At 42.5% G+C, this 71,175-nt stretch overlaps 3 protein-coding genes across 3 annotated transcripts in view; 2 read left to right on the top strand and 1 right to left on the bottom strand.

The window, feature by feature from the left end:
- Nucleotides 1-10,694, bottom strand: part of LOC139305375 (uncharacterized) — a 13,446-nt gene extending 2,752 nt beyond the window's left edge. The window contains exons 1-15 of the mRNA XM_070929348.1: nt 10,635-10,694; nt 9,402-9,479; nt 9,199-9,315; nt 8,671-8,745; nt 7,547-7,642; nt 7,207-7,320; nt 6,648-6,695; nt 6,365-6,448; nt 5,769-5,905; nt 3,565-3,865; nt 2,487-2,558; nt 2,277-2,393; nt 1,779-1,853; nt 863-958; nt 60-170 (exon numbers count right to left, since the gene is read on the bottom strand). Of these exons, the coding sequence (XP_070785449.1) occupies nt 60-170; nt 863-958; nt 1,779-1,853; nt 2,277-2,393; nt 2,487-2,558; nt 3,565-3,865; nt 5,769-5,905; nt 6,365-6,448; nt 6,648-6,695; nt 7,207-7,320; nt 7,547-7,642; nt 8,671-8,745; nt 9,199-9,315; nt 9,402-9,479; nt 10,635-10,694 (1,581 nt within the window). The remainder of the gene's footprint in view (nt 1-59; nt 171-862; nt 959-1,778; nt 1,854-2,276; nt 2,394-2,486; nt 2,559-3,564; nt 3,866-5,768; nt 5,906-6,364; nt 6,449-6,647; nt 6,696-7,206; nt 7,321-7,546; nt 7,643-8,670; nt 8,746-9,198; nt 9,316-9,401; nt 9,480-10,634) is intronic.
- A 987-nt stretch (nt 10,695-11,681) lies between these two features.
- ptprr (protein tyrosine phosphatase receptor type R) lies at nt 11,682-36,303 on the top strand. Its single transcript, XM_070929347.1, has 18 exons — nt 11,682-11,693; nt 12,754-12,868; nt 12,988-13,116; nt 16,717-17,042; nt 26,307-26,420; nt 26,496-26,645; nt 27,271-27,378; nt 28,699-28,821; nt 28,917-29,038; nt 29,116-29,244; nt 31,980-32,169; nt 32,796-32,880; nt 33,961-34,040; nt 34,839-34,976; nt 35,275-35,385; nt 35,499-35,656; nt 35,748-35,861; nt 36,210-36,303. Exons 1-18 carry the CDS (start codon nt 11,682-11,684, stop codon nt 36,301-36,303), a joined length of 2,298 nt encoding a protein of 765 aa, XP_070785448.1.
- A 6,068-nt stretch (nt 36,304-42,371) lies between these two features.
- On the top strand, nt 42,372-69,173 carry ptprb (protein tyrosine phosphatase receptor type b). The gene is made up of 40 exons (XM_070928717.1): nt 42,372-42,440; nt 45,553-45,988; nt 49,297-49,416; nt 49,552-49,692; nt 50,122-50,385; nt 50,473-50,736; nt 50,840-50,956; nt 51,042-51,188; nt 51,672-51,789; nt 52,085-52,230; nt 53,664-53,930; nt 54,093-54,151; nt 54,496-54,700; nt 54,791-54,888; nt 54,982-55,147; nt 55,225-55,355; nt 55,737-55,884; nt 55,971-56,240; nt 56,574-56,749; nt 56,883-57,033; nt 57,147-57,247; nt 57,382-57,547; nt 57,633-57,914; nt 59,632-59,910; nt 61,123-61,272; nt 61,407-61,546; nt 61,895-62,031; nt 62,157-62,263; nt 62,463-62,568; nt 62,809-62,889; nt 63,563-63,580; nt 63,777-63,858; nt 64,251-64,341; nt 65,358-65,434; nt 65,530-65,664; nt 66,437-66,559; nt 66,646-66,809; nt 66,931-67,066; nt 67,444-67,564; nt 67,892-69,173. Exons 1-40 carry the CDS (start codon nt 42,372-42,374, stop codon nt 67,912-67,914), a joined length of 6,012 nt encoding a protein of 2,003 aa, XP_070784818.1. The 3' UTR covers nt 67,915-69,173.
- The last annotated feature ends 2,002 nt before the right edge of the window (nt 69,174-71,175 follow it).

Here is a 71,175-nt window from a genome sequence, read left to right as displayed (position 1 = left end):
GTCAGTCAGCCGCTTTAAAAACACAGTTCAGGAGGATGAAGAGTTTGTTTTAAACTCACTTTGTAGCTGACGGTCTGACACTTCCCCAGCATCGCCTCCGGGTCGCAATCACAGGAGGGGGGGGTGTTCCCCTCCCAGTCCTCGTAACTGAACAGCCCACAGCAGTGCAGCTAAACACAAGAGAAGAAGAAGAAATAAACAGAAGGGCTTGGCACGCTTGTTTTTAACTTTCATATTTACACACTGAGGCTTTGATGTAGATGGAGATCTGCTAGACTTCTGTTTTAAATGTAACCCGCTCGCTCCACACAGACAAACGCCATGTTGTTTGAACACACAAAGCACGCTTCTTTAACACCAGGAAGTGATCAATAATCAGTTGCTGCGAGCCGAGCTGGCGAGCTGTGAGGTCGTTTGCATGTTAGTAAAATAATCCTCTTCCTCTTGGCTGCACTTTACATCTCCGTCAGTCAGCCAGCCAATCAGACGGCCCGGCTCACACCTGGCTGCCCTCTGAGGAATTCTGGGAGTGGAAACTGGTCCGTCAACATCAGCTTGTGAGCTGGAAAGTAAACATCTGCCTCCTGACTGAGTTCAACAGTAACACAGCTCACACTCTGCAGTGTGTCTGAGGAATATATAATATATTGAAATATATAGTGAGGTCAGCTGTGAGCTTGTATTTCAGTTAGAGGACAATATAATATTTGTATAACAATATGCATCTTTGGATTGTGTCTAACCTGCAACAACATGCAGGCAACACCATTTTTCTTTGTCTTCTCCCGACAACAGCAACACACTTTAATTTACACCCTGCAGCAGGTGTGTGTGTGTGTGTGTGTGTGTGTGTGTGTGTTACCTTTGCCTGCAGGGTTTCAGCCATGTTCTTCACCTCATCTGAGGCCTGGTCCAGAGGCAGCAACTCGCGGAACTTGTCCTCCAACTTGCCCTCCAGCTACAAAACACAGAGAATTATTATTAAACTGATAATCAACACTTCAACTTCCCAAACAGGAAGTGCTTCATACGGTTAGTGATGGTCCTCTCCTAATCAATCATACGTGGCATTTATGATTCATGGATATAACGCCACCTATATTCAAAGAGGTATATTGCAATTCTAACTCCGCCTGTGATGTCTTGGCCGTCCCTGAGGCCCCCCCAAAACAGGTAGTTGAAAAACAGATGTTGTTGCTCAGCTGGATGTAAAGGTGCATCTCTGGCATCTCTCTTGGCAAGGTCACTGCAGGGAGTTGAACCCTGCCTCAGTGCACCAGAGACTTTTTATTTTCATGGCTGAAATGTTTTGAAAAGCAAAACCTGCATCACATTTGGTTTGTGATCAATGTCACGCGACCGAGATTCCTTCCTTTATAGTTAGATGCTAAAGCTAACCTAACATTTCCTGCTGCTACACATTAAAAGCCCTCAACCGGTGAAACATGGGGTGGCTTTTATTGACAAGCAGCCACAGGAAATGCAATGCATTTGTACGTTAGAGAGTTGATGTGTTTTTTTCATCCTGTTGAGATTATAGTTCTGGTTGTTCAGCTCAAAAGACAACAGTGCTGAAGAACCTGAACCGTTTACCATTAAATCTGGTAAACCTCTTCTCCTGAATGCAGTAGGGCCGACAGTAGGACCGACAGTAGGGCCGACAGTAGGGCCGACAGTACGGCCGACAGTACGGCCGACAGTACGACCGACAGTACGACCGACAGTACGACCGACAGTACGACCGACAGTACGACCGACAGTAGGGTCAGGGCTGTTACCTCGGGGCGGATGGTGGCGGCGGGGATCCCAGCTCGGAGCATCATCATACTTCCAATAACCATACACACCAGGAACTGCAGAGGAAGACAGGAGAAGTCCATAACCACAACTGCACAATGATGCCTCAATAATCAGTTAAGTGTTCATTTTCAGATTTGCTAATTCAGCGTATCCCCTCGTCAGATATCAGGTGGAGGAGGGCTACATACAACATATATAAAAATGTAAACGGTGGCACTTTTTAAATTGGCTGCTATCAGTTTTAGAGGGGAAATGAAATGTTAGACAGGAACCTGCTGCTCACTATGAACCAGGCAAAGATCTTTTTAGATTGTGTCGTTATCAACAGCAGCAGATTTCCTCTTTTTAAGTCGGTTTCAAGAAAATTAAGTCAGTAAGTTTCCAAAACTCTTGTCTGATTTTCCCGGACGTCCTCTTTTCTTCTGAAGTTTCATCATCCTGTGCAGCCCATGTGTCCGCTGATTATTTGTACTCACCACGATCAGGGACACTTTGCTCTCCTTGTGGGCCCCATAGGCTCCCAGGATGGCGATCACCATGGTAACAGAGCCCACGACGTAGAGGATGATGAGGCCGGCGATCCGACCCTCCAGCTGGGGGCAGAAGGGGTGATTGACAGGTTAATATTTTAGTTTTTTTTAAGACAAGGAGCTATTTCTTTTGCTTGTAAACACGTTTGTTCTTACATTTTCTCCTCCATTAATGTTGGTGAAGACCTGAGACAGCAGAGCGAGTGCGATGATGACTCCACCAATAAACTGAAACAAAAAACAAAGTTTGATCAGATCAAACAACTGAACACAACACAAATAAAAGCGCACAGGAAGTGTCACCACGCCTCGCTGTGGTAAAAGTCCATAAAATCAAATGTCAGAAAATAGTTTCTTTAAATCCAAGGTGGCGACTTAAGATGTCTTTTTAAATGATTAATCAATTATCAAAGCAGTCCATTAATACATTTCTCACTGTGAAATTGTAAAACTTTTGCTCAGTCTACTGGTTCTTTAAAAAACAATCTGATTACAATATGTCAGTCAAATTTTAACATCTGCGTCACAAATCCAGCACCAGCATCTGTAATCTGCACTTTGCAAAACAAAACTGTTGGGAGGGGGAAAACCAGAAAAAGAGGTCTAGGTCCTGTAAACGAACACCAGGGGCTTTTACTGTGAAAAACGTCCAAACTAAAGCTCTCTGCAGAACAAAACAGCTGCTTTCTATTATATGTGACTGTTGTTTGGCCTTCAGACTGACTGGAAACCAGCAGAGACAAAAACAGCAACGAAACTCAAACAAAAAAGTACATGATTCAACGACCGCGACTATTCTGATCATCTTCCAAAACACACTAAACATTTGATGGTTCCGGCTTCTTTCTTAATCAATGACCATCTTTAATGGCAGCCCAAAAGACCACAAACATATGAAATGACCTAACAATTCTTAAAATAACACGATAAAGCTGGAAAAAGTATTAATGCTAAAAGAAATAAACATTAATAAACATAACGGGATGATTTCCTACAAAAAGCACCAAACTAAGTAACTTTAAACAATGTCCGGGGAAGCTTTAAAAACACTCGGCGTTAAATAGAAATACTTAAAATACTTAAATACTTAAAACCCGCTGAGAGAAATGTCAAAGTGTCGCGTTTAACCCGAGCGGCCCGCCACACTCCGACCGCCTCTACGCACTTTTTATTCCCGGAGAACACCTGAGGGAACCGCAGGGACGGCGGCCATTTTTAACGTCTGTCAACTCACCGCGAAGAAGACGTTGAAGATGGTGAAGACGCCTTTGAGGCAGGGGTTGACCCGTTGAGTCATGTTCAAAGATGAAAACACAAAGTGTGTCTGTAGTTCCGAGGAGATCAGACTGCAGCAGCAGAACAGAGTGAGGGGGGGACAAGCGGGTGGGCTGCTTTTAAGTGACAGGAGCCCGGCGGGCGGCAGGGCGGGGCTTCCAGTAAACAGTGAGCGAGGAGGAGGCGGCAGGGACGTTCGATATGGAGACTTCCGGCGGCGGTGTATTGAATCGGAGGAGGGCGGGGAGAAGGAGAAGGGCCTCATTCCGGGAAAACAAATGGAAAATCCCCATTCTTCCGACTGTGCGCGTGTTTGGGTAAGAGTGCAGGTCTCTGTCGGGTTTGGGGCGGCGGGCGGAGTTATGTCCAGGCATGAATCCCCTTAAAAATCCAGATCCCGGAAATGACTTCTTTTACTTGCAGTAAACTCTTGTTAAAATGCCAGCTAAACAAAATACAAATACGAAATACATGAAGTACAAGTTTGTAGTACTTACCTGCATTGCCACTTGTACTTTGTTTCATTGCAAGAGGAAATATTGTACTTTTTACTGCACTACATTGCAGTACATTACAGATTTTTTTTATTAATACAAAATATATCCAACAAATAAATTAGGATGTGTTCTTATAGGTTAGAATAGATAAGTATTTATTGATCACCAGGGGGAAATTCACAAGCTACCCAGCAGTATATAAAGGAATTAAAAGTAGCTGCACACATGACTGCATGAATAGTTATAATATAGTATTCTATACATACTATATGTATAGTATGTGTGATAATAAGTAGTGAAACTGATTAGAAAGGACGGAGAGATAAAGAGCAAAGTGTGAGGGTGGAGACAAAGAGAGAGGAGAGGGATCATGTTAAACCAGGTTTGAAGGGAAAACATGGATCAAAATACCACTGTGGTTCTGTGGAAACCCAGTAACTCTAACTAGTTCCTCGTTTGTTTCTGGAACATGTGGGAGATATGAGGTTTCCATGTGGGGAGGCATGCAGAGACTCAGTGCAGAGGAATGTGATTAACTAAAGCTTCAGGAGACGAGCTGCTGGCAGCTCAAACACAAGCGCTGATTCTTTGAAATAGTGAAAAAGGGATCTGTTGGTGTGTTGCTTCACCAATGTCTCGCTCTTGTCTTTCCTCCTGTCAAAGGAAATGATTCATGTATATTTCATTTGTGATGACGCATGTGCAGATTAATATCTTCAGAGGTTACAGTCACACAGTTTGGCACTGCCCTGTTTTGAGCTAAATGCTAACATTAGCATGCCAACGGACTCACAGTGACAACGCTAACATGCTGTTTAGCAGGTATAATGTTTACCACTATCACCAGCTTAGTTTAGCGTGTTAGCATGCTAACATTAGCTGATTAGCAGTAAACACAAAGTCCCGCTGAGGCTGATGGGAATGTCATTAGTTCTACTGGTATTTGGTCATAAAGCAAACTGAAATTTTGACCTGATGATGGCGCTAGATGAGAAGTCAGAGGATCACCAAACAATTTCAATTCATCCTGAGGGGACCATGAAGGTCTGAACCACATTTGATGACAAACCATCCAATAGTTGTTGAGATATTTCAGTCTGGACCAAAGTGGGCCGACTGACAGACTGACATCACCATTCCCAGAAAAACAACAGGGCCAACCTGCAACTGCTGTTATTCATTTTAATTTACAAGCAACTCTTTTGACAAACAAGCCCAAATTCACTTGCGTAGACATGACAGCCTTGGACAGAAACCCAAGCAGGGGCATTGTGTCCTCTGACTGGTGTATTTCAATCAGATGTTATATAACTGGACTGGAAGGCACAGAGAATGCTGCCATTATCCGAACAGAACTGCATAATACTGTCGTCCCTCTGAACATAAAACTACTTAACATTAACAGTTTGTTGTTGTTGTTTTGGAGGAAGTGAAGCAAATCAACTCTTTATTTCCTTATTCATGTTGTTGAAATGTATCTCGCTCTTCCTAACGAGGGTAAACATCATGCTTTTGACTCTCGGCGGTCCTTGACGTGCATTAACAGTCCAGCCGTTTTCACTGCGTCCTGGCTTCCCCATCATCAAGGTACCATTAAAAGAAAAGCAGAGGAATATTTTGGAGATTTCTGCATCATGGTTTGGTTGTGAAAGTGATGGCTGCCTACTCTGTCAGGTTGTACAGCTGCTGGTAGGCAGGCGGGTGGTCGATGAACATCACTGGCACAGACAGCGGCGTGTTCGGCCTGTTGGAGGTGTTGAACATCTGGTAGATCATCAGTGAAGAAAAAACTAAGCCAAATATCTGCAGGGAAACGGACATTTTTCACTCGCTAGCATGCCTGCTAATCCTCTTCTAATCCTGTCTGACTTACATGTTGTATCTTGTTTACTGGTAATTTGACACCACAGCAACTACAGGATAGTTGTCTCTATGCTAACAAATTGTAAAAGTTTGAAATGAAGCCATAACTAGTTAGCTTCAGTGTCTTCACCACTCTAGTCAACAAAAGCCATCTTACTCTTGAATGAGATGGAAACTAACAAGGTGCAACATGTAAATCAGTTCCAAACTGAAACCATCTCCTCATCTGACTCTGAGTAAGAAAACGAGAGGATTTCCAAAAATATCAAAGCATTCAGTAAAATATTTCTTTAACTTTTGGCTGTTCTCTGTCAAGCTTAGAGAAAACATATCCGATTGTTCATTCTACATTATTTTTGCGTATTCTTTTTGGATTAAAAATCAAGACATCCAACTCACCGCCAGGACCAGCAGAGTGAAGACTACGATCAGTGTGATGTTAGCATGTGTTGTAACAGAGTCCAAGATGATGGGGAAGCAGTTCTGTTGATGGGAGGAGGCAGAGAAACCTCTGTTCACCCAAATTACAGAAACACATATTCTCCCTTCCCCCTGGTGGTGTCTAATGAGTATAAATGACACCAAGTAGCCTCCACATGCTCTCATTGCTTCACAGGCATTATAACATGATGACACGGTTAATATCACAGTGGTTTACTGGTGATGACGTCTGTCCACTGACCTGTCTGAGGACGGACTTCTTCTGCCAGAAAAGGTTCAACAGAAAGTTCTGGAAGAGGAAGCAGAGAGAGACTCAGTAGCCTGATTGTGTTCACGTACTTCTATCTTAGTGAGAGGACTTTTAAAGTTTGTATATTTTGCCGTCATTTCTTTAAGAGCTGTTTGAGGGCTAAAAGGTTAGAATTACGGTTCAGGTTTAGACTAGTATCCTTTACACTAATCAGTGGCAGATTATTTGACATTACCTGAGTTTTCTGCGCTTGTAGCAACTAGTAGCTGGTATGAACCTTTGTATACTGTTATCACTTTTAATGTCTTTAATTGTAATAATAATAATAATAATAATAATAATTATCATTGTGTTTTATTGTGCTGAACTGTATTTTGTTTAGACAAAGTTATTGTACGACTGCTTGTGTTCAAACAGTTTGGCTTCTTTTGTTAAAAGGAAAAAAATATTTTGTAGAAAAACATATTTCTCACAGTCTGATACTGAAGAAAGGATTGTTTTGGTATCAGTCCTGAAACTCAGGTATAGTATTTCATGTGTTAATACTCACTCTGTAGCTGACCGTCTGACACTGGCCCTTCGTCTCCTCCTCCAGGTTGCACAGACAGGACTTGGGGATGTTCCCCTCCCAGTCCTCATGACTGAACAGACCACAGCAGTGCAGCTAAACACAGGAGAAGAAGAGCTAGCGCCCCCTACAGGCTGCAGTGTTCATTACACCCCACAGAGCAGAGCAACATACTGATGATTCATGTTTTAACACACACATTGATATCCTTCATCTCACCTAACTCTTAGAAAGACAGCAGATAAGCGTATCTCCCAAAATGATATTTTAATGTGAAAATACACACTTCTGTGTTCATTCTGTGAGTGTGTGAGCATCTTACTGATGTCTGCAGAGCTTCAGCCTGATTCCTGATGTCGTCTGAAGCCTGATCCAGAGGAAGAAACGAGCGCCACCTTTCCTCCACCAGACTCACCAACTATAAACACACATCACTAATGAAATGCAAGACACTGGAAAATGATAATCAGGAGGCGTTTGCATTTTAAATCAATCAATTTTTGACACTTATCTGGACACTTTATTTTAGACACTGCACTGTTTATTTATCTTATCTTTTTATTTTTTTTATTTTTATTCTTATTTTTCCTTTTATATTCTACATATTTGTTGTCAAAACAATAGCACCTTCAGACCACGGCAAATTCCTTGTAATGTATGTTACTTGGCAATAAACAGTTTCTGATTCTGATTAATTCAGTTACTTAATAAGTCTATGAAAAAAGTGAAAAATGCTATAAAACTAAAACCTTTCTTTTAAATTGAGGTGTCACAGATAAAAGGCCAATCTGTATGTATTTTTAACTTTGAGTTATTCAGTTTTAACTAAAGACTTGAAGTTATGGATGAAAAAATGCCTTTTGTGTGTTTTCTATCTGATCATAAGTGAAAATGAAAGACTATTTTTTGTGTAACAAAGAAATCAAATGTTCTTCCACATTGTTTCAAGCCTAATGTGAAAGTATGATAACTTCACTTTGATTTGTGCAAATATTGCAATTTTGAATAAAGCTGGATCATAAGGCACTTTGAATGTTCACTTATTTGACCATATTTGAGTTACTGTGGCAACACATGTATGCTAATATAATTCTATCAAATGTACGACAAAAAAGAGCAATAAGAATTACAAATGAGGCAGATTCAAGAGATCATACCAACAGAGTTTATCAGGTCAGATTTAGTGGAATTAAAAAGCTATAAATAAGACTGCTGTGTTAAGACCAGGTGATGATGATCACAGCATGAAATGTCTTTCAAATGTAAAAAATGGAGAAAAACTGGATTTAATTACCAAAGCTATTCAAATACTATTCATATTAAGTGATTGAATGACAGGTTCCCAGCTCTTTGTGTAATCTTGTTAGAGTCAGGACAGGGAGTTTGGTGGAGACTCTCTGGCCTGTGTGTTTATATGTGTGCGTTACAAACAGTCAGGGTTGTTACCTTCGGTCGGGCGACGGCAGCGAGGACTCCAGCTCGGAGCATCAGCCCAACTCCAATGAGCACACACACCAGGTACTGCAGAGGACAAGAAATCCAAACCAACTGCATCAGAAACAAATCAGATCAATGCAGATGGTTTCGGTTTCACTTGCTGAGGTTCGGAGGTATCCGTCTCTGAAATGTCTCACAGCTTGAACATCTACAACAACATCTCTCTCCAGAAAGAGAGAATCCACAGAACATGCTGTCTATTTCTTCTGGTACAACGGGAAGAAAGAAATGTTTGTTTCATTTCATCTGGGTTTTTGTTCCATAAAAAATAAAATATTTTCAATCAATTAGAAATAGAAAATGAAAATAATATTGGCCTAATATTATTTTACATAGTAAAACACGTGTCAGGAAGTCTGATACAGGTTATAACTCAGTTTGGACCAAATATGTCGTTGCTGCGTGTCTCCTTGTAGGACAGTGCTGTATATTCATGGCTACTTGACATGAGAAAAAGTCTCTGGAGTTTCTGCTCACCACAGTCAGAGCCATCACTTTCTTCTTATGGGCTCCATATGCTCCCAAGATGGCGATCACCATGGTAACAGAGCCACCGATGTAGAGGACGATGTGACTGGTTGTCTGAACTTCCAGCTGGATAACAGAGAGTTGATTGGCCGGTTAGCGCTGTGTAATAAACTTGTGTGTGTCTCCAGTGTTATCTGGTGTTTCTGTCTTACATCATTTCCTCCATGCAAGTCGTCCAGCGATGGAGACAGCAGAGCCAAGTAGACGACGATGACGAGTCCACCGACTACCTGTAACATGACAAGACAGCAGGAAAACTACCACAAACTGTAGGAATATGAAAACATGTGAAACTATATTTTCTACTTCTGCTTATTGGCGTGAATTCTGATAACGGGCTTGAAATCATCAGACTCATGAGATGGAAAGACTTCCTATTTCCTTCTGTTTGTTTGATAAAAACTACAGCGAGCAGCTGTTTTTAAACATGAAACTATATATTTGTGAGGAGTTTTTAAAGATTCACGTCTTCAGTAGGAACCAATGGGCTGAGAGCTGAGAGCCACAGACAGGAAGTGAGACAGGACTGAGAGACGGACTGACAGGTTGTTGGCTCTTTTCATGGGATTTGTTACATATGTAGGTGTGTGTGTGAGAGCATGTATATGTGTGTTTATATACATATTTGCCTTGTTTCTGCTTTTCTGTTTTAATCTTTTAGAATCACTTTGAACTGTATTTGTATAAAATTGAGCCTCGAGGTGAAACAATTACTTGATTAACTGATTAGTTGATCGACAACATTTTTTTCTTTTCAAGCAAAAATACATAAAAAAATGCCAAAACGTCCCTGGTTCCAACTTCTCAAATGAAAACTTTTGCTGCTTCTCTTTGTTATATAACATTGTGAAGTGAATATCTTTGGGTTTTGGACTTTTTGTTGAACAAAACTTGACATTTGAAGACATCACCTTGGACTCTGGGAGGTTGTTACAGGTATTTTTTTGCTATTCTGTAATAATCATTAGTTGCAGCCCTAATAGTACTACACTTGAACTATGTCACAGCTGCAAAGTTTCAGTTTACACAGTTTACAGTTTAAGCTCAGGGCTCCTGGCAGTCACAATGCAGCTCATCTGTAATGTTTTCCATTCATCAAACTGACCGTGAATCAGGCAGTTTGACACACAGTGAGTCACAGAACTGGTTAAAAACAAACATGTGAATCAATCAATAACACAGATTCAGTGAAATGCAGAGCTATTTAACATGTTTTTTTGTTTAAATCCTGACTCATAAATGCACCTCATATATTTCACCAGCAGAGGTCCTTCATTTTCTCTGTTTGGCTGCAAATCCTCATGAGTCATCATCACAGTTCTCTTTCAGCAAAAGCTTCTAAAGATAAATGAAGCCCTTTTCTGCTTTAAAATCCAGTTACTCACCACAAAGAAGATGTTATAGCTGATGACGAGATGACTGAGACAGGGGTTAACCGGAGTCATGCTGCTGCTGGTTGAAGCAGAAAAACATGAACATGTACAGTGATGTTGGTGTGAGTTGACTGTTGTTCGGAGCAGACAGTGAAAGTGAAGCGAGGAGTCGGGGAGAGCTCGACGATGGGCAGGGCTTCCTGTGAATGATGGGAGGTTTAGGAAGCTAGATAATAAATAAAATACTCAAATATCATAAGTGATTAACAACAAAAATCTGGGTTTACTCCTTCCATTGCCTGTGCCAGACCAGTTTTCCGAACCTTTTCGGCGCATGACCCCATGAACAAAGCAATATGTGCTTTTGACCCTGACAACCAAAGAGTTATTTCCCTGTTTTGTCTGAATAACTTTTAGATGCCAAAAGAGGTCAAATTCTCCAGTAATTCACAACAACAAAAAAGCACACATTAGAAGAACATCCCAAAAAATGCCTTGACCCTGCAACTCAACTCAAGGGGTACTTACTAGCTTATTCTGGAGCTTTTTCATATCCCTTGGCCTTCTTCAGTGGATGACACCAGAGGCAGTGGGATACAGTCGAAAGCTTCAGAAAAAGTTGACATTGAGTTCAGAATACTTTATCTAAGGAATAAGAAAAGACTATCTTGTGATCCTCTGGGAGGCACTGACATACGTTTGAGATCATGGATGCACATTAGTATTCCAGTTTTGATCTGGTTTTTGTTGAGGTAAACATCATGATGAACCCGGGTTTCTGTAGGCCACATGATGATCAGATGGACGGGACAAATCAAATAGAGTGGTGCATGCGGCCATAAATCAACCTGCCTTCAGCCCTGACTGCTGAAGTTGGCACAGAGAAGACAGAAGACAGCTGCTTTCTGCTAATTAGCTAAAAAAGCTAAAAAAAAAAGTGTTTGTTGGTAAGTTTGTTCGAAATATAACGATAATAGTCAACTATATAAATATTCACTTGGCTTTTGGGGAAAACCTCCCACTTTGACTTGGTAACATTAAGCACTACCTTATTCCAAGATGGCCGTCCTTGTAGTGACACCAGATAAATGAGAAGCGGCGAGCCACTTGAGATAAATGGCATTGTAGCCTACATTAGACGATTAGTGAGGTAACAACTATCACTTTGTCCGAAGTGTGGCGACAGGTATAGCCATGCCAGACTAGGTAACAACTGAAACCAGATACAAACAAATTTTTAATTTCAATTGGCGGAATATATGGTTTTGAATTTTATTTAGATATAACTGCTAGCGTTTGTTAGTGGCGGCGGCCATTTTGCCTCCAGTTAATTAATTTAAGCTAACGTTAGCAGACTTTAGGTAGATTTCCTAACGGTCAGGAATTCCCTTTATATCGTCGACTCATGGTTACAACTAATGTCCTGATGTTACTCTTTCCCCCCCACTCGACTTCTCATAATTACGGTCTGTATGATATGACATATCACATGCCAGTGACGGAGCATTAGCGTAGAGTTAGCTAAATCAGAGTGGAGTAGCATGCTAATATTTAGGATGCTGCTTTGCATAAATCTCAAAGTGTTGCTAGCTGAGACTGCTCATCACTTGGGAATTATATTAAAATGTCATGGCACTCCATCAATAGATGAAGTTTGTACAAAGTGACGTGATGTTACTGTGAGGCTAAACGGCACTACCATGCTAATTGTTTAGCGTAGTAGCTATATCAGCATAGCTTCATGGTAGCTACATATGTTAACGAAATGTAGTCAGGAAACGATAACGTTATTCATCATGAATAACTGGACCAACAGACCGACATTGCCATAACATGGCTAAAAAACATGAAAATAAACTAAAATTTAATTAAATAAAATAATGAATGAGGAAACGCTCATTCAACCAAGAATTGTTGTCATGAAAACGACGTAAAACATCACTAATTATTTTTTAATACGTGTCAACATAAAGTAACTGCATCAGTACTGATCATTTGAAGGATTAATCCACCTCTTCCTCCTCTCTTCTCCACCACGCCTTCTCTCCTCCCCTTCCTCTCGCTCTTCATCATCACCATCCTCCACCTGAACCTCATCTCAACACACCTCTCTGTCGTCTCTGAATGTCAGACGGAAGAAATCTCTGCTTCTCCTGGAGCTGCTGCTGCTTCGGAGCGGCTGTTCCTGCTTCAGCCAGGCCGCTGTAGGACACCGAAGGGCGGGGAAGGAGCGTCGCGGGGGGCCGGTGCTGGAACGGATCTCCGGAGCTCTCGCAGCGTCTCCTCCCTCATGCTGCATGCTGCGGACCCACAGATAGATGTACGGAAATATACACCGGCTGCTTTCCTTGGTGCATCGTTACAGCACTGAGAGAAGCTGCAGGAGCCGATTTTGAGCTGCAGAAACGAATAATTGGTCGCAGAAGAGGAGGAGGAGGATTTCTCACCATGTTTCTTTTCTTGTGTCTAATATGGACACAGCTGCTGATCACAGGTAAGCGTCTGTGCTCTCTGTTGCCTTAAACCGGACATATTAACAGCAAGAGAGCTCAAATCGATGGATTAGCTTATTGTTTTGGTAATTAAATTGTCCTTTCTGTCATTCAGCAAATGTGAGCATTTTGCTTGCTTGCAAACTGAATGTGTTGCTCAGATAAAATAAGCAAATTAACATCTTTAACTTGTGAAGGGAATTTACCCATTGCGATTACAGATATTTTATGATATCTGTTAGCGATTTAATCCTTTAAATAATGTTTGTTGCAGCCTTAAAATCTCACATAAAAGGGGCTCAAACCTACCACATGAATATGATGTATTCTATAGTGATCCCTTACAGCATGTGTAGAAATGCCATAGAATAAGCTAAATCTGCTCAGTATTGTGTATATATGTCATACTGAAAATATCCTACAGGGATGATATGGTGATACTGTACAGGAATTTACCATAAAATAGCTCATGATGAAGTTATCATTTCCATTATTGACTCATGAATCAGTTCTTTTTTTAAGTCATCATTTAGTATAAATTCCAAATTCTGTTCTCAGAGGTCAAACAGTCCAAAACACCATCTGGCTGGACCTCTGAGGATTTTAAGACGGCTTAATTAACAGGAAATATTTGAATCAGAACAACAGATTTCAAATTTTAACATCTCTGATGATTATTTAAAAGTGCAGCACAAAATGCAGATGGAGCCACTGCGACTTAAGGGCTGTTAAATGCCACGTTTCCTGTGTGAACACAAAATTGAATTGAGGTCAGAGTAAACCACCAGACTGAGTTCTCACAAAACTGGGTGCCTAATTGGCTCCCAGTTGGAGCTCCAAAGACCGTTACATGCTGGCTGCATTAATGTGAATGCAAAACGACACAACAAGTCGAGCTCTCTCGATTTTCAGAATTATTTTTCCCTTTTAAAACAATACTGAATCGGTGATGTACAGATATTTGTTAGTTTGTATGCTTGATTGAAGTGTCCCAGCCTACTGCACTCATGAGTGGCAAAATGTTAGAGACTCTCTTCTCCACCTAAACAAGGATGGCAGCAACACAAGGTTAAAAATCGCCTTTATTGAACACCAGGTGGATCCGTTTTGTAACAGCAGGAAAGAGTCCAAGTTTGTTGGGATGCACCAAACCGCTTGTTTCTCTCCTGACACTGATTTTAGATTGCTCAACTCCAACTCATGTACTGATCTGATACCAGTCCTCAGGAAATTCTGTCTGTGTACCACACTGCGTGGAACTTATGGGAATAATTGTTATTGAAGGTAACATGAGGCCAAGGATTGCAGTAGTACTGAAATTGAGTCAGTAGCTCACTGTGACTGATATAATGTCACTGATGGTGAAAGCATTCAGTTCTATAATGGCACTGACGAAGAATCAGTTTATAGTTTGGCCTCACAGACTGAATCAGTACATCCCTACAAAAATGTATAAACCAACCAGTGATACTTAAAATGCAGACCCTTTTTCTGGCTTTGATTTCAAAGATAACTGAAACAAGCATGACTCCATCAGAAGGATGGTGAAGGATTTCAGAGATGTATTCAAAACAGAGTTAGGTGCTGTCAAGGCCGGCATGGTTTTATTGGTTCATTTATTATTAAACAGAGGCTTATTTCTGTAACTGGAATGTAGAAATGAACGCTGATTACATGAGAGGCTCAAACTGGAGCTTTCTAATTGACACATTCTTGGTCCTGAGTTGTAGAGGACAAATGTGTTATGGATGTTTATTAGTTTTAATAGCTACGTTAGACGCAGACAGACAAACCCCAGTCATTCTCTAGTCTGTGTGTGTGTGTGTGTGTTCCCCACAGACTTACCGGGTCAGCCCTCTCTAACTCGACCTGTGATTGGCTGAGAGCTCCCACATAGGGGAGGCAAAGCCGACTCTTCTATCCAATTAGAGCATGGCTCAGCTCAGCGTCGTGCATAGCAACCAGGACGCTGTCGCTAGGGAGAAAAGAAGCCAGAGAGAAGCTGTGTCAGCTCCACAGACATCTCAAAGGACGGTTTCAGTCCACTGAAACCTCCTTAAACTGCTGCTTCATGTTAATCTAACTATAAAGGAAGGAGCCTCTGTCTGACCTTTTGATTTTCTTGACAACCGTTCATCTGTTTGACTTCACACTTGTGTGTTGCTGAGGACCCAAGGGAGTACATTGTCAAATGTGAAGTTGATTAGATGTGCGGTTCTCGAGAACGCTGCTTGCAGTACTTCCAGGGGCCAAGCAATCGGCCACATGCTCCAAACGGCCACTGCACTAGTTTTAATTTAACACAGCAAAATATAATGCATACATTTATTTTTGAGTAACAACCTGCTCTGCTGCAGCCTCCGAACTGGCTTTATTCACAGCCAACCAAACAGGAGACAGACATGTCTCTCATATTTCGTTTTCTACCTTAACAAACACAGGGTTTCATGATTCGTACTTTCTGTCTGCATTTCTTGACTTTCAGAACAGATTTCTGGCAGCCAAGAAAAATGGTCCTTCTCTCTGCCGGCAGACAGTCTGGTAGACAGGAGTCAGAGGACACTGTCAGATATTTTCTTGTTGTCCTGTTTTCTGCCAGGACAAACAGCCGACTCTAACAGACGCCTGGACGAGCGGTCTGTCAGCTCAGACTGTGCGGAGGTCAGACTGAAGCTGTATGAAGAACTGTTAAATAAATCCAATAAATCAAATAAAAGGAGAACAACCATCACAGGAGAAACCGGAGCGCTCCTCTTCCCCTACTGTCCCACTCTGTCTTTACTCTAAATCTCAAAGGTACATATTTTTATGGATTACTGTAAAGGGAAGATTAACCTTATCAACCTGCACGTCCATGTTGTCTGGGCTCAGGTCCAGTTGCTGAAGGTTTCCTTTAAATAGACAGGCTCCCAGTATGAACGTCTGTAGCTGTGAACGTGAAGCCGGATGCTGCCGGGGAAAAAGTGCTTTGCTCACTAGATTATTTTTTCTCCCAGGTTAAATAAAGACTGAGGATGAATTATGCAGTGTTCATATTCATCACGGTTGGGTGAGTTCAGTTGGTGTGCAGGGGTTTCCTCTCAGCCTGCCTGCAGACTGATGAAAGCCTGCATCCTGACTAAAGACAGATGGGATCTCCTGCTCTCGTCTCTCTGTCTCTCTGGGAGGGCTGCTGAATGTTTGAAGACTTCATATTTAAAAGATTAGAGGAATGAGCATATCAAGTCTTCAAAGTCATGTCTGAAATGACTGTTGGATAAACCCCCCCCCTTTCAAAAACAAAAATGCAAAAGTGTAAGGAAGCTTTGTCATAAGCTGCTAATGTTAGGTATTACTAAACCAAAATCACCTGGTAGTTCTCATTAAAATATGAACAATAAAGCATAAATCTAACTCATGTAAGAGTTAGCGTGACGTAATTGTAAGACCCGTATTTGAGACCCTGTAACAAGCTTGTCTCTCTTTATTTTTATCTTTTAAACGAGTCAGTCATGAACATTGATAGTGAGCTAAATGCTAACAACCAATTCTTGGAGCAAATGGTAATTAGCTAGCTGTCTTCCATCTTTATCTCGCCTCACTTCATCTTCCTCTCTCCTCAGAATCGTCCTCTGGTGGTCATGAGCTTCGTCTCTTCCCTTCCCGTCGCTCCAGTCGTCTTCCTCCACCTCTGCACCCCCAGCACGACTTGAACCCACAGCGCAATGTGGACAATGAGTCCCACCGCCGGCATCTCCACCTCCACCACTATCATCATCACCTTCATCAGCACCCTGCCAGGTTAGCCAAAGTGATGCCGGCCGCCCTCTCGGAGTCTCGGTTTCGTCAGGAGCCCGGCGGCCAGCGAACCCTCAACCTGCTAGCAGGTCCGCATCATGGGGTGCAGCCGGAGCATGCTGAAGTCTCTGCACGCCATCTGGTTACCGTGGTGAGTAATCTGCTCCCTGATTGGGTGAGAAAGAGTTTTCATATTCCATGTCCATCTGTAGTGCACCAATCGCAGATCACCTGTCAGACGGATTGAGTTCCTGTGGATACCTGTTGAATAGTGGTGGCTATCACTTTGCATGCTAGCTAGCTTCTTCTGTTCATTTCAAATGAACCAGTCTAGTAGGACAGAGACACGGGACAACAACTGTGCAGACAGAACTTTTGTTCTGCATTTGTGGTGTATTCTCATAATTTATGTGGAAGTGTTTAACTTTATGAGTTGACGAGGATCGCCTTAATGTTTTTCTAGTTTTGGTCTTTGTGCGGTTCGACTGTGATTTGGGAGGGTGAACAGGTCCTCTAAAGGACACAGACCATCGGGGTGTGACCCTTAGCTTTGGACATGCAGTTTTGTGACCAACCTGTGGCAGGCAGGCTGGCTAACAAAGGGATGTGTTAAAAGATGAGGGAGGGTTATAAAAATACAAAATCTACTTTGCTCCTGAAGAAATGTTCAAATGCCTCAACAATCTTTGAAAGAGCTCCATACACACCGTGTCACTGATGCATGTCAAATGCTCCATGAGGCCAGTGTGTATTGCACTTTATTGTTGTCACTGTCAAGGAGATCGAGTCTGAAGTTTTAATGAGTTGTATGGTGTTTTTAGATGCGGTATAAAACCATCAGCAGCTGGATCAGATGTCTGTGTTTAGCATTAGCATCATTAGCCTCCTTAACAGTCTCAGTTTGTTAAACTCCAGCGGCTGGAGGCAGCAGATTAGACATTTCTGGAGGCTGGTGTGAGTGAGCGCTCCTGCACTCCCATGAGGCTCGCTGATACGATCGTTTGATCAAAGGTCATCTCCTCCTTCACAGAGCAACTAATACTGAGGAGGTCACAGCAAACAGACAGTAAGTGAGTGACGGATGAGGAGCTGCAGACTCCTCTGTAGCTACGGCGCTGGAGGAGAGATTCTGCGCTCTCTGTTGCCATGGAAACATTAATCATGAGTGTGTGTGTGTGTGTGTGAGACCCACTTACCTACACAATGGGTGGTTGCATAACTCTTAGATAAACAGCAGCGACCTTCAGAGTGACATTGAGATGGAGAAACAGGCAGACAGAGAGACAGGTATGTAGAGGTTGTTAATGAGAGAGACAGACAGATAAGATTGGAAGAATCAGTTGGAGACGCAGTGAGACAGGAGGGTAAGAATGGATGGTGACTCTGCAAGGGCGCAGTGCAGCACCTGACAGGTGTACAGTGCTGCACATAGAGAAATAACTTCAGTAAGAAAAAGGCTGCACTCTCTCACACACCTTTTCTCTGCTTTCTTCTGGTAGTCCGACAGTGACCTTCATCAAGACCAGTTAGCTATACATATATATATATATATATATATATATATGTATAGTGCCCCCCTTTCTTTTAATTGAATCAAGAATTGTTTTGAATTGATTCTGAATAGAATCGGGAGATTGCCAAAGATTCCCACACCAAGTGACTGTCAGAGAGGAAGAGAGCAGAAGCTCCATAACATTTTATTCTGTTTTACACAATCTGTGTCCCAGATACTGAACACTGATTCTGTCTGACTGCAGGTTCAGAGTGTGTGTGTGTGTGTGTGTCTGTGTGTGTCTCTGTGTGTGTGTGTGTGTGTGTGTGTGTGTGTGTGTGTGTGTGTGTGTGTGTGTGTGTGTGTGCCAGCCACAGCTGTGTTTACAGCCTGTACTGTGTTCACACTGTAAAAATGACTAGATGACGTACAGTTAGAAATGGCAGCATGAGACTAAAATCACTGCTTTTTCTAAGTATGTTGTTGCATTAAGGGACAAACAACACAAGACACAAAAAGCAAAGAATGAATTCATATATTCAAACTTAAAATGATCTATTATTCTGGTGATTATTTTGTGGATTAATCATCTGGCAGAAAGTAGAGAAAATTATCATTATAATATAATGTTTGCATGCTAACATGCTAAACTAAGATGGCAAACACGCCTGCTAAACATCCGCATGTTAGCATTGTCATTGTGAGCATGTTAGCATTTAGCTCAAAGTGGTGTTGTGTCTAAGCACAGCCTTGTGCTGCTAGCACGGCTGCAGACTCTTCGTCTTGTTTGAAAATTAACGAGCCCTATACATATTTTAAATACTATTTTAAAAACTTCTGTTCTGAACTTGCAATTTGACTGATGTCTCTTAGCGCACACCTTGCGTCTCACATCATTTAGTGTCAGTGTTAAACAGCACACTATATTAATGTCTTGTTACTAACTGCAGAATAGTGGACTGGCATTAGTACACAGTGTCACAGTGGGCAGACATTTATTTATAGGAGAAATGTAGCAGATTATTAATTTAACTGAATATCTGCATGCCTCAGCTGTGATGTCTCACTGCCAACACACTTCTGCCAAAACAGTAAGAGGTGTCGTCGCCACAGATGCATTGTGGGATGGGAGGCAATCTGGAGAAACCTCCGGTGGAAACCAAAAGACAGACTGTGAATGCTGGGAGATTACAGACGGGTTACCTGTCTGTCTGTCTGTTTGTTTACCGTTTGTTTCTGGTTCAGTCGTCACAGCAGTCAGGGTCCAGGGGTCCTTGCAGTGGGATATAGGTCACTCTGCACAGTGCCTGATGAATAAAACACAGGCACACACACTGCAATGCAGAATTAATATGAAAGCTAAATTTGTACTTGTAGTAAATATTATATTCTTGTTCAGGTTATTGCGAGGTAGTGCGATGGCATTTTGGACCGGTAAAATAAAGGAGCCGTTATTTAAAGAGCCTTTCAAGAGACCAAATAAATTAAACAAGTAGAAAGTTTATTATTTGATGAGTGTAGTGAAGGACCAGTTGATGAAAAGAGCAGCTAATTAAATATTATAATAAACAGTGATAAAGTCATAGAGAACCATGGCTGTAGATACTTACAACATCCTAACCAACCATGCAGTACTCCCTAGCAACCACCCAGACACACCATAGCAACCAACAAGCAACACCATGTACAAGACATCACCTAGCAACCATATTGTCATGCCCTAGTAACTGTGCAGAACATGCTAGCAACAACCTAGCCATTGCAACCACCTGAAAGGGCCCTAGCAACCACCACAAACACCCTAGCAACCACCTAAAAACCGTCAGCCATGTCTTCCACACCAAACAGAACACCTGCAGCAATCACACGGCAACTCCTTAGCAACCATTTTTTCAATGCCCTGAGAGGCAGTTTTATTAACCAGGTGGGATTGCTTGTTTGTTTTAAATATATTGTTCTTTTATTTTATTTTACTGGTATGGCACAAGGTCACAGGACAGGAAGTCGCGTAGAAAATCAGCTAATAAGAAGAAGCTGTCAGTTTTTTTTCACACTATGACGTGACTTTTGAAGCCCCCTCTGTCCTCTGCTGCCCTTTCTGCCCGTCTTTTGTCAATGAGAAACCGCTGTGAGGCTCAACGCTGCCTTACATAACTATTCTGTGTTAACTGACTTCCTGTGTGTGGTCACATGACCTGTCCCTGCAGGCTGCTGCCGTCCCATCACATCACTATGACAACCACGTCACTAATGGATGGAGAGAAAAAAGATGGAGGTTTAGTGACAGAATGGAGCCTCAAAGCACTTAACTTATATTGAGAGGAAAGCTGAATAGCACACATACATTCTATACATGTGCAGAAAAATACATTATATTTGGATGTTATATTAATAATTATTACCTGCAGGTTTCACTTAACCATGTCCGACATCTATTTAATGCTTTGTGTAACTTCATCCAAGCTTACGAAGTTTTTCTAAAAAGGCTGTCAATCTTGCAGATCAGTTCTGGGATCAATCAAGACATTTTGTTAATTGATTGGTGTTTGAAGGTGATGCTGATATATTTGTCACCATCAGATTATAAACATGATTCAAAGCGGACGGTTGTTTGTGCTCAAACTGTGACAAATTTGATAAGCGTTACTGATTTAGAGCTGAAATAAGAAAATCAGTTAATCTATTGATAGAAAATAACCTGGCAAGTATTTTTGTAATTGTAAGTTTTTTAATCTGTTGATTATTTTCTAAATTAATTGATATATTTTTTGGTTTAAAAATGTCACCAAAAAGTGAAAATCTGTTTTCCAAAGCCCAAAGTAATGGTGATGTCTTCAAAACTGTTCAAAACCCAAAGATGCAGGCAAATGTTGTATATTATCTATAATAAATTAGTATTAGTATATTTCCAGTCAGTCTTTGAACATAATATAACAGAAGGAAATGTGTTTAGATGGAAGCTGAGTTGTGTAAGTCCCAGATGGTACCTCCCATCTCTGCATCACACCACATGCCTGCAAGACACCACACTGTGTGTGTGTGTGTGTGTGTGGCTGATAAAAGAGATTATTAACATGTTGAAGGTTTGGTCATTGAACAGCTCACTGTGGCTCTGCTGCAAGAATTGAACAAATAACACCGATGTTGTGTAGATCGATATTTATATTACATGCTGCAAAACCGATGAAAGGTGAGGGACAGACAAATGAATCAGAATCAGAAATACTTTATTGATCTCCAGGGGGAAATGACACAAATGTTGAGTCACTAAAAGCCCTGTGATTGGTTCAGAAAGACAAAGATTGTCCCCGTTGGGGTGGGCAGTTAATGGGGTGCTGAGTGGAACCTTTAGGCCAGCACCTGGTGGGCGGAAGACCACAGCTTGGGTAAAGAGAGGCAACAACGACAAATCGGAGGATCTGATAGGCTGAGGGCCTCTGTTTTTAGCTGAAAATATGTGTATTTTTTCTGTTTGTGAAAGAAGGCAAATCTCTGAACATGCAGAGTCAAATCGCAGCAGGCGGGTTCACTGTGTGCAAGTTCAAATATCAGCCTACACACAGCTGAGGACTAGCCTCTCTCTGTGTGTGTAATAATAAACTGTTAAATAATTCATGTTAGCAGTGTGTGTTACGTCTGCTAGTGGAGGGAACTTTGACGCCACTTCAGACCCACAGAGAGAGAAACATGACTCATCCAGTTTTATCTATTTAAACTCACATTTTGTGCAGTTATAAAGATGATCTACATGGTTTAAGAGCAACCAGTTCCTGGAACCAAGTCATTTTGATTATTATTTTTGAAAATGTTATCAAATATTTATGTTCAGGTGAGGCTGTGGTGATATTAATAACGCGACATTAATTCAGTCAAAGTTTCCACACATTAAAAAAAGGAAGGTCTGATGTCAGATTACGGATTTCTGCTCTGAACTGCAGCCATTTTTTCTCAAAGGAACCAACACAAGCGTGGATAATCTAACCTCACGTCAACCCACTCATTCAGCTGTGTGTGTGTGTGTGTGTGTGTGTGTGTGTGTGTGTGTGTGTGTGTGTGTGTGTGTGTGTGTGTGTGTGTGTGTGTGTGTGTGTGTGTGTGTGTGTGTGTGTGTGTGTGTGTGTGTGTGTGTGTGTGTGTGTGATCTCATTCAGCTGGATGTTGCACGTGCCGCTCACGTTTTTCCCGTCAGCACTCTGAAGAAAAGCTGCACAGCTAACAGGCAATAACTTCATTATTCATGCCGATTCAATAAAAAAATGTATCTGTACAGTGTCAGCCAATCACAGCGTCTCATGACATTCACACTAGAGTAAATATTCTCAGCTCTGCAGCTGCCTTCTGGAAATGGTAAAAGTAGAATAGTAGTTCAGGGATGCTGATGAAAATCAAAATAACAAGTTCAGTAGTGATATTGTGGCGCACATCACAAAAGCCGAAAGTTGATTATACAGGTCTGATTAAAATACCTTTTTTTCATGAAGTTAAGATAAGAGTAAAAATCCAAGGTGAACCCTACAGAAGGAAGAAACATTAAATGACAAAAAGAGAGGAGCAGGAGTTTCCCCGTTAGAAAAAAGATGCTCCTTTATAGCTGCAGAACTTGCCGTAGAATCATCACATTTTTTAGTTTTCTTCAGTATCAAAGTCATCGGTGATAGTTGTCTGTTCGTCACTGGATACACTGCAAACAGGAGCTGCCAATAGCCAATAATCAGCATACTTTGAATGGAGCCAATGTGCCGAAATGTCAACAAATATAGGATAAAAAAGAAAAGTGTGATTTGATTTTTAAATTCATGCGTTGTTGGTTTTAGGGCTGAATGGTTATTTTCATTATTGATGAATCTGCCAATTATTTTCTCAATGAAACGTTTACTCTATGAAATATTTTTAAAAAGTAAAAACATGACATTCACAGTTTATACAGGCCACAGTGACGTCTGCAATGTGTCTTTTTTTCTCTGACTATTAACAGTCCAAAACCTGAAGATATTCAACTGAGTGTCATATATGCTGAAGAAAAAGAGCAAATCTGCTTAGAAAATGACAGATTTTTGTATTTGTTTTAATCCTTCCTTCTCTTCACTCATCCCCTCCTTGTAAACCCTTTTAGATTTTTATCATATATATTTATATATATCCTATATAACTTAACCCCTTCCCCCCTCTCTGATATCTGATTGGTCCAAATTGGATTCCCCCCTACTGCCCTGAGGGCTATGCGCTAATTAGCGGTTATTACTGTGTGTGTTTGTGTGTCGGGACAGAAATAGCACCTGATCCTGACAGGAAGCGCAGCGGGATAATGGCATTACCTGGACGACAGCCAATCAGGTGGCAGGTTGAGCTCCGTCCCCCTATAAGCCAATCAGAGGTCACCGAATGACTAGATCAGGAAATGGAGCGAAATGTCCCTGAGCTCTGACTGACAGGCAGGCAGCTTGTCTCTGTCTGTGTTCATTGAGTGGAAAGCTTCCTGTGGTCGACGGGGATATCAACAATGTTTCCATGTTTACTTGGTAAGGTCGTTTAGAGTTTTTGTTTACAGGGTTTTCTTAATATTTACAGGCTGTTGTTTCTTTTTCTAATTTTTGGTGGAATTGTTTCCTGATTTGGTTGTTTGGTCAGTTTGTTAAACAGTTGTCATTTAGTTGCTGAATTGATTGTTATTTGACTCCGTTGTCTGGTCGTTTAAACGGTTTGATTTTTGGTTGTTTAGTGGTTTACTGCAGGTTATAGCTGAAACAATTACTCAATGATTTGACAGAGAATTAATCTGCAACTATTTTGATAATTGATTAGTCATTTGAGACATTTTTTAAAAGCAAAAATCGAACAATAGGTTGTGTTTCCAGCTTAAATGTTTCCCCAATTTGCTCTTTGTTGACAAAACAATTGAGCGATTTATCTATAAATCAATCAAATGAAAAATCAATAGTTGCATCCTGTACTGCTGCTGTTATTTATGTGGCTTTGTTTTTGGTTCAACAGGATTTTATTTCCAGTGTGAGACAGAAAAATAAAACAGAACAGACAGACATATTTAACAGAACAAACTGTAACCAGAGACAGACTGATAATAACATCAGCTGTGTGTGTGTGTGTGTGTGTGTGTGTGTGTGTGTGTGTGTGTGTGTGTGTGTGTGTGTGTGTGTGTGTGTGTGTGTGTGTGTGTGTGTGTGTGTGTGTGTGTGTGATTGTTCCTGATATTGAATTAAGTGGCAACAGAACATGTTGTTTTGGCCATTAGCAAACAACCACACACACTCGGTGTTGTTGTTGGGGTAGCAGCAGTCGGTGGGTTTGGAGCTGATGGACGAGACTAGCAGAGGTCAGACTTCTTGTTTGTTTTCTTTGAACCTTATTTAAAGGGACAATCTGATATTTTGGGAACTGGTGTTGTTTTTTTTCACAGTTAGACCAGATAATCGATACCAGTCTATGTGTCCAGTTCAGGCAAAGATTCAGGACTTGGTTCACCTAGCTTAGCTCAAAGACAGGAATCAGGGGGAAACTGTTCAGAAACTTCATCAGAGGAGAAATAATACACTTTTCTACTACTCTGTGTCATCTGACGTACCTGTACATGTTGCATGTTGTTAGCCAACAAGATAGTCACCAGTTTGACCTCAGAGAGACTGTAACTACATTCAAGAGTCATCTGGAAAAAAGACATTTTCATCCTCAGTGACGTCTTCAAATGTCTAAAACCCAAAGATACTCACTTTATAATTATATGAAACAAAGGAAAACGGCAAATCCTCCGCTTGAAGTGTAGTGTTCTTTTAACGTAACTTGTTCAAAAGAAAACTCCACAGGCACCTGTTTGTGTCTATTCGCCCCAAACAGCCCACAAACCGACAGTATGGACGTTAGCTGTTAGTTAGCTTTAGCTGTTTAGCTAGCTTTTTAAGATTTCTAAAGTTTATTCAAACAGAAGCAAATTTTCGCCTTGTGCTAGTTGCCTGAATAAGGTGAAAAGTAATTGTGTCTTAGCAACACAAACTAATCAACTGTGTGTGTGTGTGTGTGTGTGTGTGTGTGTGTGTGTGTGTGTGTGTGTGTGTGTGTGTGTGTGTGTGTGTGTGTGTGTGTGTGTTCGTTCATAAGCCCTCAGGGTCGTCTTCCAAAGATGTGTTTCCTGTTGTTTTTCCTACACACACACACACACACACACACACACACACACACACACACACACACACACACTGATTGCAGTAAAATCCAGGATGAGTCATTAGTGTGTGTGCTTCACCTGTCTCCCATATCACTTTTGCTGAAAGCTGAGAGGCTGTTGGGAAAACAAGGGGGGGGGAGTCGGGGGTGAAGAGAGATGAAATAACACAGCAGGAGACGCAGAGATGATGTTATGATTCGATCTGTTTGCAGTGGTTTTGTTGTGCAGCCTCATCACCAGACTGTAGAACTCATCCATGTTGGCTTCTGTAAGGAAGAACGAACAACAGATGACAAGCTAAAAGTGTTCAGTTGGGTTTTACTTTTAAAGTTGTGCTTTATTGACAGCAAATCTGGACCATAATATTGGATGGACAACCAGAGCGTGCAATAAAAATAAATTCAGAGGGTTCAATCTGGATTCACTTTTTCTGCAACATAATGCGATTTCATCAGACTTTAGACCGACTTTATTGTCTGAGTTTTCACTGCCTGTACATACTCCATTATTCATGAAATATATACTTGGTCACATATACACAGATACATCCATGCCCTGTCTGTCAGACTGTAGTAATCGGAGCATTTTGGGGGTCTTTGATTGGCCAACAGTCAAATACATGACGTCGCTTTATGTGCAAGCACTCGGTGGAGTTCCTTTTAACTTGAACAGCATAATTCAGAGATCCAGAACAGCCATTAATGCCCTCTCTCTCTCTGTGTCTATACCCCCCCCCCCTCCTTCAGTACCTGGCTGTGGATGTGAGGAGGCTGAACGTCAGTCTTCTTCGGTGGTTTCGGGAAGGTGTAGCGGCGGCGCTGGGCGTTCCTGCAGGACACGTGCACATCAACCGGCTGAATGTAAGACACCCAGACACGCACCATTCCACTGATCGATTCATTGATTTGTGGATTGATAATGATCGGCTCTTACAGGAGAAGAAGAATGGCATCGAGCTCTTCGTGTCCTCTGATAGGCTGGGGATCTCCGAGCCCCGCCCTGCTGAAGAGGTCATCCAATCACTGAACGTCAGGGTCCTTCACCGCCACCTGGGACACTTCGGCATCACTGAAGTCTCAACTGAGGTGTGTGTGTGTTTGAAAACTGTTAGTGTGCCTGCTGCTCAGTCTCCTAGGTAACCGCGGCTCGTTAAGCAGCTTTGTTAGTCCCCGTGGAGACGGACGGAGAGGATGGATTGGGATTATTAGAGAGCAGAGTGCTGCTGCTAAAAGTTTAATGGGAGTATTAAAGTCCCATCGATCAGCCGGAGGAGGAACAGAGCAGCTTTATAGATTATATTAATATTATTATTCTCACTCCCAGCAAAGAGAGATGTGACAGCTCTGCTGTAACAAAATTACAGTAACAAATCAGAAAGTCCCTGTAAGTATCACACAACAAAACAGGCTTCTTTAAAGGAATACTCCACCAAACATCTGCCTTCTGAGGGAACAGGAAATTAATATTTGAAGCTTCTCTAGTGTAAAGATTTGTCACTTTTCCAGTCTTACATTTTAGTAGTTTGAGTATTTTGTTTTTTGGACTGCTGGTGGAACAAACAAAGTAATTTGAAGACATCACTTTGGGCTCTGGTGTCTCTAGACTCTGTTTCTCAGGACGGTCCAGGATGTTTAGAACAGGATGTGTCGAAGACGATCAGGAACCTTATTTTGAAACTTGATGAATTCATTTTCTCTCTGTTTCCTGTAGAAGAACGTGCTGCAGGGTGAGCAGAGGGATCACGTGTGGAGCAGAGAAGGTTTCTACGCCGTCGTCCTCTTCTTCACCATCTTCGTCATCGTCATCACCTGCTTGATGGTAAAATACAGTATCACACACACATATTTATACAACTAAACGTGTGGAGACCCTCACTGACCAACCCAAACATTAACCCCCTAAATTCAAACCAAACAGACCCTTGAAGTTAGAACCAGACAAAATGTCCTCACTTTCAAGTAGTAAATTGTGTCAATTGAATAGATATAAAAAAAGAAATAAAAGAAAAAAGAAATGACGAGTTTTTCCATTGTTTGTTTTCCTCCATCAGTTGCAGTGTGACATTTAATCCACACGAGGGAGCACTTACACAGAGAAGCCACTTAATCTAATCTGTATTATGTCCTGTCTCTCAGCTAATGATGAAAGAACTGAACTGTTCACAGCTTAATGAATCTACGTCTGACATCTTTTTATTCTTCCTTTCCCTACAGTTTCTCTCCACTCGCAATTTAGCTGTTTATCCTCTAATATATATCAAGGAAGATATTTGTGTTTTCAAGAAGACTCCAGACTTTTCTCAGCTGTGTTCCTACTGATCCAGCTTCTGAAATCAGGTCAATGTATTGAATGAATTTTGGAAAAACAACATTCAGGCGATTCCCGTCGCCTGCTGAGGTGTGGGTTTCCCTCCCGTCCCGATCCTGATGACAAAAATGGGACTCTAAAACCACCATAAGATCCTTCATCATGCACGAGCTGCCAGAGGGAGATATTGACAAAATGTGACCGTACTGCATTTGCAATAAACAGTGTGCAGATACACTCAATATAAACATTTCCTTGTTGATAGAATATGTATTCCAGGCAGCTTTATGTTGTCTGCAAACACTATGCGGTATTGCAAATTAATTCTTTATAAACATAATTTTTATGAGATTGGGTTCAATGCGGGCAGAATTACATGACATCTGTCAATTTTTATTACAATGTGGTTCATATGAACAATGTCTCCCACAGATCTTCAGCTAAACTCTGATCAAAACGTCTCACAGCTCTACAAGTTCACCTTTAAATAGTTGGTGTTTTTTTTTTATACCTTAATCTGAGAATATAAAAATGTTTTAATCCTTCTTTTAGGTAACAACATATGCCAAACCAGTGTTAAAAAAAGGACTTAAGGAAGGTTAGTTAGAAAGTTAGAGAGGTTTCCTGATTTGAAGACGTTAAAGTTTCAATACTCTACAGTTTCTGATGCTCTGTGCTGTAGAAACAGTTTGGTCTGTACTACAGGTGACAAGCAGGATGTGACTACTTGCTGGATTTCCCTGTTCAGTCAGCATCACAGAGGTCTCAGCTCTTCATTTAAAAATAAAATGCATGAATGAATTTTGTTTTTCTCTCCTGTCTGATCTCCAGGTTTTGTACCGACTTAAGGAGAAAGTTCAGGTTTCTGACAGACAGCTGAAAGCCCCGCCCCCTGACCTCCACCTGACCCAGGCCGCCCCTCCAGACTCCGCCCAGAGGTCGAAGGGCACCAAGGTCGGCGCCAGACCCCAGAACTGTTTCTGCCTTCACATGTAAAAATACAAATAAAGCACAGTAATGACTCATTAATGAGTCTTTTTGTTGTCCAGGTTGTGACGTCAGGAAGCATGGTCCAAGCTGAGCTCCCTCCTACTGTAGCCACGCCCATTCCCCAGCAGCAGCCAATCGTAGCCTGCCGCCGCCTCGCTCCTCCTATCGTCCCTCTGCCCTGGTAAGTCAGCTGACAATAAGTCTCAAAATCCCAAATATATTGAAATAAACCACTTTAAACCACGCTTCTCTTCCTAGCCCCGCCCCCGTCGTCAGCAGCAACGACCACTTCCCGTTGGCCAGCGTTGCCCCGGTGACAGCCAATAACGAGCTTAAGCCCTGCCCCTCCCCGTTCAGGATGAAACCTGCTGCAGGACTGCAAGAAAGGTAAGACGACTTCCTGTCCTGTCTCTCTGCATCGCAGTTTGTTTGGACTCAAAACAGACTAAAAGGCAACAACATGATTTATTTTCCCAACAAACTGAATTAAATTAGTAGTATTGAAAGTTAATTAATAGAGACATTAATGTAACACTTGAAAGAATCCACGTAAAATCTAAACTCGGCCAAAAGCAAGCCAAAAAAAAAAAAACAGTTGAAAAAACTCAACAACTAACATTAGCCCGCTCACTTGTGATGCTAAAGTTGGCTCCGAGGTTACCGACCTGCAGCCGAAACAGAGCCAAGTCAACGTCAGTGAGGAGCTCGGCCCAACTTGGAAAGAAATGAAACTTAACTTTAAGTACATTTACTTTAGCACTTGAATACAATTTTGAGGTACTTGTACTTGAGTATTTCAATCTCATGCAACTTTCTATTTCTACTCCCCCACTTTTCACTTCACTACATTTAACAGCTTTAGTTACTAGTTACAAAGCAAAACAAAACATTTTGTGTGTGTGAAATCTGATGTTTTGTTCCCCCACAGTTTATACAAGTACAGCTGAAACGATTAGTCGATTAACATACAGCCGTCAGCAAAGCTCGTCAACAACTGCTGACACACTGTGGTGAATGTATGCAAAGAGCCAGGAAAAACACACCTGATGAGCGCTCAGATTGTCCACCATGTTTAGGAACGGAAAAACTGTGTGTGTGTTCAGAGTCCAGCAACCTCTAACCTGTGATTGTTGGAGCAGTCAGGTGTTGAGCTGCGTACGTGCCGACAAGGAGGCTTTAAACAGAGGTGTGTGTGTGTGTGTGTGTGTGTGTGTGTGTGTGTGTGTGTGTGTGTGTGTGTGTGTGTGTGTGTGTGTGTGTGTGTGTGTGTGTGTGTGTGTGTCCTCAGCTTATAGTTCAGAAACATCAGCACTTAAGGATCACATTCAGATAGTGAAGTAGGTTTCCTCCATGAACGATGTATACAGAGTACATGTACGTGTTTATATGAAGGGAGGTGATTTCCTCTCTAATGTTTCTCCTCACGTCAGGAAAATGTACATGAACAAAATGAACATTAGAACTCCTCCGAGGGACCGCATGAACCCTCATGTTCCTCAGATTACCATAAACTTCACATCAGTGCTGACAGTTATCCAAAGAATAACGTCAGAGTTTAATCAAATCAACATGCAGACTTGAACGTAGCAAGTTATTCATGTTATTGATAAATCTGTTTAGTCCACATTGATGATATTGACATAGTGGGGAGTTACTAAGACACCAATTTGATTATGAAGTAAATATCATATTTTAACTCATATATTTCATCATTCTGACTTTTGATTTAGTAAATGTCATAAATGTGGTTTTGTATCTCAGAAATGACAAAAATATGAATACTCCCGTGACTCACCTACATAAAGTCAAATTTACAACATTTCCTTTATTTTTCCTTTCTGTCGATTGTCCATACGTCTGTTTGTCTGAAGTAACATGCACATTAGCTTGCTGCGCTCTACCTCGTTTAAACTATTCACAAAAGCATGTTTGGGCGTGAGGACTGTGGATGTTGTTGATTGAATAAGACTGACCTCAGAAATCAGTGGAGCGAGTGTTGCTTTAAGAGCTCTTTAACATTTGGCCGAAGTTCATTTCCCTCTTAAGTAGTTTCATAAATGGAAAGAAAACATCTTTATCTGCTCCTCGGCTCAGAGTCGAGCACTTTAGCCTTTATCTGCTGCTCGTAACTCTTCCGTTGATTTACCACGTCTGCAGATTCAAACCTCGGAGGCCATTTTGTTCAGGTTGCATCAGCGTCGAGAGCGAGGGTGTTAAAGTGTGGAGAACACGCTGTCTGTCTTTAAGGTTAGGAAAGGAAGGAAGATTTCAGGCTCAGAGTGAGAACAGGATGTTTTTCTTTGTGTCTGTGTGTCTGTGTGTGTGTGTGTTGTCCACTCTGGATGGCAGCCAATCAGCAATCAGACGAATAGGAAGTAACAGCATCCTGGAGAGGAAGCCGGCCGACACGTAACCAGACGAAGAGACTCCACCCACCCACGCCCCATCAAAGCACACCTTGTCGTTTCTTCTTGGTCTTGGTCTTCTTCTGTTCTGACCCCTCACTGTTCGTCTGAAATCTCTTCAGCATTTTTGCTCCTGTGACAGGAGTCGAAGTCGACCGGGAAGTCAGTGAAGAAACTTCAGTTAGATGTTCTTAATCCACCTTAAAAAAAAAAAAAAAAAAAATAAATCCTCTATATGAATGCAAGAATTTGATTTAATTTAACTTCACTTCTTAGGAATGTTATTGGGGTTCTTGCATGTTTCCAGTGTAATTAAGAAACTATATTTGTATTATAAAATGTGATCTGGATATCTGCTTTAGCTTAAGGCGGTCTGATTAGTTAGAAAATGAGCGTGCACAAAATACACATTTTGTTATGTTGGAACACACAAAATGCACCGTCGCGCTCACTCGCTGTGAAACACATGCAGGCCACAAACATTGGAACGATCAGAGCGGGGAGAAAGATGATTTGTTCTGGATGCTCAGAGCCTGTGTTCGTGTTTCTTATTAATTAATACCAAATCCAAGTGATGTTTTCCTGAACTTTAGCAGAGCGGTAACCGTGGAGACCATGTTACAAATCACAGTCTGTAAACTTCAATAAAACACAGCTTTTTGACCGGTCCAGTTCTAACATCATTTCTTCTTTCTCCTCCCCTTCATTCACGTCCAGACGCGGCTCCAATGTCTCTCTGGTGTTGGACATGTCGGCTCTCGGCTCTGTGGAGCCCTTTAACGTTGCCGTGGTAACCCCCAGAGAGGCAGCAGCCAGGGAGTACCTGCTGTCCGCCGGCCGGCCGCTGACACGACAGAAGCTTCGCGACATCGTCAACAACACGCACAAGCTGCACGCCGAGTTTGCTGTGAGTAGCGTTTTCATGTAAATGTTAAGGCAGAATAACTGAAAGAACAGGCGTGTAACCACAAGGTCACAGGTTCAAATCCCTCCCACCAAGCACTGCGAGTGGCTGACACCACTGATTTTGTTTTTGATGCGATACCTGTGGGACGCAGGATGTTTAGCGTTGTGACTGTTTCAGTAGTTTTCTGTACATCTTCACCAAACGTCAATAATGCTGCCACTTAGCTGTTGTAAAGAAATACTAAAGTAAAATCACTTCAACCACAAACTTAAGACTACTGATCGAAATCAAACTATGTTTTCGGTACTACAATGTGTCTGTAGTATTGGGTATTGAAACCTGTCAAGTGTGGACAGTTGGCATCAAATGTTTGCTCAGTACAACATGTTATGTATATTACACAAACCTAGTATTGAAAAATGAATGGTATGGATTTCATATGAACCGGCAGCGATACAGAACATTTCCAACGATACACGGCCCTACAGATTGAGTGAGAGCATCTCTTTACAGCATAAAAATGAAAACCTGTGATTCAGGTGTGTGAGCCTGTCAGGTGTCAGTGCAGCTGCAGGATTACTTCTATTACACATTTCTAACTCTGAACGTCTCCTCTTCTGTCTCAGGAAATTCCAATGAATTTCATTGATCCCAAAGAGCTGGATATTCCAAACCACGGACCCAAGAACAGATACAAGACCATACTGCCCAGTGAGTACTGTGTGTGTGTGTGTGTGTGTGTGTGTGTGTGTGTGTGTGTGTGTGTGTGTGTGTGTGTGTGTGTGTGTGTGTGTGTGTGTGTGTGTGTGTGTGTGTGTGTGTGTGTGTGTGTGTGAGAAAGAAATAATCTCATTGTTGCTAAGAAACAGTAACAGTTACAAAACAGTCCATCTCTCGTTTCCTGTTGAACCAGGAAGTTGTTTTATTATGTGGGAGGGGCTTAAGGTCAAAGGCCAACAACCCCAAGGACAGCTAATATCACACCTCCCTCTTCCCTGAAAACACACACACACTCTTGAACAATACATTTTCCTCAGTACAGTTTGTTCTCACACCACCAGCCAAGCACTCGGCCTGATTAAGACATTATGTAACACACACACACACACACACACACACAATGCTAGTTATAAGTGTGTGTTTTGGAGAGGGTTATCAATATAGCAGTGAGCATAAGTGGGTGTTCCTTCCTTCCTACCTTCCGGCCAATCAAGGGTAAGGAATGCTCCCCTAGTCTGCTGTCAATCAAACTCCTTCCTGTGTTGTCTTCTCTGAAGTGTTCGCTGCTCTGGACTGGACTGTGTCGAGTTTGAGTGTAAGAGGGACCAAGTCCAGACTGAGCCTAAAAGGGGTTGAGACTAAGTCAAAGACAGCTTCTTAAGCAGGTCAGGATCAAATCCAGACTGAATATAAAATGGCTTGAGACAAACACGCGACTGTTTGAAAAGAGCGTGAAGACCACGTTGGAAAGGGGCTCAAGACCGAGTCAAAGACTGAGTGTAGGACGGGTCCAAGTCAGGACTGAGACTAATTCAGGGGATTAAGACTAAACACAAAGATGAAGACAAAATGGGGTCAAGACCCACCTAAGAGAATGAGAAAAGGGACGGGGAGTGTCTTTCTTTTCCAAACATCAATCATTTTAATAACACTGAGAGCAGAAACGTTACAGCACCCCCAACAGCCCAAATGTAAACGCTAGATCTAAGTTCTTGTTGTCTTTTCCTTCTCTTGTCCTTGTTCCTTTGCTCCCTCCCTTGTGTCCTCACCTGTCCTTGCCGTGTGTCCTAGACCCTCATTCCAGAGTGATCCTGAAGTCGAAGAGCTGCAACGACCTGCTGAGCTCCTACATCAATGCCAACTACATACGGGTGGGTAGAAGCAGCCGTCCAGAGTCACACCCCACATGACTCACTAAAAAGGATCTCGACATCGTGATGGATCGGGTCAAGTTCTGTTCTGTCAAGGCCAAAACAAACAGCATACCTGACTGACTAACTTCCACTGAGAGACTGTTTTGTCTGTGTGTTAGTCTTATCATAATTCTGATCTTCACTCTCTACGTCCTGACCTTTAACTATTAGTTCAGTTCATTGTGACAACATTAGTTTGTTAAATCTTCTCTAAACCTGAAAACAAACATCCAACACACTGACACGATCAGATCACAAATCTGGAATGCACACACACACACACACACACACACACACACAATGCAGTGAAAGTATACCCCTGCAGAAGTCTGTAATGTCGCTCTCAGACTCTGACACAATAGACTTTCTTCCTGTCAGGAAGCTCCACTGAAACAATTCAGACTGTCAGACCACATGAGAGAACAGAAGCTGTGTTCACATTCTTCATCCTACTGTACACACTAACACAGAGTGTGTACACACACTAACACAGAGTGTGTTCACACACTAACACAGAGTGTGTCCAAAGCATATAAGCACTGAGATGACATGAAGCATGGAGCTGATTACCACCTCAGGTTCAGTTCCTTCACACATTCACCTCTAGAAAAGTGTTTTAGCTTCTCAGAAAAGTGACAAAAGATGCTGTTATGAATGAATTCCTCACATTATGGAGTCTTCCAGAGTTTGTCAACAGTGCCGTTACTTCTCTCCAATAAGCTGCTGACGCTGTTGTGTGATTGGCTCCCATCCCAGGGTTACCTAGGCGACGAGAAGGCGTTCATCGCCACTCAGGGTCCCATGGTGAACACGGTGAACGACTTCTGGCAGATGGCCTGGCAGGAGGAGTCACCCGTCATCGTCATGATCACCAAACTGAAGGAGAAGAACGAGGTAACGTGACGAGGAGGAACCTGTTTAATAAATACAATAACTTCAAAACCGTAGCGTTGACAAAGCTACAGTATATTGTTGGAAAGTCAACCAGTAAGCAAAAGGATTAAGGTGTCTGTTCTGCCGCTGGCTATGAAACTACTCGCAAAATATGTTTTTTAATAGTTTGTTAGCTGCTGAGTAAAAGCAGCAAACTACAGGAATGGAAATGACTGCACAGGTGATCTGTAGTTAATGGGCTAAACATGCAAAAGCCAGCAGTATGATCCTTTAACTATCTCTGTGTTTCTCTCTGTAGAAGTGTGTTCTGTATTGGCCTGAGAAGAGGGGAATCTACGGGAAGGTTGAAGTGTTGGTCAACAGCATCAGAGAGTGTGAACACTACACCACTCGCAGCCTCACACTCAAGGTACTCACACTTTTTACACATTTCTATTTCTATGTTGTGATGCAGAGAAAAGAAACGTCTTTGTGTTACAGATTTGTGCTCGGGATTCAAATGTTTTATGTCTGTGTGCGCAGTGTGGGAATCAAACCCGTGTGCTGCAGCATTACTGGTACACGTCATGGCCCGACCACAAAACCCCCGACTCCACGATGCCGCTGCTGCAGCTGATGGCCGACGTTGAGACGGACAGGCGGGCGGCTGCCGCCATGGGACCGGTTATCGTCCACTGCAGGTATAGAGAGAGGGAAATGGAAACAGGCTTTTCTACCTCTGCTGACAAATGTTTTGAAATAACTCCATTACCCACGCTCCTCTGCTTGCAGCGCCGGGATTGGCCGAACAGGCTGCTTCATCGCCACGACGATAGGCTGTCGACAGCTGCAGCTGGAGGGCGTGGTGGATGTTCTGAGCATCACCTGCCGGCTCAGAGCTGACAGGTAACACACACACACACACACACAGTACTTGAAGTACTATAGTTGCAAGGACATTGTATTGACTTACAGTAATAAAAGCCATTAACCCAACCATTACTCTAGCCTAAAGTTTATTCTAATCTGAAGCCTAACATCAAGGCTTATGCTAAATTTACGATATGATAATGGTCCGACCAGGCAAAGGTGGGGTGCTCATTATCCAACAAGTATTCAAGGCTGTAAAACGTAAAAAGCTAAATTTCCTAAATGTCCTTGCTCAAGATGGTATATAAAGTGTATGAAGTGTTGTTTTAGTTTCTTTTAACATCGTTACGATAATACCAATAATCTGCCTGTCTGTCTGTGCAGAGGAGGTATGATCCAGACAGGTGAGCAGTACGAGTTCGTCCATCACGCCTTGAGCCTATACGAGGCCCGCCTATCTGCAGAAACCGGCCAATGACTGTGCACCACTGCAGGAGGTGTCGACTTAAACCTGGAAGTGTGCGAACACAGCGAGTCCTTTCTCTGAGATTTGGCGGTTCTCTGAGATTAAGGAATAGTGCAAGAGGTCTTTTGAGTTTGATGGACAATATGGACAACCAATGAGGACCATTGTGGGAGGAGCCTCACGAAGGAAAGAGGAAAGGTAAATTTCTGAAAAAGGAACCTATCCGTTCTTCTTCTCTGCTGTTTCTTCTTCATGTGTTCTTGGCGAGTGGTTCTTCAGACGAACTCGAGAGACCCGCCCACTTCACTTCTCTTAATCAACTGACTGTCGGATCGTGTCGTTTTTAACTAACCAGACTGTCCTTTTACCTCTTTTCTGTCTTGGAGACGTAGAAATAGTTGGACTGAAATTGATGGTAAATTGTTCAATAACACTGTTGTGTTTCTGTGTCTTATAGGATTTTAAAATTATTTTGTAATGTGGTGTTCTTATAAGAAAGGCTATTGGAAAATGACTGTTAGCTGGTTGCACCTTTGGTTAAGCTACTATACCACTGTTGAACCAACCTTTCCAAACTAGCTCCTTTTGTGACATCTGCACTCCGTACGTTACTCCATGATTCGGCCACATTGCTTTCCCTACACAAACCTTTGGGGAAAAGACAAAACATTAAGTTTCACCTGTTATCCAGAAGTGGGTTGTTATCTTCAAAGGTATTTTCATGATTTCACAGATGTCTTAACTACTGGAACTTCATTCTATTCTTCATATGTCAGTAAACGTTCAGCTCAAGTAACCTGAAATGTTAGCTTGCTAACTATCTGGCAGAATCATTTAGCAAACACATTCATTTTTAATGTTTATATGCTAGCGCTGCTCTCTGTTGAACCAGACAGTGTTGAGTAGGTGAGCCAATACTCTGGTTAGCCAGCTAACAAACACCCATTTCATTTGAAATCAAGAGTAATCAAGTACAACTTTTTGATCTGAATGATTTAATGTTTGCCGGGGCAAAACCAACTTTATAATCATTATTTCCTCAGACATGGAACATGGACACAGACATGGACACAGACATGGACACAGACATGGACTTGACGTTTTGTCCGCAGCTCGGAAACTTACGGAGTGCTGAAGTCACAAATGGGGCTACCTCCAGCCATAGATCACATGCTAAAAGCTAACAAACCAATGTAATGATAAATACGCTCCTGCTAAGCTAGTTCTTGTAATACAGCAACCTCATAGAGGCTAATTTTAGCTTTAGTAGTTCAGTGTTAATCCGTAGGCTTTAATGTCAAAAAATGGATGCTAACCTATAAGCTCATGCTATTATTAGCCCTCTATGCTAATGCAATATTTTGTTAAACCAAATAAATAATCTAGTATTCCACTGCTAAACCATTCTCGTAAAATAATCATTTGTTTGTAATAACAATCATTTATATACTATTTAACAAGTACTGCTCCCATGAGGCTTTGACAGCAGTACTGAATCCAAGAATTATGGGAGCTGTAGTTTTTGAATGCTAACAAAATATCTGTTTTATCTTTGATGGTAGTAATAGAGACCCAATTAACGCACCACCATCATGTTAAACTTTTAGAAAGACCAATGAATTAAATTTATAAAACACAAACAAATGGCGGCTAGTGAAACACAAGCTCGCTCAAAAGTGGCGTGGAACTTTGGCCAATCGTGTTCAGTCATAATTTATACATTTCATCCACACTTAAGATTAATACTTCGAAATATCTTGACATTTTAGTCAAAGTATAGTTTTTCAGTACAGGGCCAAATTGAGAAACATAGTTTGCTGAGACATGACAAATATTTCTAATATTTTGTGCTGCTTGGTCTGTGTTTACACTCTGTAGTTAATCTTGTTTCTTGCATTGACAATTCCCCTGTTGTGTAATATGTTGCTTTATACCAAAAATGTGAAATAATTTATGTCACAATGGTGCAATCATCTCATCGATGTGCAGTTGTAAATTATGTTAACTAGTGAGTACGTTATTTTGGTGTATCAAAGTAATAATAACTTTATTTTTATACTGTTTTTACATGTTTTTGATGTGTTTAGCAACAATCAGCCATTTGTCAACTCACATGAAAGCTCGCTATGTGGGTACAAACCTCATCATCTCTAAATTGAATTTCTCAACAGGAGCTGGACGGAACTAACAATTGACTTTTGGTTTTTAATTGGAGCCAGAAAATTTCAGTTTTAACGTATTTTAGAATAAAATATTGAGGTGGTTTTGTCAGTTCCTGGGGTCTTGATTTGTTTTAGAGATCTGAGGGTTGTACAGTAATGCCAGTAACGAAGAACATTAACATATAGATCTAATCTGCTCTCTGTGTGAATGAGATAACATTGTGCAGTACATGTTAAAGTGCTATTAAACCTAATGTGGGTAGTTACATTTCAATCCATGGACCACAAACGCAGAGATCTTGCTGCTAAAACTGGGAGCGTTGGGAGCGGACCGTTGACGGACAATAAACGAGAGAAACTTTGAAGACTCTTCTTTTTCTATGTACCAAATTATTTTTTATTTATTCCTTTATTTGTGATACAATCAAGGGACTTTGGACCTGCTTCTCTTTGTCTACATGTAAAACATGCCTCGTGGGACCATCATCAACCCAGTTTTCACCTCAGCCAATTCAGGAACTGGATTGATTTCAAACTCAAAATGGTTAAGAATCTGGCATATTACGGTGTGACAGTGATGTAATTCCCTGTTTGAACTGACTGAAGTGAAAGTGAGTTGAGCCCAGCCTCCATACCCACTGCAGCAGCGGGTACAACAACACACACTGCCTCTGACGTAGTATTGTGTATGTACAGTAGGTGGTGGTTCATGTCCTGTACTTTATTGTTGTTGACTGTTGATGCAGCTTGAAGGGACGCTAGACATTTTCAATTTTAGAGAGTTGTCATGCTGTGGAATTTGTTGACAGGCAAGCATACAATTCAACATATAAGGAGAAAAAGTGTCCAATAATAGATTAATACTTAATATTTGTTTAGGTTTAATTGCAGCAGTTCATTAGAGAAAAGTCCTCTAGACGTCAACAAAAACTCTGATCGGTGTTTCTCTATTTCCCATGTAATTAGTACCACATTACCACAAGTTCTTTCCAGGAAACATACTACAAAATTATTAGGAAATAAAACGGGTGCTAAATAAGTTCGTATGAGTTATCTTAAGAGTAGTCTGTTCTGCCTCATGACTTAATCTTTGCCACCTGGATCAGAACTTTCTGTTTAGGACTTCTGCACTTTACTCCATTGTAAAACTTAGCCTAAACCAAAGAAACGGAAGCTTGTTAAAAAAACATTTGGCCTGGAAATAGCTTTTTACCAAACATGATGACAGCAACAGCAGAACAATTAATAACACCATTAGTGAAAACTAGTGAAAGCATCAGTTTTTCATCATGTAAAAGTTCCAGTTCCAGAGATTCAAAGCAATTTTAAATGAATGCTCCACACCACATTTTTTGCTGCTGATTAGCTGCCGAGATAGTCAGCTGAGCATTCTACGGTTAGCCAGCTAACAAACTGACTTCATCTAAACACGGCAACAATATGAACAAGATCATTTTAGGACAGATTCCATGTAGAGTTATGACTATTGTGAAAAATTAAAATAAATGTTGGCGTCCCTTTTAAACTTCTGCTGTGTGGGCATTACAGCTCAGTCAGAGTACACCTGATGCTAATTAGTGTACGTACGGTACGTGGTTTTTAACTGTATTACTAATCAACTTGAATGTTGTAATAGTCCGGAACATTAGCCACTGAGTAGTGCTGTAACCTCTTTATCTACTCTATATACATATATATTGTTACCTGTAATCTGTACATAAACACTGGATAAACAGCTCATGTTGTCTTGGACTCTGACTCACTGCCTCTTCAGACCAGTGTGGCCAGGTGCAAAAACCAAATAATAATCTCAGTGCAAACTATACTGTACGATAAAGCCAGAACTGAGTTTGCAGCGTTTATTAATTTGGGCCATCAGTCTGTGCTGTAGTTCTCAACATCCATGGATTCACTAAGATAACCCCGATAAAAAGCCAGCTTTTATAGAGAGCCCGAGTGAAACCAGAACTTCTCGCTCAAGGACTCAAAAACTTGAGTCCATGAGTGACATTAGCTTTCCAACAAGATCTTATTGGATCATTTATGGCAGATCCAATCCAGGGTCAGTTTTCCATAACATGTTATTGACATAGTGAACCTGTGAAGTATAATCAGGCTGGTTCCCAGTCAGCTCAATACCATTTAAATGTAATGGAAAAAACTAAAACTATGTGATTTTGAACATCGTACGGTACATTGGTGTTTACTGCTGGTTAAATGGGTCAACACACTTCATCTGACCTACATGCTTTGATCCTCAGCTGATACCCGTGATGGAGGACAGGCTGGCTAACTGGTCATGTCGACTGTTGTGTATGCCCGGCATCATTCTGAGGATTCGTTTAAAATGATTCTTGAAAGTGAAGTTACTTCATGTACGGAGCTCCAAACTGTTCCTAGAAAACTGCTGTCATATAACAAGAGAGAGTGAGACAAAGAGCGAGAGGAGGGGAGCAGGAAGGAAGGAAAGAGGTGTGGATGACTAAAAGTAGCTCTAACCAACTGAAACAAAAGCAGTTTGGCCTCTAACTTGTAATGCTGCATAATAGAAGAGTCAACTCCAACATTTTGTGGGTCAAATGTGACCCAATCAAAGACCTATGATCATGAGAAATGAATATTTAAAAAATACGATAAATTGTGAGATAACGGTTAGATATGTTGAGGCGACGTTTTTAAAGTAAGCATGAGCACCACAAAAATAACACTTTTATTATTGTTAATGTAACCTTTATTTAGTGTAGGAAGACAACACAAAATAATGCGCACATTCGAAAGTAAGTTCATCTTGTGTGTGTTGTAATCTCAGCTAAATAGGTTTGTATCCCGAGATAACAAGAATTACATTTTGATAACAAGAAATAAGTTTTGATGTTGAGACAGAAGGCCTAAAAAAACTAGTCAGGAACTGACTCTGGGATTCTGTACTTGATGTATTTCACTGTACATAAGTAAATTAAGTTTTACAATAACACACCACAAGCCCATGAGCTGTATTGTAGTGTTGATTCTCAGTTGGATTAGCAGTATTTTCTCCCGTTTTACGTCACATAATCATTTGATTCAATGATAATAAAATGTATACACTGTTTGGTGCTCCTTGAAATTTGGAGCAGTTTGCGCGGCTAATTTACACAGGTAATTAATTCCAGCTGCACCAGAACCATAATTGCAAATTAGAAACCAAAGCAAATGAGGGATTTGATGTGGAGCCAAAACTAAATTTACACCCTTACAGATGAAGCCACATCATAGACGACGCTGTCATGAAAAATGAGAAGGAGCAAACTTTAAACTCCACAAAGATCCCGTCTCAGTGGGAATTAATCAAACACTCGTCTCTATTTATAACATCTACCTCTGCTGTTAGTGCAACTAGGTGTGCTGCTATTGTAGTTACAGGCCTATTTATAGTCTCCATCCAGGCAGAGTTTGTAGTCGTGCCTTTGCAGTGACTCACGGAGCTGTTGGCTTGATTGAGGAAGTCCGTTAGTGACTCCCAACCTCAACACTATAGAGTCTGACGGACAGACAGACAGGAAGAGAGAGACAGACAGCCGGTGAGACAGGGAAGGAGTCCAGAGAAAAGAAAGGAAAGACTGAGTTTCAAGTCTGAGAGCGTTGAGTTGAGGATGGACATGAGGCAGAGAAGAGACGACGGACAAAAGAGATCAAATTTCTGGAAATAATGAAAACTGTTTTTGTCAAATAGGGATTTATTCAGAGAGAAAAGGGACATCCAACTCGTTGTTTTCCAGCTGTTTTACTTTCCAACTTTAATTTTCCCAGAAGGACTCGTTCTTCGCTGACGCTGACCTGAAATCTACCTTAAATAGTGAATATAAACACACATCTTCTACCTCAGCCTCAGGAGTATGGTGGTGCGTGGTCTGTCTCAGGAGCTGAAGGAGGATCAAAATGCTGAAATGTAAAGTTCACAGTTATCTCTGCCGCCTGTGGTTCACCTCACTACTGCTGCTGCTCTGGGTGAGTCTGCTCCCATTTCTTTAATGCATGCATTTATGATATATATAGGAAATAATAAAATAATAATAAAAAAACAAATAATTAAGGAGTTTCAAATGCAATATCAGGCTTGTAATGTCTATTTTTGTGCAACAAATAGTGAGAAAATATGTGATATAGTGCTATTTAATGCTTCTGTAATGGAGCTGCATCTTTGGTTTATTTTTACGTGTTCAAAAATTGCTATTTTTGTAACAATGAAGAACTTCTGTATTTAAAAATATTTCTTGCATTTTTATCATTATACCCAGGAAAGTATCTCGATCAAAACAGCTGCAAGTTCATATTCATATTCTCATGTAATTTTAGTATATAATATGAAAAATATGGTGGTAAAACTGTATTTTTAAATTTACCATCATACCTAGGAAACAGGTGAGACTGAAAAACTAAAACGCAATTTAACTTGTTTGAGAAACAGATATTTCTGAGATGTGTTGTTGTAATAGAGATACTTTTCTCATTCTTTCCTAATATATCAAGAAACATTTGTATTTTTCTTTGTTGATTCATAAGAAAGATCAAGATGAAATCTAAACTTAAGAGCAGCATTACTGCCACTATGCCGCAGATATGATACAGTATGAGCAGGAGTGTTTGAATGATAATCCTGTCTTCTTTTTAGGGCTTTTAAGTTTTTCTCTTGTTAAGCAGTAATTAGTTAAACATCTAGGATTTAGTTTTTTGTATTGTTCAGAATAAAAACCTCCTAAAGAGGAGACTTTTACGCATTTTGGAGGTTGCAGAGGCAGACACAAAATATGGGGATTTATGACATGCATCAAAGGTCCTGTGCTTGAATTGAACCACTATATTGTGTTTTTTCCTTTTTAATTAAAGCAAGTAGAATTTCAGAAGTTCTGACTTTGGACTTTCTGACTCCTAGTGGTTGTGTGGGGAACAAGAAACACTGTGCCAGACAGCATGCATGCTACTTAAATTTAGATGAAGCATTAAACAGTATATATATATTTTTTATTATCATTGAATCAAATGATTAACAGTGATGTGAAAGTAGGTGATAGTACTGCCAATCCAACTGAGAATCAATACCAGTCTGCAACCTCCAAGCCTTAACAACGCTTCTTTGTATAAAACTGTGGCCTTATGCAAGGGCAGAACCTAAAAAGAGCTAATTGTACGCTATTGTACAAGAACAAGAGCTAATTTAAGATAACTGTACACTACGTGCAACACAAAAACTAACGCAAGATAACTCTACACTACCTTCCTAAACGCAACATAAGAACATCTCGAAAGCCTCACTGGAAAGTCACCAGTCCATCCTGTAGTCAGCTGGGTTTTGTTGACAGCAGAATTAGGACAGAGCTTAAGTAGTTATTGGTCAATAAATAGATCCAGTGTTAACTGCTGCTAAACCCACAATGTCTCCTTTTTACATTTATTTCTATACCTGATACAACATATAAGATACATGTAAATTAGACCTGGACCTGACTCTGTACTGGAGAAAAAGATGTGCCTTAAACTCAAGAACATGTTTAGATGATTTTCACCTCACTCAGATTACTGACATGGTGATTGGATTATTAGTGTGCTTGTAATTGTGATCGATGTTCTGATTACAGAGCATCTTGCAGGTTTTGAATCGTGCTGAATGTTACACTGATATCTATGCAGTTTCATTTTCCCCTGTCGTCATTTCCCTCTCTTCCTGTCTGTCTGTCTATCTGTCTGTCCTCCCTGCTGTATTGTTTGTCTCTGAACTCCCTGAACCTCATTATCAGTGACAAATTATTTTATTTTCTGTTCTGCTTTCCAGTATAAAAGGTTATAGGTTGAGCCCAAAAAGTAATAAAAACACACACAGACACACAAAGTTACAGTTATTGAAATAGCTGCAGCTGATTAACTACCACAACAGTCTATTTGATGCTTTCTTGGCAGCAACACAAAAGGTCCATTGTTTTTGGTTTTTACCGATTTTTATTATTAGCAGTAAGTAGTAGAAGTAGTAGTTGTATGTTCCCCAGAATTGAAGTGTTTCCTGTTTCCAGATAAAACAATTCAGCAGTTAATGGGCTTCTCTAGTGAGGATGAATCCAAATATGCTAAACATTAAAGGAGGGGAAATAAAAGAATATGGACAGATCAGCCAGAGTCCATTGAAATAATTGACAAAAACAATTATCAGCCTGGTGATCTGCTGGACATTTAAAAGAAATAATCAGACATTTTAGGTAATACATTTATTCTCTTTCTGAATACAGTGCTGGAGTCAGGATATGATTAGCCTAGCTTAGCATAAAGACTGGCAGCAGGGGGGGAAAAGCTAGCCTGGCTCTGTCCAAAGACACACCTCTAAAACTCATTGATTAACATGTTGTATCTTGTTCATTTCATCCGTAAACAAATAGAAATTTAAACGGTTTGTGGTTTTTAGGGGAGTTACGAGAGGGAACTATTTCTTGATGAACTGTTGGTCCGACATATATTAAGTTAAATTAATTTTTACCATTTCAAGTCCCGGTTCCAGCCCTGGCCTCCACATCTCAGCCGTGAGTGAAATGTCAGAACAATAGGATCAAAGTGCTACTCCACCCAAAGTCTAGATTTTGACTAGACTTGAAAGCTGGCTGTAAAAGTTTGTCGTTTCCTCCGTCATGGAGAGCGGAGTAATAGAGCAATGATCCACATCTCTTATCTTTTCATACAATGTGTTTGCTTGTTTTATCCAAAACCAGCAAGGAGATCACGTCATTTCCAGCTACCGTCATAAGAAACACAGTCGCAGCAGATTAAGAAACAGTGTGCAGTGGACAGAATATCTTTTCTTTTTACTTGACCTTACATGACCTCGTCAAGTCATTAGTTTGTGTGTGTTAGAGGGTTGAATAACTCCGTTAAAGTCAGTGACATCTTGATAAACGTTTGTGTTGTTAAAACTGCTCAGAAATTTAATAAATTGTAACTGACATGAATCCAAAATGACCCCAACTGCTGTTCTTTTTCAAGGATGAAACTACAAATATTTTAACCCTGCAGGAGGATTACAGATGAATCTCTTTTACTGCTGCATCTTACTGATGTTGGTGTCTTGTTTCTCCGTCAGGATCTGAGCAGCGCAGCTCCCACAGAGGGCCAGTCCATCCCATGTAGCATCTCTGTGTCTGAACCAGTATCCAGCCTGGACTCCATATCTCTGACCGTTAACACACCTGGACACGACTGCTCCTTCACCTTGACTTCTCCAGACGCCGGAGCAGACGGCGTCGAGTGTAGAAGAAGAGGAGACGAGGAGATAGAGACTAATGAGATCGGAGGAAGGGAGCGAGGAGAGGAGGAGGTGAAGGAGCAGGTGGAGGAGGAGGAGAGAGGAGCTAACTATCTGGGAACCAACCAGCTAGGAGTCGAGGATCAAGGAGGGAACAAGGAGGTTGGAGGTGTGTTCACCTGCGTGATGGATCACCTGGAGCCTGGAACCACCTACCAGCTGCAGGTTCAGTCCCAGAGAGACGAGGAGACGGCGAACCTCACGCTGCACACCAGTGAGTCCTCATCCGGTCCACACTGTTACCGCACTGCACAAAACTCAAGGTCCACTTCCTGGCTTGCTCCGGAGCTTTCATCAGCGCCACACAGTCTTCCTCCACAGATGGTGTTAATAGTCAATACATTTATATTATATATGTTTTTGTGCTTTAAGTGCACAGAATGGCAGAACGTTTAAAGATCCTCGGCTCCATGACAACTGAGCAAACTCCATCTGCTGAGGAAGATGTGATACTGTTGAAAGCTCCAGAAGTCAAAGTTAAGAATGAACTTTCAAGCTCATTCACCTGTACGGGTTAGAGTTCAGATCAAAGTAGAACCTTCATTTGATCTGTCTTCAATAGCAGTTTTGACAGCGAAGAAAAAGCACAGGTGTAACCAATAACATTATTGATGGCTCTGTTCCATTTAGTCAGTGACCAGCACTCACAGTATGCACAAATGGAATTCAGCCATTAGTAATGTTATTAGTTAAGACTGTGTTTGACATGAGAACGGCATGATAGGAGACAACTGATGTTGTGTTGCTTGAGCAAAAGGGAAAGTCTTTTATTGTTGTTCACGGTGCTTCAGACTTCGACATGATGCTAAGTGAGTCAGAGGTTGTGGCTAAAGTGCAGACTAGTTCTGTGGTGCTCAGATCTCAGGACAGATCTCAGGTCAGAGACTCTGTGTATGTTGTAAGTTATCTGTTGTCCCTGTTCTTTCTCTTCACTCTGCTGACAAACCTACACTGTCAGAGCTGAAGCTAATATGAGGCTTCAGCAGTCTAAGCAGTTCAAATTTACACTCTTTTTAGTATAAAATATACAACAACCCAACATGCAACTGCCAGGATGTGTCCCTCCGCCACGGCACGAGTACCCTCGTAAAACAGCACTAAGCTGACTAACCTGAGGAGAAGCGCTGCCTTCAGGACAAACTCGGGGAACAAACGCCCCTTTCCTCACTGACGTTTCATAACCCACGAGCATCAGAGCTAATCGTGAAATGAATGATTATTATTATTACATTATTAAACTTAGACGTACATTATTAAAGGTAGAAGTACTCATACTGCAGAAAAATGGCCCTGAGAGTGTTATACTATTCGATTATTGCCACTGGTGTATTTCCTGTTGTACACAGTGTTATAACTATAGTATCAAATATTCTATTGTGTTGTGTTCTATTGTCTCCATCTCCTCTGACCTCTCGTCTTTTGAAGTAAAAGAACACACACACACACCGCCTTGTTGTGTGTGTGTGTGTGTGTGTGTGTGTCTCAGAGTTAATGTCATGTAGCTTCCCCTCTCTGTAGCTCTGTGATTAGCTACAGGAACCACAGCCCTGCTGAGGGAGAGTGATAGAGCAGTAAAAGTATGTGTGTGTGTGTGTGTGTGTGTGTGTGTGTGTGTGTGTGTGTGTGTCTCCACACTGGCCGGCGTCCAGAACAGAAGTTGGACCCTCAGTGTGTATTTCCATCGTGGGCAGAGCTCAGAGTTCAGCCATTTCCTGCCTCCATTGTTTCTTTGTTCTGTGGGAAACACTGGGAAAGGGTGTGTGTGTGTGTGTGTGTGTGTGTGTGTGTGTGTGTGTGTGTGTGTGTGTGTGTGTGTGGAGGAAACAGGGTGTTACTGCACCCAGTCGAGTCCCGACAGTAACCTTCTCAGCAATGCAAAACACTTCTTCTGTGGTGTTTGTGGTTTCTTATCTTTCGGGGCACTCGGACTGTTACGTCCTCTGACCTTTAGTGATCACATGACGTCTGCAGGTCTGTTTACCTGTTTCAACTGTTCAAGTAGCAGCGGAGGAATGTAACCAAGTGCATATACTCAAGTACTGTACTTAAGTACGTATTTGGGGTACTTGATTGGCATTTTACTTGAGTACTCCGCTACACCTCAGAGGGAAATATTTCCCTTTGTACTTCACTACATTTAACAGCTTTACTTACTTTACAAATTAACACACAAAACACACGAAGAGTTTATAAAATCTGATGTTCTGTTATAGATTAAACAAATACAGCTGAAACGATCAGTCGATTAATCAATTAGCCGATTGACAGAAAACTAATTGGCAACTATTTTGCTGGTTGGAGTGATTTCCTGGTTCCAGCTTCTCAGATGCAGATTTGCTGCTTTTCCTCTGAATGCTGTTAATAATTGTAATGTCTTGTAACAGTCACAGGGGACATTTTTAATACTTTAAGTATATTTTCCTGATTATGCTTACGTACTTTTACTTCAGTAAAGGATCTGAATACTTCTTCCGCCACTTGTCATGTCCCTTAAACCTCGTCGAGTGATGAAGGAGCAGCTGATGGATCCAGAAACATCAGCAGTGGGACTGAAAGTGGCTGCAGAGGAGACACTTTGAGTGTTTGTTTGTCTCAGCGTGGCACTCGGGGCTGAGATGTCGCAGCCTGATAATATTGTTGGACCTCAGTTTGAAGCGCCAGAGGCGACACAAACACACACAGAGAGGCATTGTGGGAAAACACAAGCAGGGGAAGCAGGGAGCTCTCAGAGGGAGTTCTCTTGAAGAGAAGCAGAGGAGTGTTTTATAGTGTGTGTGTGTGTGTGTGTGTGTCAACAGGACTCCCACAGTGCTCACACTTTGATGACAAGGCCACAGATTGAGGCGGTGGATCCTTCCTGCTGTCCGACTGAACCTCATGTTCAAAACACATAAATCACGTTACAGGAAAAGTCCCACTGTTTGGATACAGTGTGAACATTCTCCAGGCTTTGTGCTAAGCTAGGCTAAAGTCGTAATGAAACTGATGTCCGTCCTCTCAACAACATGTTTCAGCTGGGACCATTTTCATGTTGACACTGTTGCAGAGCAGCCGAGGGGGAAATAAAGGTCGAATGATGTGATATTATATAAGAAATATTATATATTATTAGTTACTGTAGAAATAGGAGCACATCACACGAGGAGCTTGGCATGGAAAACAAAGTAAAAGTCCTGAAATCAAAATCTTAAGTAAAAGTACTCATTATGCATTTCAGAATAATATATATGTTATATTATTGGAGTATGATTATTGATGCATTAATGTGTTCATGACTTTAATGTTGCAGCTGTGGAGCTATTTTTAATTCATTTATATACTCAGAGATCAATAAAGTCTAATCTTTATCGATAATAATACATCTCAATGTATTTGTTGATTATATTTTGTATTATTAATCTCAATCCACAAAGTAACTAGTAACTAAAGCACAATATTTGCCTGAGATGTAGTGAAGTAGAAGTATAAAGTAGTATGAAATGAGTACTTGTACCTGACTGTGTGTGTGTGTTGTATCATCAGTGCCGTCAGCGGTGAGCGGCCTGTCGGTGACCTCCAGGACCTGCAGCAGCCTGGGCCTTTCCTGGCAGGCCGGCCCGGGCAGGACGCAGCGCTTCAGGCTGCAGCTGTGGGACTACACAGGTACACGACAACAACACGTCAACACGTCAACAAGAGGAATATTACCTCACAGCACATGATGGTGACATTACACGCACTATAACAACACAAGCACTATAAATACACAGCATAAACAAACTGTGACTGTGTCTGCAGGTCTGCTGAGGAACGAGACGTTAGAGAGCACAGCGACGCAACACACACTCCTCCACCTGACGCCGGGGCGACTGTACAACGTTACCATGGTGACGGAGGCCGGCGGGCTGCAGAACAGCCAGACGATCGAGACTCGGACAGGTAGAGAGACAGACAGAGAAAGAGAGAGACAGAGAGAGAGAGACAGAGAGAGAGAGACAGAGAGAGAGAGACAGAGACGGAGACAGAGAGAGAGAGAGACAGACAGACAGAGAGAGAGAGAGACAGAGAGAGAGAGAGAGACAGACAGAGAGAGAGAGAGAGACAGACAGAGAGAGAGACAGAGAGAGACTGACAGAGACAGAGAGAGAGAGAGAGACAGACAGAGAGAGAGAGAGACTGACAGAGACAGAGAGAGACTGACAGAGACAGAGAGAGAGAGAGAGACAGACAGAGAGAGAGACAGAGAAAGAGAGAGACAGACAGAGACACAGAGAGAGACCGAGAGAGAGAGCGAGACAGATAGAGAGAGAGACAGAGAGAGAGACAGGCAGGAAGGAAAATAAATCTTACATGTGAATGTCGTTCTAGTTCCCGCTGCTGTTTCCAACCTCACCGCTGACTACAACAATGACAGCACAAGCTTGTCGTTGTCATGGCAACAGCCCGAAGGCGACCTGGACACGCTCATCGCCACTCTCTCGACCAATGGCACGAGCCGCTGGGAGACGACGCTTCCTCCGGACGCCACAGATGTCGCTTTTGATCAGCTGACTCCCGGGTCGGCCTATCAGGTCGCGGTGACGTCAAGGAGCGGCAACCTGTCGAACCAATCAGACGGCTCCGTCAGGACAGGTGAGATTTGTCTTTTTTTTTTTTCCTTTTCTTTTCCTTTTCTTTTCCTTTCCCTTCCTCTTCATCCTGTCTTCGTCCTGTCTTCAGCTCCGGCTCCGGCGTCCCTCCTCTCCATGTCTCCCTCCTCCGGCGGCCTCCTCCTGTCTTGGATGCCCCCCGCTGGCCGCTGGGAGAGCTACAGGCTGTTCCTGTTTGATGGCTCCCAGCAGTTAGTCAGCGCCGCTCTGGACCGAGAGGCAGTGAACTTCAGCCTGCCTGGGACGGGACTAACTCCTGGAAGGCTGTACACAGCTGTGCTGAGAGTGGAGAGTGGAGGACTGATGGCTGAGAGCAGCTGTGAAGGAGCAACAGGTCAGACTCCTGCAGAAATATACAACAGAACATGTATGTTACTGCGGAAAACACAGAGACACATGTTGGGTTTGTACTTGACCTGCGACCTCTGTCTCTGCAGCTCCGGCCCCGGTGTTGGACCTCCACATACGACACTCTGATGAGACCTCGCTCAGCGCCATGTGGAGCCACGCCCCCTCTGGGTCACGTGACAGCTACTTCCTGACCATTTGCCATGGTAACCATCAGGCAGCCACAGATCAGCCCACCTGAATCAGATGGAAAACGTTTGAGTTTGAATCATTACTTCCTGTGTCTCACAGGTAACGTCACCGTGGACACCAGGGAGGTGGAGCCAAACATGAGGGAGTGCACCTTCAATGTGCTCACACCTGGGAGGCAGTACACCATCACCGTGACAACCAGGAGCAGGAAACTGAACACATCTGTGTCTTTGGAGGGGAGGACAGGTGTGTTTATATGTTTGTATCTGTTAATCCACCTCTGTGAGGTCTCTGTGGATCTTAAAGGTAGAAGTACTTCGTGATTTTTCAAACTTTTACTACTTTACTTACTTTGATTTACTGTAAATGTTCTAATCTGGACTCGAGAGGAGTTATATTAGCTGAGATAAACTCAGATAAATGTACAGTAATACACTTTCCTGTTGTGTTTACAACAATTTTCTACACTGAGGATTTTTCTGTGAATTTAAGGACCAGAAGTGCAGTTTATATTTTATAATTTAAAGTTAAACATTATTGAGTTTTAAAGGCAGGTACTGTGTTTTGTTTTACCATTAAATATGAACATTGTTAGGCTACAGAATATATACAGTAAAACAATTTTCCTCACCAACAAACACATTTTAGACTGTTTCTAACATGCGGTCGAAGGCCCCGGTCCTCACATGCATGTGTACTAACTGCACAGTGTTTGTGTGTGTGTTGCAGTTCCCATGGCGTTACGTACCATCACTCTGAGAAGCTCTGGGGTCAACAGCCTCCAGGCATCATGGGAAAAACCACCAGGAGACGTGGACTCGTACACACTGACCCTGCTGCAAGACAGGTGTGTCTCTAAACCAGAGTCTCAGCAGGAGAAACTCGCTAAATGTGAACTGACACACCTTCAAACAGTCCGTTCAACTTTATCTCCATAAGTTTAACCCAGCGGTTCCCAAGGTAGGGGTCCAGCACCCTCCAAAGGGCCACAAGATAAATCTGAAGGGTCAGGAGATCATTAATACGTCAGGAAAGAAGTTCTGCTTCACAGATCCGTTTTCTTGTTTCGTTCCCTGATGTTTGCTTCACTCTTTGGTTGAACAGTCATCAGTGTGACAGCGAGCTGGCTTTTCCCTCCACAGTGTCGTGGTTCAGAACTACAGTGTTCCAGTTGGTTCTTCGTCTCTGCCGCTGGCTGCTTTGACTCCCGGCGCCCTCTACAGGCTGCAGGCCGCCACCGTCAGCGGGGGGCTGCAGTCTGAAACCACCAGTCTGGAGGGACGCACCGGTGAGTTGATGCCTCTCACATGGTTGGAGTAACTCTGTGTTTTATGGGTCTGTAATTTCTCAGTAATTTTTGTTTCTTAATAATCATGTTTTTCTGTTTTCATCGTAGCGCTACGACTCACGGTGTGAAGGGGCCTTTATTCTTTCTAGTTTTGTTTCTAGAAACTTTCTAAAAACAACAGCAGTTGTAAATATTCATTAACACAAATACAGAATACATCAAGTGGACGTTTGTTTTCAGCAGAACTTTGTCTGTTGTTTATTGTTTAAGAGGCCAGACAAATGTGAAGAGTTATGTAAGAGTGTTTGATTGCCGGTCCGTCAGACTCTTATTGTGTGGAGACAATATTCCCGTTTGTTTCCCTCCTCAAACACATCAGCTGCTGTTCACAGGAAACACTCAGCGAGCAAACAAGCAGCAGGAATGTTAACCAACAGTTTACAGAGTGTTTCTGTCCTGATACGACGGCCATCAACTGATGAAGATCATGAGCTGTGCTTGAAAGCTTTTGAACATGAGCTCTGTAAGGGGAATACAACTGATGTGTGAAGAGCTGAAGTTATGTAGCTCCTTATTTCTGATCGACCAGGTGATTTATGTAAGACATGATTTAACAACTTCCTGTTATAGATCATTTACTCCACTGTAATTTCTGCTTATTACAGGATGTGAAATTCATCTCTACAAACTGACTTTATGGGTTCATATCAGAACTGCATCACAGTTACATTTAAAGGACCAGAGGTTAAAGTGTGTGTGTGTGTGTGTGTGTGTGTGTGTGTCAGTAGTATATTATGTGATAACATCAGAAAGTTTTAGAACAATAGCTGAAATGCCAAAAAGGAGGTTTGGAATGAAACACACACACACACACACACACACACACACACACACACACACACACACACACACACACTTCCTGCTCAGATCATCTATTGTTCCCACATAATGTCCCAGTTATTTTCAGGGCAGACTGTGTGTGTGTGTTCACCTGCCAACCAATCAGCACTCAGCGAAAACAAAAACCAACGCCGCCCCCAGCCCCCTCAGATGACCTCCTATTGGTCGATACATAGAACTAAAGATATCCTGGCGCCATCCAGCAGGAACATTTTGGGAAATTCTCTTTGTGTGAGATTTTCAGATGGACGTCAGGATTAGGTTAGCCTAGCTTAGCATAAAGACTTGGAGCAGGGGGAAACAGCTAGCCTGTCTCTGTCCAAAGTTCAAAAGGACACCTCCCAACACCTCCAAGGCTCACTGACCAACACGTTGTGTGTTGTTTAACAACACACTAACACACAAACAGAAATGTGAAAATTAAAATTAGGCTGAACGTCTGGAAGCATGTGTGATGCTACCTTGATGGTTGACCTCTGACCTTATGTAGGGACAGTTCCTCTTTTGTAACTGCTGTCATCTTTTCCTTTCAGCCCCGGCGTCGGTCTCCGAGGTAACCGTTGCTAACGGCGGCAGGTCGGACGCTCTGCAGGTGTCGTGGCGCCCGGCGGTGGGCGTGGTGGACAGCTACCTGGTTCGTCTTCAGGACGGGAGACGGACCGTCCACACGCTGGCCGTGTCCCGCTCCTCGCCGCCCGAGTGCTCCTTCAGCTCGCTGGTCGCCGGGCGACTGTACTCGGTCGTCATAGTAACAAGAAGCGGCAGCCTGGAGAACGCCACCACGGTTCAAGCACGAACACGTGAGGAGGATCCAGTGTTACTGTCATATCTGAATTTACATTTCACTTTAGTCACATTTTAGTCTGTGAATGTGTATTTTATTTACTGTTTCATTAGTGATGATTTAAAACATGCTTTGTTGGTATTTTCTTGTATATCTTCTTGTGTTGTCTGTGTTGCAGAACCGGCCACTGTTCAAAACCCAACAGCTGTTCACTCTGCAAGAGACGACTTCCTCAAGGTGTGTTTGTCAGTAGTTTGATTATGTAATGAAATGATCCTCAGCACAGAGCCGCAGGAGTCTCCTGGATATCTGAAGCTTTATTTCACAAACATTTTGTCTTGTGGGCCCTTAAAGCCTCAGAGGACGAGTGAGCAGCTTTTCCTTCCCAGATTGTTTCTTTTTAAAGGTTTTTAGAGGACGAAAGAGTTAAAAATGAGAGAAAAGATGCCATAGAAATCATCATGTGACCACTTCTTACTTAAACTATGAGAGACCCAAAGTGGCCCAACATAACATCCTTATATAAGGATGAAGAACAGTGTGTGATTCAGTAAGTGTTATTCCTCCTGTGTTGTGTTCAGGTTTACTGGCGTCATGCAGCTGGAGATCTGGACCGTTATGTGGTTCTGATCCGGTACAACCACAGCGTTCTGCAGAACAAGAGCGTCTCCGCAGGACACAACGAGTGCGTCTTCTCGTCTCTGACGCCGGGGAGACTCTATACCGTCACCGTGGCAACCTGGAGTGGAGACTACGTCAGCAGCGTCTCCACGGACGGACGCACCTGTGAGTCAGAAACCAGGGACATGAACAGAAATAACGTGTTTGATGTGTTTTTATGGATTATTTGAGTTTTAACATCTTGTTTTCCTTCAGTTCCAGCAGCTGTTGGAAATCTGTCGCTAGGCAACGCAGGAACCGGTGATCTGACTGTCACCTGGAGCCCCGCCCCTGGAGATGTGGACCACTATGAGGTGGGTCATTGTATTTTTGTATTTGTCTTTGTACATCTTCAGGATGTGGACGTGGTTTTCTGCTGAGCACTGTGTACTGATCACTGCTGCCAGGTCACTCTGCTCTTCAACGACACTCGTGTTTTCCCTCCGGTCACGCTGGGCAACGAGGTGCGACATCACCGGCTGACCTCTCTGACCCCGGGGCGGCTTTATAAGATCGTGGTGTCGACGTTCAGCGGACCTTACCAGAGAGCGCAGTTTATCGAGGGACGGACAGGTGAGACGATCGAGTAGCTTTCCACAACCTTAAACACCTCCAGTCCAGTTTTACCGAGCCCAGACTCTCCTCTGCAGTTCCCAGTGCAGTCGGGAACCTCCGCCTGGCTCCTCTGCCGGGCCTGACGGACTCTGTTGGTGGGCTGTTGGTGTCCTGGACTCCTGGAGATGGAGACCTGGACTTGTATGTCGTCTCCCTGTCCACCACGGTGAGTCCAGCTGCACATATCGGGTTCACACTGAAAGAAAAAATATAATATTTATTCAAAGAGAGCAAAAAACTAAATGGAGGTATAAGTCATTTATAAGTCAACTTATTTTTAAAGCAAATCTAAAAACTTAAAGCGAGAAGGTAAAGAAGTGTAACAGACAGAAGATTCGCAGAATCTCTCATTTAAGAAACAGCAACATAAATCATATATATTTTAAGTTTTAATGCTGTTCATTTGTCTCTTGTTAAATGCCAAATATATGTTAAAGTCCCTCTTTTCTCTTCCTGTAAAATGTTAAAATATTTTTGATGACTCATCTTGTAAACATAAATGTATCGATGGATTCATGAATATTGTGTTGTCACTTCCTGTTTCCAGGACGGCGCCGTCATCGAGACTCGCCCCGTCCCTAAACACGTCTCCTCCCTGGACTTCCTGGCTCTGACCCCAGGCCACGCCTACACCACGACCATCCAATCACTGAGCGGGAAGCTGACCAATAGCAACTCAGCCACCGGCAGGACCGGTAAGACACTGGGCGATTCATTTGATCAATTTAAATTTGAGAGATAATATTGATTGTGTCTGCTTGTTGTGTTTGTTTCCCTCCAGCTCCGGCCAGAGTCACGGCCCTGCAGGCCGACAACGACCACACCACCCACAGTCTCACCGTCAGCTGGGAGAGGCCGGTGGGCGTGTACGACGGTTACAGCCTGCAGTTATTGGACGAGGCCGGCGTCGTTCTGGCCAATCGATCGGTTTCTGCGGAGAGTCGGAGCGAGCGGCTGGAGGGTCTGACGTCAGGGAGGTGGTACCGCGTGAAGGTGGCGACGCTCAGTGGCAACGTCACGTCACTGGAGGCCACAGCTGAGGGACAAACACGTGAGTCACTGCGAGGAGGAGGAGGAGGAGGAGGAAGAGCTGGATCGAACCAACAACCTTTCAGTCTTTACTGAAACTTTACTAAACTATGTTAAAGTTTGTTGATCAGTCGCTTTGTTGAAGTCATGAATACATCGACTCATCAAAAGACCAGTATTGTACATGTTATAAGAGTGCAGTCAACCTGAACCTGAATATATGTTTTATTGTGAAAATCTGTGGATCGAATTAGAGATTTCAGACGCTGTTGGATGAGGAAACAAGTCAGGTCCTGGTCTGGATTGCGCCCCCATGTGGCTGAGGTGTAGGTCTCTGTATCTGTATGTTGTCCAGGTCCGGCTGCAGTCAGTAATCTCACCGTCACGTCGGCCAACACCTCCTCTCTCTCCTTCTCCTGGCGTCCCTCGGACGGCCACGTCGACATCTACGACCTGTCGCTCTACAGGGTCGCCGAGGCAACAGCCAATCACAGACAGGACGCTGCAGGGAGCAGGAAGGAGCTTCACCAGGTGGGACTGATGATTCACACATGTCATACAGAGAGGTTAAAAATGTCTCATGTAAACATTTGACTTACATACATGATCCATAATATATCATGTCACCATATAATATATATATATAATGTATAATGTGCTGTAGGCGGTGGGGGAGCTGGTGGACCTGCAGAAGGTCGGTCCAGCTGCAGACAGCTGTGTGTTCTCCGGCCTGCGGGCAGGAAGTCTGTACAGACTGCAGGTGGTGAGCTGGAGCAGAGGCATGAACAGCGACTCCTCTGTGCTGGCCAGAGCCGGTCAGTAAAATCATCATCATCATCATCATATAATGACACCTTTGTTTTGTTTATCTTTATCATCGTCATCGTCTTTTCTCTTTTTCACGCGTTCTTTCTTTTCTGCTCTGCAGTCCCGTCTTCAGTCTCGTCTCTTCAGGTTCAGAGTTCAGGACGGACGGACAGACTGACGGTCAGCTGGCAGCACGGAGAGGGAAGCTGGAGCAGCTATCAGGTGAACACACACTTTCTTTTAATGAGCCAGATAAAAGAAATTCAAATCTCAAACACTCGCAGGACAGCGTGATGAATCTGACGCTTTGCTGTAGATGAAACTTCCCATCAGCTGCTCTTCTTCTGTGGTTTAAGGCGGTCTTGTACGACGTCTCTGGAACCACTCTGGGAGCCCAGACGCTCGGGGCGGAGCACACGAGTCACATGTTCTCTGGGCTGTTCCCTGGTAGGCTGTACCGTGCTGAGGTCATCACACACAGCGGGGAACTGACCAATAACATCTCAGCCTTCGGACGCACCGGTAAGTAAAAACACAAATACAGATAAACAGATACTTTAATGTCATTAATGGCACTTTCGCAGTATTAATACCTCTTACCTTCCAGCTCCAGAGCCACCCACCCACCTGTCAGTCAAACAAGGCCCGACCAATGACACGATAGAGCTGTCGTGGTCCGGTCCCGTCTCTGGAGACTACGACAGCTTCGGCCTGCAGTGGACTCCTCCAGACCACCTGTCAGTCACACAGACTCACCTGACCAGCCGCGTCCTGGGCGGGATGTTTCCAGGGCGACAGTACAACTTCACCGTGGCGACCATCAGCGGGGGTGGAGCCAGGGGCGGGCCCACGGTCAGGAGCCAGCCAATCCAGAGGAGCGTCAGGACAAGTAGGTGGAGCCTTAAACTCAGTTTTGCAAAGTCATTAAATTGTCTTGAATTTGAGTTTGAGGTCTTGTGGCTCAAAGTCTTTACAAGCACGTTGAGGATCAGGTTTGAGGCTGTTTCTCTTTCCGACCACTAGATGGCGACATAACAAAGGCTCTGAGTGCAGAATGAGAACACGTCTCTCTGCGTCGGGTTTTTAATCTCATTCTGTTTCGGCTGCAGGGATCAAAACTGATCATCAGCCAGAAGGAATAAAAATGAACACACACACATTATAAATATGTAAACAGTGACCTAGTTTCTTATGTCTTTCAGCTGAGGTCGGCCAAAGAGGTGATGCAGTATTTACCAGAAATAGATACTGACACACACACACACACACACACACACACACACACACACACACACAGTTTGGCAGCAGATTTGTGTGAAAGGCTTCTAACATGTGAAGATCTTTTCTGAGCCTGATCACACAGAGAATACAGAGATAAACTTTTAGTCACTTGTTTATAAGTTGATTTTAAAACAGCAGTTTGTGTAACGTTAATGTTCTGCACAGTTTTTCACATGAAGCCACAAAGACGTGTTTTTGTATAAATAACTACACGTTTATCAGGTTTTATCATCAGTTTCCTCCGAGCCAGAGAAAAGATGAATGTGTTCTTCTTCACCTTCGTCTCTCTGTCCTCTCACATTCATCGTCCCTTAAAGAGACACGTTTATCGTCTCATCGCAACAAATAAACAGCAGAGACTCTGCGTTCATGAGTTTGTATAAATACTGTGGAGAGTTTGTCGACCTTCATGTGGAAACACAGAAAAACAAACTGTGACTCAGCAGAAAAACAAAACGGGTTCAAACTGAACGTGAAATGATAATAATAAATAATTTATCAGACTAACTCCTCCTCTGTTCGTCTCTTATTTCCTCTCCTTTCATCATCTCCTCTTTCCTTTTCTCCTCTACTCGTGTCCTCTCCTCTCCTTGTCTCCTTTCCTCCTCTCCTCCCCTCCTCCCCTCTCCTCCTCTCCTTGTCTCCTCCCCTCTCCTCCTCTCCTTGTCTCCTCTCCTCCTCTCCTTGTCTCCTCCCCTCTCCTCCTCCCCTCTCCTCCTCTCCTTGTCTCCTTTCCTCCCCTCCTCCCCTCCTCCCCTCTCCTCCTCTCCTTATCTCCTCCCCTCTCCTCCTCTCCTTGTCTCCTCCCCTCTCCTCCCCTCCTCCCCTCCTCCCCTCTCCTCCTCTCCTTATCTCCTCCCCTCTCCTTGTCTCCTCTCCTCCCCTCCTCCCCTTTCCTCCTCTCCTTGCCTCCTCCCCTCTCCTTGTCTCCTCTCCTCCCCTCCTCCCCTCTCCTTGTCTCCTCTCCTCCCCTCCTCCCCCTCCTCCTCTCCTTGTCTCCTCCCCTCTCCTCCCCTCCTCCCCTCTCCTCTTCTCCTTATCTCCTCCCCTCTCCTTGTCTCCTCTCCTCCCCTCCTCCCCTCTCCTCCTCCCCTCTCCTCCTCTCCTTGTCTCCTCTCCTCCCCTCCTCCCCTCTCCTCCTCTCCTTGTCTCCTCTCCTCCCCTCCTCCCCTCTCCTCCTCTCCTTGTCTCCTCTCCTCCTCTCCTCCCCTCTCCTCCTCTCCTTGTCTCCTCCCCTCCTCTCCTCCCCTCCTCCCCTCCTCCCCTCTCCTCCTCTCCTTGTCTCCTCCCCTCTCCTCCTCTCCTTGTCTCTTCTCCTCCTTCAGGTCCGTCTCCTCTGAAGTCCATTCACTGCTTCCCTCTCTCTTCCTCCTCCCTCTCCTGCTCCTGGTCGCCTCCTCCCTCCGACTTCGACTCCTACGAGGTCGAGTGTCGTCGCCATGACGACGGGGAGCTGACCTCGGCCCTGCGGCCGGCGGGGGGCGTCACCGCGGTAACGCTGAACCACCTGGAGGCGTACAGGAAATACTCTGTGACGGTCAGAGTGTCATCAGCCGGACAGATGAGTCCACCGGCGACACACACAACCGTCACCATGATAGACCGTGAGTTCACACACACACACACACACACACACACACACCCCTCAGGTGCTGTAGTCGAGTCAGGTGTTTAAATAAACTCTGTTTAAATAGGACTGGTCACCTGGGAGACGCGCAGAGAGACGGAGGGAACAGAGAACAGGTTTATTAATAAATTCATCATTAAGTTTGTGTGCAAAGTTCTTAGAAACAAATAACTAGTCAAAAGTCTCTCTCCTGATTGGTTCAGATTAAAAAGACCATCTTTGGAGCAAAGTTAATACTTAACTTTCCACTAGCTCGACCAGCTAACTGTGTCGCAGCAGTAAATTAGCTTGATGCAGTGTGACATATATATACTGTATATATATTATAGTATATTTTAATAATATGATTAGGAATAATTCGCTTGAAATCACTGAAAATAGCACTATTTCCTTCTTTTGATAAAAACTATTTTTTAATGAGACTTTAAACATGAAACTATATATATGTGAGGTGTTTTTAAAGGTTCACGTCTTCAGTAGGAACCAATGGGCTGAGAGCCACAGACAGGAAGTGAGACAGGAAGTAGGTGCATTTAATAACAACTAATGTATGAAGCAGTTTGCGTGTTTACATTATAACTGGAACGAGTCTGAACTCAGGAACAGCTGGTGCGACCGACTCCTGCTGCTGGAAGGAACAAACAACAAAGAGGAACTGTCTTTAGTTTAGCATTAAATAACAAACACACACACACACACACACACACACACTCACACACACACACACACTCCTGATGTGTCATTTGCTTCTTCTTTTTTCTTCTTTTTCAAGAAGTCACTGTGACCCAAAACACACTGAAAACATTTTTTTGTTTCCTCCGTCTGTCCTCTCTCTCTCTCTGCTGGTGTTACATTATAAATCATCCTGACACAACTGGACTGGAGACAGAAACAGAAAAAGAACAAAAATAAAAAGGCGGCGAAGAAAGTTTTTTATTGGTGGCTGTTCACCTAAAAACATTTCACATCATTTTATATTTTCCTTTTCTTGGCATAAATGGGCTTCCATCCTTTTTAAAAAAACTTTATTGAAAATATGTCAAATACAGAGAGCGTGGCATTACACAAGACCAGGAGGAACAACAAACAAACACAATTAAGTTTAAAAGACACAGAAAGGAAAATAAAGTAAACAAATAAGCATTAAGTATATTTTGACAGTCCGTTTAACCAATCCGTTTCCTTTCAGGCCCTCCGGTCCCGCCCCCCAGCGTACGTGTCAGTGAGAGGTCCTCGAAGGTCACGCCGTCCTCCATCTTGTTCCGCTTCAACTGCTCCTGGTTCAGTGACGCTAACGGAGCTGTCAGATACTTCGCGGTGATTGTGGCCGAGTCTGATGGTACAAACACACACACAGGTTACATAATGTGGTCCTCGGGTCATTTAGGCAAACCAAAACCATGTGTTCTACAGTAGAAACTGATCTCCATCAAGTCTCGAGGTCCTCCTCTGACTGTTTGTCTCTCCTGACAGCCAATGAGATGCTGCAGCCGGAGCAGCGCCACCCTCTGCCCTCCTACCACGACTACATCAACAACTCCTCCGTCAGAGCGTATCAGACCGCCTACTTCTCCAGCCGCTGCCCGCAGGACGCCGAGACCTCCACGGGACAGGTGACAACAGGGACACTACAACAGACGAGCCCTGCTAACAGTGATCATTACGATGAAGTTCAGCTTTTAGAACAACAACAACAGCAGCAGCAGTGAAAACATCACCTGTAACAACAAAACAACAATAAACAGCCACATCTATGACAAAATATTAAAACATAAACTGAACGCTGATGACGAAGACGATGATGATGAAAATGATCACCTAACTTACCAAATAAATTGGATTTAAATATTTCTAATCAAAGAAGAAAACTCAATAAAAAGGAGACAAATTTTTTTTTTTGTTTCTACATGATTGTGTTTATTGTGTTTATCAAAATAATCCATCAATCAATAACTGATCAGGTGGTGGAGGTGAACCTGGGAGCAGGAGGGGACCGGCTGGGCGGGGCCTGTGACCGCTACCATGACGACGACCTCTACCTGAGCGACAGCTACGGAGGCTTCTGTGACGGGCCGCTGAAAGCCAAGACCTCCTACAGGTACGACACACACACACACACACACACACACACACTCTCTCTTCAACTGCAGCTACTGGAGTCAAGAGCATGACTGTGTGTGTGTGTGTGTGTGTGTGTGTGTGTGTGTGTGTGTGTGTGTTCAGGCTGAGTGTGCGAGCTTTCACCAGACTGTTTGATGAAAACCACCGAGAGTTTCCTCAGCCGCTCTTCACCGACACTTACCTGTCCTCACCGCTCAGGACGCACGCAGGTGAGTCTCTCACACACTCACACTCACACACACACACACACACACTCACACACACACACACACACACACACACTCACACACACACACACACACACACACTCACACACACACACTCACACACTCACACACACACACACACACACACACACACACACACACACACACTAACTGCACCTCGCTGTGTGTCGTTGTGTGTCAGAGCCTTTAGGGGGCGTCGTGGAGGGTTTGAGTGCCGGGATGTTCCTGATCGGTATGATGGTGGCCGTCGTCTCCCTGCTGGTCTACAGACAGCGGCTCCACAAAGTGTGAGGACACAAAGACACACACATTAACACGTGAACACTTCCTAGACCCTGACCTCACCCTGATCCTAGAACCAGGTCTCACAGGAGTAGTTTCACTGAGCTGAGACTAACTAAATAGAACCCAAGGAAAAGATGCTTTATGTTTGTTTGGTGCAGATCTTTTCTAATGTGTAGGTGTGTGTGTTTGTGTGTGTGTGTGTGTGTGTGTGTGTGTGTGTGTGTGTGTGTGTGTGCGCGCAGGGCTGTGCAGGAGAACCCGGTGGTGAGGATGAGTATGTGGAAAGAGGTTCCAGCTTCAGGATTATATATGGGTGTCAGGAGGTAAGTGTCTGTGTCTGTGTGTGTGTGTGTGTGTGTGTGTGTGTGTGTGTGTGTGTGTGTAATTATCTTTCTTCAGTGTGTGTGTGAGAGATTAGTTTCCAATACCTCCTACGTTCAATATGTGTGTGAAGTATTAGTCGCCAATAAAGTGCTCTCTCAGATTACCTCATAACTCACCCACCACAGTCCACAGCATCTGTTAATTACTCTGAGTGTGTGTGTGTGTGTGTGTGTGTGTGTGTGTGTGTGTGTGGGTGTGGCTTTGTTTATTCACTGCAGCTCATTAAGTTTCAGTGTGAAGCTTCATAAAGGGCTAATAGTTGTTGTTATAACACGACTGCACGTTCAGAAAATCCTCCTCGGTTTCAAAATAATTAGCAATAATTATGTTTATTATTTCAAAAGCAATTATTAAAGAAAAACAATAGAAATATAAAAAAATATATTTGTGTTGTTTTATTGACCCTTTGAACTCTGCAATAGAAATATGTTATTTATTATTATATATTGGAGTTTTAGCTTATTGAAGCTTAAAGATAATGTAAGTCAATAAACTACAATAAGTGATAAAAGTATTGAAATGTTTTTCATCAAACAGACTTTTATAGACAGCTGTTAATATGTACAAATGACTGATAACTGTCTGATGTGATTGTCTTTCCTCCTGTTGCAGCAATCGTCGGGTCACCAGGTGAGAAGCTCTGATTCACATGATTCACAGAACTGATCAGTTTATTGACGAAGTGTCTGACTGAGCCATCATTTATAGCAAAGTGTAGTTAAATGTGTCAGAAAGCCTCTGAGGTCTGGTCTGTTCATTATAACACTGATAGTGAAGCGTGTATGAAAAGTGGCTGTTTTCATAATGAGCTTCTGTCCCCGTCCAGTCCCATCAAAGCCTGCCACTTTGACTCCCACCTGACGAAGCTGCAGGCCGACTCCAACTACCTGCTGTCTGAGGAGTTCGAGGTACAACTTTAATATTCGTTGTCGTATCAGGATTCACGACACCTCAATACTCTCAGCTACTCATTTAAAACTGTCACATACTGAAAGGTGTCGGATAGTTCCTGAGGTACATCGAACTGTGCTGCTGCCAGTAGTGGAAGAAGTATTCAGAGCCTTTACTTATGTAAAAGTACTAATACCACACTGTGAAAGTGCTCCTCTACAAGTACTAGTCCTGCATTCAAATGTAGTATTATCAATATGAAAAGTAAAAGCAGTCGTGCGGTCTGTGCTTTTACATTATAACACTTCATGAATTAAATGTAAAAAGGAGTTTTGAAAAGATGGAACATGAATGGATTAATTTCCATGTAGAAATACTTCAGACTGTGAATCATCTTGTGTTTGTGAAGGACCTGAAGGACGTGGGACGCAACCAGACCATGGACGTCGCCCGTGTGCCGGAGAACCGAGGAAAGAACCGCTACAACAACATCCTGCCATGTTAGTGCTGCTGCATCAGTGTGTGTGTGTGTGTGTGTGTGTGTGTAATTGTCTCTGCTGCAGCAACAAACAAACAATAAACACATGAAGTGAACTGTGTTTCTATAGAAGTTATAATGTAAAAGTTGTGGAGAAAACGAGTCCTCAATGAGAGAAAAATAAACCATCAATGTGAAAATCATTGTAATGATGACATCGTTAAAAGCTTTAATTAAACAAGACAGCGCCTGTTCCCATGGCGACAGTGATGAACCAGCCTGAGGGTCGAGATAATGAAAACATTAATAACTAAAGACGCAGATGATGGTTTGTGTCTTAAATATCTTCGTCCTTCTTTGCTTTATTATGTAGAGAGTGATTTATTGATTTAGTTATTTACATAAACTAGTGTGTTTGTTATGCAAATGAAGGAGTGTGTGTGTGTGTGTGTGTTATATTTAGAGTATCACAGTTTAAATAAATTAGGGTCAGTCGTGTAACTGCAGCCAATTTTCTATACAAACAGAAAAATATGATCTGTGACTTTAGGTGATGCATTTACAACAGCAGCTCTGCACACACACACACACACACACACACACACACACACACACACACACACACTCTCTCTCATAGTAAAATGAGTCATGGTTGTTCCTCTTCACTGTGTCTGTGAGTCACAGCTGAACCTCTTCACATTTGAAGAACCTTTTAAATATTCTCACTTACACTAAATAAAAGCAGTTAAATGTTAGAAAAGTTTGTGTCATTTAGAAAATAAAGGTCCTGGCTTCACTTTGACGTGTTGGTGTTTGAGTTTCAGTCCCTTTGAGTTATTCCCCGTCAGACGGATTTGCTGCTTTTCTGTTTCACGTCATCGTAAACTGAATATTTGTGTTTTAGACTGAAAAATACAATTTGAAGACGTCGACGTGGCCTTTGGGGAAAGTCTGATGAGCTTCTTCTCAGCAGTTATTTGAAACTATCCGACGGTTCGTGACAGACGTCGTGTGTTTAATCACTGTTTCTGTTTCCAGATGATTCCACCAGAGTGAAGCTGTCGTACCTGGAGGACGACCCCTGCTCCGACTACATCAACGCCAGCTACATACCTGTGCGTACACACACACACACACACACACACACACATAACACACACATAACACACACACACACTAACACCCCTCTCCTCTGTGTGTGTGTGTGCAGGGTAACAACTACCGCAGGGAGTACGTGGCCACCCAGGGCCCGCTGCCCGGCACTAAGGACGATTTCTGGCGGATGGTGTGGGAGCACGGCGTCTACAACGTCGTCATGGTGACGCAGTGTGTGGAGAAGGGACGGGTGAGTTTCATGTCTCTCAGTCTTCATGGTGCCCTGAGGACGAATCCATTTCCACTTTTTGCGTTGGAGTTTATAAACATGAAAATCTAACGGACATGAAATGAGTTTCATCCAAAAGACGAGACGGAGGAGTAAAAACGTTTAGATACGATTAGATATATTATCGTTTATCAGTTCAACCTGAAGAAGGAGTCAAAGGTTTTCCAAGTTTGACTTTTTAATCAAACCTGTTAAATAGATTGAATATCAACAGAACATATTAAAGAAATCAGTAGGGCTGCTACTAATGATTATTTATTATTGTTGATTAATTGCTATAAAATGTTAAGAAATAGCGTAAATGAAAAATACACATTACATTTCCCCAACAGTCCAAAACCTGTAAAAAAGCTAAAACTGGAGAGTATTTGATATTGATGCTTGAGAAATAAGTTATTATTAATCGATGATCAGAATAGTTGCTGATTATTTTTCTGTCGATCAGCTTATCGATTAATCTGCTAGTTTCAGCTCCACAAAATATGAGTATTAAAATATATAAACTTGGGCTGCTGCTGTTTTTATTATCGATTATGTTGATTATTTGATTCATTAACTAATAAATCACTTTGTCTGTGAAATTGAAAAAGTGAAAAATGCTGATGAAAAGTGTCCAAAAGCTGCATTTTTTCTTTAAAAACGTAACTTACAAGATGTTTTAAGTGTCAAACCTTTGAAAGTCTGAAGTTGACCTTTCAGTCTGTGACAGATCAGACTCTTGTTTGTGTTGCAGGTGAAGTGTGATCAGTACTGGCCCCCAGACAGGGAGCCTCTGTACTACGGAGACCTGGTCATTCAGATGCTGTCAGAGTCCGTCCTGCCAGAGTGGACCATCAGAGAGTTCAAGATCACCTCGGTACCTGGTCTTTATCTCTAACTGCACTGAGACTCCTGACAGTTTTTATAAATATTTAACAATACATAATCAATAAATCCCGACAGGAGAGCAGCTGCAGTTACCCTCGGGTGCTGCGTCACTTCCACTACACCGTGTGGCCCGATCACGGAGTCCCAGAGAGCACCCAGTCCCTGATCCAGTTCGTCAGGACGGTCCGGGACTACGTGGACCGATCGCCCAGCACCGGAGCCACCGTCGTACACTGCAGGTAGGACGGAGTGAGTCTCTGTTGAGCCCCAACGGATCCAACAGAAAACCTCACTGCTTCACAACTGACTGTGTGTGTGTGTGTGTGTGTGTGTGTGTGTGTGTGTGTGTGTGTGTGTTAGTGCTGGTGTTGGCCGTACAGGGACGTTCATCGCCTTGGATCGGGTTCTGCAGCAGTTGGACTCTAAAGGAACCATCGACCTGTACGGCTGTGTGTTCGACCTCCGCCTGCACCGCCAACACATGGTCCAGACCGAGGTACGCCCCCCCCCCCCTCCCCATACTGCTGAAGGGTGCTACATAAGACCCTGTCTATCTGAAACCCCGACCTCTGACCTTCTAATCACATGCTTGGATTCAACACTTAAAGGTGCAGGAAGGAAGACAAACAAAGTCCCAACAACAAAGACGTGTTGTAACAGCTTTCTCAGGAGGTTTGGCTAACATGTTAGCAACTGAAGCGTCACTCTGCAGTCACATGAGAAATGTCCGTGACTATTAGACAAAACCAGAAACACAAATACTGAGCTAAACATTTTGGACGCCACCAGGACTGAAACACCAGTGAAATGAGACCAAACAAGACGCATAAATATGGAGGTGTTTATCACATTTACACTGTGTGTGTGTTGCAGTGCCAGTATGCCTTCCTGCATCAGTGTGTGCGGGACGTCCTGAGAGCCAGGAAACATCGCAGTGAGCAGGAGAATCCTCTTTACCCCATCTACGAAAACTTCAACCCCGAGTACTGCCGAGGTGAGACTGAGGACGAGCAGAGACGCTGCAGGAGGGCTGGCTAACACGTTAACATGTCAATCAGTGAGCTTTACAGCTGTTGGTAGCTGGGCTCAGGCTAGCTGTTTCCCCCTGCTTCTAGTCTTTATGCTAAGCTAGGCTAACCAGACTCGATTTGTCACTCTCCGAAAGATAAGATCAAAGTTAGTCATGTGTCTTGTTTTTATGAACAACCTTGTATGGAATTAAAATTATGATCTTTCTTTTCATACGTTTTATTAAACAACATTCATGAGAAAACGTTCAGAAGCAACAAGACGACGAATGACGGATTTGGTGTCTCCTCAGATTTCATCTACACTGGACGCTGAACGGACGACGACGTTCATCTGACGAGGGAGAAGAAGAAGAGACTGCTGTTAGTTCCCTCTGACATTATTCAAACTAACACAACGTTTGCTGTATTTCTTTGTTTTCTGATAAAAGACAAATGATGAGAGATTACTGGCTAACACAGAAAGTTGGTCAGTATTTTGCCAGTCACATAGATTTTTCTCTCCAGTCCATTTTACTGTGTATTACTGCTTCTACACCAACTTCTTGACCCGTCAGTGTGTCAGTGTTTATGGAAGTTTACTGGCGACAAAACTACAGAAAATACATTGAAGCTTTAAACAAACGTGAGACTCCAGTTTTCAGACAATCAAAAGGAGTCGCAACTAAATTTTAAAAATGTTGATGAATTTCAACTCTGCTGAAAACATATTAGAGTCCATTAATTAATGTGGCTAATGATTTTGTTGAAGGGAAACACGGGTTGATCTCAGGTCGTTGGTGTCTAAGTGGTTATTGAATCTGACGTTAGCTAGCGGTGATAGCGTGCCAGCTAGCGACTGATCACAGGGGAACCAAGAGCTATTTTTTCTATTATAACTATGTTCTCACTCACTGCTCCATATAAGCTGTTTATTTAAAACGTTACACATATTGCTGTATGTAAATATTGATGTAATACTCTTTTTTTTATATGATAATGAATATAAACTGTATGTCAACAATTTTTTATCTTGTTTAATGTTGAGTCTCAGTTATGAAATCAAACACTAGTTGTTATTTTTTCGATCGTAGTGTCTGAACAAAATGAATCTGATTTTGTTTTAAAGTTTGAAAAGTTCACATTTGCAATTCCAACATTATTAAATATTATAAATATTTGGTGACCCCTCTTTCTGCTGGACTCGACTGCTGGATGATTTTCAGGGTTTTTAAATGATTTCTGCTCATACAAAATGTGTTTTATGGATTTTTGGACATCATTGTTTTTTAATCACTGAAAGGAATATGGGGCTGGGCAATTAAGTCATCTTATAATATTATATAGTTTGTACTTTAAGTCTAACAAAATTCATTATTAAAGGTTTTGATTACACATAAAAAATGTTTCCATAACACCAGATTGATTACTTTATGTATGAGTTAGTCCTATTGCATATTCATATCAGAAATATATTTTATTAATATTATGATGTCACCCAGCCCTAAGAGAATGTAAAGCAGTTTTTAATACTCGCTGTCAGATTACTGTAAACTGGATTATTAAGTGCTAATTAAAAATAACTGCCAAACTGTTTTTTGAGTGGAACATGAATTAATCATTCATCAATAAATTGAAAGTGAACACAAATGATCAGTAGACTTTTTACACTGAAGTCTTAAAACTGTTACATAACTGATTTTTAAAATGTTCATTAGTTTTTATAAACTTTTACATAACATGTTTTCAATTCTAATTATTTTATGTAACTTTCATATAACTCTTAATTTTTATATTTAACTTATTTTTTAGCAATTTGACATAACTATAAATATATGTATATTTAGATATAGATATTATTATCTTGGTATTGTTTGTTTATTTCTGTTTTACTAATTCATCATTCGGAGCTGAAAGTATAAACGTTCATTCTCTCGTAAGAACAACACAGTTTGACAGGTGGGGAGATACCCCCCCCCCCCCCCCCCTCTCTGCTGGACACTGAAAGATGAAATTTATATTGATCTCATCAGACTGCCAGTAAAAAAAGCAAACAGACAATATCTGAATGTTCCTTTAACTGCCCCCCTTCAGCTCCCGAGGTGTTGAGATCTGCCCCCCTTTCTTTCCACAAAAGCGACAAAACAGGCCAGACACCGACAGAAAAAGACACTTTCATCCTTCTCTGCTTTGCATCTGTGCAGCCGATTTACAAACTTCTGATTTCCATATTGATCTAGGGCACGCCGACCCGGAGCAGAACTGGGTAACCCAGATACAGCAGCTATCAGGGGCTTAAAAGAGACGCGAGGACTCCCTGTCAGAGAGGCCGAGCTGAGCCCCAGTCCCTCTGGACCAACCCCCCCCCCCCTCTGTGCTGGCAGAGATTTATACAGAAGCAAAGTTAGAAATCATCCGACGTCCCGTGAGCTGCAAACCGGTCCTGAGAGCTCAAAGAGGGACGAACAAGTCCAGGCAGGACGTGGAGACGAACACATGATGCTGCTGCAGTACAGTGGACGTAACGAAGTACATTTACTCAACGTTACCTTTGAGGTACTTGTACTGTACTTGAGTCTTTCTACTCCACCACATTCTGCTTCACTACATTTATCAGTTACTTACAAATTCAGATTTTTACACAAAACATCTGAAGAGTGAACAGTCACAGATTATACTTACATACTTTTACTCAAGTAACATTTCAATGCAGGACTTTTACTTGTGAGTATTTTGATAGTGTGGTATTAGTACGTTAGTAAAGGATCTGGATACTTCCTCCATCACTGCTTCAGTAAACAAAGAGCACTAATGTGTCAGGAGAAAATGTTTGATAAAACACATCCTCTATTTAGTAATTAATACGCTTAAATTACTTCATTAGTTCCTTCAAATTAAATCAAGTTTCATTTGGCTGAGGTGGAAAAGTTGTTTTGTTATTTCTCCACATGGTTTTCCATCATTTGAGCTTTGAGATTTTTTAAAGACGTCACCTCGTGTCCTCTTCTTCTTCTGCGATGCTTTAACGGCAGCGACCGGAGAATTAGCTCCACCAGCTGTTTATCTCCAGGCCCTCAACTTTATTAATATTAATATTAATATTAACAGCAGTGGATGGAAACGAGCATTCATTTGCATTTCCTTTTGCAGATTCTCTGTAAATTTGATTTAAATTTGTGCTCCATTTGGATGGAAACTTGCTGCCGTCTTAAAGATGATTCCTGCTGCTCACACACATGATGTCAGCAGTGCAAACCAGACATGTTTAAAAGTGAGAAAGACGGGAAGCAACTGGATCAAAAAGCAAACAATAGAAACCATAAAACACCTCAAACTGTGTGATTTCATCTCCCGGCTGAAGCAGACTGGACGGACACGGTCCAGACACCCAGAATCAGACCTGTAATCAGCTCAACAATCGAAATGTGTCTTCGCCTTTACAGAAATTGAATTTCTTCACGCTGACCTGAAGCTGAACTCGTCATATTGACTCGTCCTCCTTCCTGTCTGCGGTGAATTATTACCCCGAGACGCCGGACGAGTCCCGTCTGTCCGTTTGAGTTTTAATGGCGGAGCAGAATATCCAAGAGCTGACCTT

Source organism: Enoplosus armatus, chromosome 22 (assembly GCF_043641665.1).
Source record: "Enoplosus armatus isolate fEnoArm2 chromosome 22, fEnoArm2.hap1, whole genome shotgun sequence".
NCBI lineage: Eukaryota > Metazoa > Chordata > Actinopteri > Centrarchiformes > Enoplosidae > Enoplosus > Enoplosus armatus.
This window is presented reverse-complemented; position numbering and strand designations above follow the sequence as displayed.

What these genes read in the sequence shown, in the direction of transcription:
- ptprr (XM_070929347.1), top strand. An exon ending in GACACAGCTGCTGATCACAG is followed by an intron (nt 13,117 to 16,716) that starts GTAAGCGTCTGT and finishes CTCTCTCCTCAG; the next exon opens with AATCGTCCTCTGGTGGTCAT. An exon ending in TGCCGGCTCAGAGCTGACAG is followed by an intron (nt 35,862 to 36,209) that starts GTAACACACACA and finishes CTGTCTGTGCAG; the next exon opens with AGGAGGTATGATCCAGACAG.
- ptprb (XM_070928717.1), top strand. Translation starts at nt 42,372, where the DNA reads ATGCTGAAATGTAAAGTTCACAGTTATCTCTGCCGCCTGTGGTTCACC. An exon ending in CTGACCCTGCTGCAAGACAG is followed by an intron (nt 51,790 to 52,084) that starts GTGTGTCTCTAA and finishes TTCCCTCCACAG; the next exon opens with TGTCGTGGTTCAGAACTACA. An exon ending in GCAGGAAGGAGCTTCACCAG is followed by an intron (nt 56,750 to 56,882) that starts GTGGGACTGATG and finishes AATGTGCTGTAG; the next exon opens with GCGGTGGGGGAGCTGGTGGA.